Below are 72,089 nucleotides of genomic sequence, written 5' to 3'. Positions count from 1 at the left end.
CAACAATAAAAGCTCAAAAAGAGGAGAAACAAATACATTTGTCCAGGCGTGATAAAGTCTCCCGAGGGGCTTTTACATAAGATTTCAGAGCAAACAAAAAAAGAAGCACTTCATTATCTGTTATCTCATGCTACACTGTGCAGAGAGGTAAAATACAGCACAGCGGAATCTGGGTCACACTTGATTTGAATAGTCCAATGCAGATCCTCAACTTATTATCAAGTGATATTAAAAAGGAGTTTCAGCTGAGACAGAAGTGGGAGAAGGAGATAATAGGTGGTTGGATAAGGGTTTATCTTCAAGTCATGTTTTTAATGTTCATTGGCATTCATAAGTGTAAAATCATAGTTATAGCTACACCACAGGACAACACTTCCGCAGGACAACACTTTACAAGAGTGAGATGAGAAGATGAACATCAACTTCAGGTTTGTTAAATACAGAGCTAGAGTGGGGATGTGGTTAGCCTAGCTTAGCATGAAGACTGGAAGCAAGGAGGAAATGGAAACTGTCCAGTTAAAAAATAAGCCTATACCGATGTCTAATTAACACATATCTTTCTGTCATTTCAACATGGCATGGATAATTCATGGCATTTAAATCTTCCTTATGAAATGAACAACCACCTTTTTATTAACCAAAACTATCATCTTTCCCTAACTTAATCATATTGTAAGCAAGAATTTGAAAAATGTTGGCATTGGATCTAAACCAAACATGTTTCGCAGAATCGTCCAGTATGTCCTCATCTGGTGATAGGGTTGCAGGATCCTTCGTGACATGATTAGACTACAGACTATAGAATATATTTCAGACCTGCTCTGAACAGTCTGTAGAGTTACAACAAATCCACACAGTGACACTAACCTGTAACCTGGTAAGTTGGGCATCAACACTGTACTTTTCAAATTGAACACAGCTTCCAGCAGGGTGTAGATTTAATGGGTTAAATCTGATAGGGAAGCCATGGAACAGCCAGTGTGGCGTTAATGGGGCCGGTGCTGCTGTTACTGAGTTTGATTTAATAAGGGAATTATGATGGTGATTGAGGTCATTGTCTTCGTCTGCCTCTTTCAAAAAATAGTCTACCACCTGAACTCATGAGACTGTGTGCACTTCCACTTCCACACACTGCTGCTGACATCTTCATTTTCTTCTGCCGGGCAGGTTTACTCCTCTGCAATCCTTTCAGAGAGGATTATACAGTACACATGCCTATTTTATTCACCTCCAATTCCAAAAGAAATAGTTTAGCCAGTGGCAAAAAAAGAGAAATCTTATTTGATTCAGTTTACTTCCCACATAAGGCGGTGTGCTCATCCAGGAAAATAGAGAGCACTCACAGGTGAAACCTGCTTGATAATTGCTATTTTTACACATTCATTTTCCTCTGCCGTATTTACACACAGACCACAGGAAAGAGCAAAGACTCCACAATTGAAGTTATTACACAGGGGTTATAGCCGCTGACTTCCAACCATGACAGGAACTCTGTCTCATCATTCTTTTCATACAGCTGCATGGCGCTCCTACTTTCTGCAGAAGCATTCAGCCGGCAAGTGACTGCTGCAGCGGTGCATTCATAAGGTGAAGTACCTGACTGCTCTCCCAGGGGTGGGCCATGATTGAGCAACTTTTCCACTTCTCTAGAAAACAACAGCACCCGGGCGCGGGGAGCGTGGCGGGCCGGACCGCCCTCCTGTCTAATCACAAAGAGGCGCTGCTGCTAAAGTGATGATCCGGCATTTCTGGCTCATTATTTTTTCAGCTAGACACAGGTTGTCACTTTGGCTCTGTAGAGTCAAAAATAAAATTCCAGACTTTTTGTCCTCCAGACTCTAGTAGTTTGAGCTCTCAGTAGACATCTTTATTACCCTGCCAGTGGAGGCTTTGCCGCACACAGTGTTCCTGCTTTCGACAGCAGAAAGACATCTTTGTTCTTTTGTGATGATTGGAAAAACAGAAAGAGTTGGCCCAGTCATTTGGGTCAAACAATCCCAAAATTTGAAATTTGAAATTTTTAACTATAGCTGATTATAAGTGTGGAGGTAGATTATTGTGCTATTAATGTCATTGTACTGAATATCTCAAATTGCTTTATTTAAAACAGACTAATATCGGAGACCCATGTTTTATATGCCTCCCTGTTGTCTGATATGAGTGTAACTTGGCAGAAAAATCTTTTTACAATAAAAATATAGCGTATCTAAGCCACCTGGAGGCAGTGATTACGCACCTGCTGTGGGTCTGCTGCAGCACCTTCAACACCCCTACTTTTTTTTCATGCTTATGTAGGATTGTACAAAATGTTCTTCCATACCCCTTCACTAAAATTTCATCAGTTAAATAAAAGTATCCATTAGCAATGAGATGCTTTGTTTTAATACTGTATCTGGGGTCCCAGAAAATGTCAGAACTACAGTTGTGCTCCTTAGTTCTAATCCCTCATAGGCTTTTAATTTGAAACATCTTCAAGAATTGGTGAGCATCATTAACAATACCTTAACAAGCAGAAGACTGGAATTACTGAAAGAAAACAGTATTTCTGTTAACAATAGCAAGTCAGAGCAGCGGATTGGTGAGATTAACATGCCTCTGTTGTTGTACTGATTGAATTAGTGCTGTGGAAATGGACATTACATTGACTTTACCATGTGAACTATTAGACTACAGCTAATTTATAACCTGCTTGGTGTTTTTACCCGACCCTATTAGCAGCTTGTACTTAGTTGTTTAAAACTCTGCCATTATTCAGTCATACAGCCACTTTTATTTGAGAATTGACAATATTTCCCATTCATGTGAAAAGCACCCCTATCATCAGCACAAAGAGTACAAAAGCTCTGTTCTTCTAAAAAGATTCTGAATAGGACATTTTCATGTTAATGTGCTGGAATTACAGCTTTTTGCAGTTGAACAATCTGAGGGAGGATCTGCAGCAGGTCCCCTGACAGAAGAGACATTTTAATTAGCATCGCTTGCAGTTTGGGTCACTAACATAGACATCCATCTGAGACTGTTCAATATGTAATTAAATGGCTCTTGCTTTACACCTTTGTTCACCTCCGAACACAATTCCCAGCAACACCTTTTATTCAGCTTCCCAATTAATCAGTGCAAAACACTTAATGAGAAATAGCTGTCGAAGCAAATACTCAATATATCCCAAAAGCATCAGTTTGCTCGTCATAAGTAATATTGGCTTGAAGAGCAAAATATTTTATATCATGTTCTACAGAAAATGCAGCCGTGTTGTCCGATGTTGTCAAATATATTTTGCAGGTGTCAGGCGGTTGCAGGTTACCACCCACAAGCACTTTTATTCTACACTTATAATTTATAATACATACTCCTTATTGATCCCCAATGGGGAAATTACAATTTACACTCTGTTGTTATTACACACTACACATAGGCCTGAAATACACACACACACACACATGCTCAGGTCCTATATATGCACTAATGGAGAGAAGTCAGAGTGAGGGGGCGGCTGAACAGGCGCCCAGGGCTGTTGGGGGGGGGGGGGGTTCGGTGCCTTGGCAGTGCCCACCAGTTGACCTCTGTACTCCAGTCCATACAGGGACTTGAACCAGCGACCTTCTGGTTCCCAACCTAATGTCTATATCCACGACGTTCCACTTCTGCTATGGAGGAAGGTCTGGCAATGCGAGACCAGGCTTCTTAGTAACAATCCATCTTACATGACCCAAACACACAGCGAGAGATGCACTTAGTAGGTAGGGCTACTACCAGTGTCAAGGACCTCTGAAGGCATCTATCGTCACTGGAAATGTTTAGTCTGTGTGCCTCTTTGTTTAGTGTGATCCGAGTGTGTCCTCTCTCCTGTCTGATAATAGGGATTATTTGGAGGTTTAGTCTTTTAAAGCCTGTTTCGTTTTGCCCATCTGGCTTGTTAGCATTTAAATGGCTTCTTGTAATTGCCTAGGCGAATCTTGAAATAACATGAGGTGAAAAGCTTTCTTCACTCCTCCTCCTCTGCACTCCTCACCATTCAGTCCCAATAAACAAACTGAATCCTCAGGATCCCTATCAGGATCCCCCCCCCCAATATGGTAGAAATATTCAGCGGATATTCGCACAAACCCCTAGGAGTGAGCCATGAGAGACACTGGAGTGCAGCATGCTGCTAGTGAGCACAGAGCAGTTGCGAGAGCTTCTTTCAATGTGTGTGTGTGTGTGTGTGTGTGTGTGTGTGTGTGTGTGTGTGTGTGTGTGTGTGTGTGTGTGTGTGTGAGGACAGTTTAAGGATGTAAGATGTCCAGCGGTGAAAGCCCTTATCTTGTATTTACACATAAGGACTTTGGGCAGGGCATGACTTCATATTTTATCTTTAAGCCTCTATTCCAATACTATTAAATCCAAAAAAGGAACCTATAGAAGAAAGTGTGGCCATGACATCCAGCAGCACTAACCACTGGGGCCTGGATGTCCACAGCTACAGTTAAAGATATAATATGCAGGGATCACCAGCCAACATGGCTAGTACATTTTAGTTAGATACCAGTCAATCAGGTTTTTCTGTTTGTTTTTTTCCTAACTAACTTTACGTTAATTTTAGCTCCTCTGGTTTGTTTGGCTCCATTCTGTTCGTCTTCGCCGTTTCAGCGTAGCTCATAATCACTAGGCACATAGCTAACGGTTATCTGACGCATCACGACTTAGGCCGGCTACACACTGGCTGCGTGGCGTGAGCATTTCAGCTGCATGGCGTGTCTGTTTTTATTTTGGCTCCCAGCTTACACACTGCCTGCGTGACACATGTCTCAGGCGCCGAAAAGGCGTGCCTGCTAGAAATAGAACCAACGCCTATTTTTCACGCGACACGCAAGCGTGTTGGAAGCATTTCCATTCAAAATAGAATAGGAAAAGATGTTTATATGTCATTTTGACACAAATACATTTAATAAATGACATGTTGATGTTTGAAAGTATCAAGTTTTTGACATGAATGCAGATATAAATGCCATTTAAAAAATAATAAATAATTATCGATTTTCAAATATTGCACCTGTCAATACAGAAGGAAATATTCTGTAGCGTATTTTGCCGTCAATTCTGCCAACGTCTTTGCTGTAATCAGATCAGTATAAATTTATGTTTATGTTTATGGGAAACATACATGTGTACAGACAAGGCTAGCAGCAGCAACGCCGCATCAGACACGTTTCTGGTGTGCAAAGACATAGAAAACGCCACGCAGCCGCCACGCAACTGACACGCAACAGAAAAGCCACGCTATGCAGCCAGTGTGTAGCCGGCATCAAAGCCGTTATATACTATACTTAGAAATAAACAATGGATAAATAGAGTCTTTAAACGCTTCAGATGTAGAGTTATTCTCTGTCAAAGTGACGTCAAAATGAATGGGAGTCAATGGGATGCTAACGAGAGGTGATGGCTTGTTAGCATCAAAATGGCGCCATAGGAGCTACGGGTTGTTGACAGACACTTACCCCCTTGATCATTTCGCATCGGCAATGGTGGTTAACAAGGAAGACACCAACTCCTATGATCCCACACAACTTCACCACGTCACCCAAGAATCCATTTTTCGGTTGAAAGATCCCTATGGAGACCCCTAGTGATAGAAAATGACATATTGTACGTTTAACTCCAGCAAACATATCAAGGCAGCAAGAGTCAGAACTAGAAAACAATTGTTTTCCTGCAATGGCGATGTGAACTCCTGAAATTAACAGTGGGTGAAATTTTACTTCAATACAGTTGCACTTCTTTTGGTAGATTATTTCTCTGTGGTAACAATGTTTTTTGGCAATAAATCTTATACCGTTGTAAAGCCTGTTTAGTTCCCTTTCAAATGGTGCCCCATTTGTAAGGAACATGGATTTGTGGGATGAGCAGCAGCGCTGAGTATGTGGGTTGCGCCCATGAATTTGCCAAATCTTCTCTGCCAATGCCAAACAGCTTAATCTGCCATTGACTCGTTTGGTGTTTGGTGGATTGGATGATTGAAGTTTGAAGAAACAATACATATTGGCAATTTAACAATTTATTCATTTCACAAACAGGAGCCTCAGTAGCGGGTGGAACAACCATAAACAGCCACAACAGCCTGGCATCTCCTCCTCATGCTGGTCACCAGCCTGGTCACACACTGCTGTGGGATGGCATCCCATTCTTCAACCAGCATTTGTCGCAAGTCAGCCAACGTGGTTGTGTTGGTCACTCTGGCACGAACAGCACGTCCAAGCTGATCCCACATGTGTTCAATGGGGTTGAGGTCAGGACTGCTGGCAGGCCATTCCATCCTCTCCACTCCCACATGGTAGTCTCTGATAAACCTCGCCCTGTGGGGGCGAGCGTGGTCTTCTTGGAGGATAGAGTTTGGTCCCAGACTGTGGAGATATGGGATTGCCACTGGTTGCAGAATCTCATCTCTATATCTCTCTGCATGGAGATTGCATTCAATGATGACAAGCCTCGTTTTTCCATTGAGGGAGATGCCGCCCCACACCTTCACACTGCCTCCATCAAAAGGTGTTACTCTATCGGTGCAGCAATCAGCATAGCGTTCTCCGCGTCTTCTCCACACTTTGACCCTACGATCCAACTGCCATAGGCAGAATCATCCAATCCACCAAACGAGTCAATGGCAGAATAAGCTGTTTGGCATTGGCAGAGAAGATTTGGCAAATTTTTCATAGGCGCAACCTACATACTCAGCACTGCTGCTCATCCCACAAATGCATGTTCCTTACAATATGATTTATTGCCAAAAAGCATTGTTACCACAGAGAAATAATCTACCGAAAACACAAATTTCCTTACTTTTTGTGCTAAGTTTATATATATATATATATATATATATATATATATATATATATATATAAAAATGTCGGTACAGTCCACATTTTAAGTGTTATTGACTAAAATGGAAAAACGTTCAGACCGTTACATGCCTGTGGGCACACTTTACCTTAGAAACTTTCCTTTCAAATTGAAGATATTTTTATGACACTGTCACACAGTCAAGATAAGTCAGTGGATTAATGTAGAATGAAGGACTTTTAAAAATGTGTCTGCATCCTACTGATAAGCAGGCAGTATGTAAATAAAGTTAATGTCAGCAATGCAGCATGCACCTTTGAAAGGAAACAGCTTTGTGACAAAAATGATAAATCTAGTAGAGAGGAAATATGTAAACATGTGGCTCAGATAGCTACAGATATATATAGATTACTACATGAAATGTGATCTGGGACATGATTACAATGCTAACATTTGGTATAGCAGCTGTACATATGATTAACAAAATTAGATTACAGATGAAAGTTGGGCACAGGATTACATATTAACACATTTAACATGAGAGGAGCATTTTAAAGGATGTTAGAACAACTTTATTGATTGATTTGAGGGTATTAAATTGCAGTAGTGAAGCATGAACGTGGTAAAAACAAATTAAATGAATGGGAATATTTATGAAACCAAGAAGAAAGTAGAGTGACCAAATCCAAAGGCTCAATTCCCTCAAGCAAAATTGCGAATGCACCCATTCACCTTGTTTATTTCATAGGTTGTTGTTCTCTGTAGTAGTAGCAGTAGGCTGCACAATTCAGTGTGTCTTCTAGATAAGAAGTTTTTATTTTAGTACTGTGCACTGTAGTGACACCAGCAGCTGTCTGAATCCATTTGAACTATTTAACCATGTTGATTATTTGACTCATTCAGTTGTTTGGCTCAACTAATCATTGAACTTTGGTTCCAACTTCAAAAAAGTAACCTGATTTACAGTAGTGAATGACTCTTCATGTCAGATTTAGCCCTTAGAACCCTGAGGCCATTTTTACAATTCCTTGTCCATCTGGTTTTATTTTCTAAAAAAGCTTGTAAAACATCAACCCTGTTGTCTGCAGTCAATAAATGTACATCATTTTTTTCAGGACAAACTGGGCTATTAGAATATGTGTGCTGTAGTGAGGTCACTTGAATGTAACAAAGGTTGTATGACCTTAAAGATAAATAAATAAAACGGAAAATAAATCTCACAGATATTTATTGATATCACACACAGAACAATACAAGCTAAGCCAATCTCCTGTCTAAATCAGTTTCCATATGTTTGGAGTCAAACTGTGAAGAAATAAATATAACTTATACAGTTGACAAAATATATACACTTCTGGACAAAAGTTTTAGAACACCCCAATTTTTCAAGGTTTTTATTGGAATTCATGCAGTTCAATGTCTTATTGTACTCTGAAATGAAAGAATAGAATACATAAATAATTGAAGTTAAAAAATAAATCATGGAATCAATTTATAAACCCAAATGTATTCTAAATGTTTGATTCATCAAAGTAGCCCCCTTTGGCAGATATAACAGCTGAACACACTCGTGGCATTCTTTCTACAATGGAAATCAAATATTCTTCAGAAAGTTCTTCCCAACTCTGTTGCAGAAGTTCCCATAAATGTGTGGCACTTGTAGGTTGCTTTGCTTTCACTTTTCTGTCCAGTTCATCCCAAACCAGCTCAATGGGGTTTAAGTCTGGTGACTGTGCTGGCCACTCCATGTTTTTAAGCTTACCATCTGGTTCTTTTTTGCTAAGGTAGTTCTGGCATAGCTTGGACTTATGTTTTGGGTCATTATCTCGCTGTAGGATGAACCCCTGACCAACTAGGCGCATACCAGAGGGTACTGCATGGTGCTGCAAAATGCTGTGGTAGCCGTTTTGGTTCAGGGTGCCTTTCACTCTGTACAAATCACCAACCCTGGATCCAGCATAACAGCCCCAGACCATCACGCTTCCTCCTCCATGTTTGACAGTTGATGTCACACACTGAGGAACCATCCGTTCACCTACTCGATGGCGTACAAAAATCCTGCGTGATGAACCGAAGATTTCAAATTTTGATTCATCAGTCCATAACACCTTCTTCCAGTCTTCAGTAGTCCACTGGCAGTGTTTCTTGGCCCAGGCAAGCCTCTTTTTCTTATTCTGACATCTTAGCAATGGCTTTCTTGCTGCAACTCGACCCATCAAACCTGCAGCTCCAAGTCTTCTCTTTCCAGTTGAAACTGAGACTTCTTATTACGACCACTATTAAGCTGGGTTGAAGCTGTTGTCCTGTGAGCCGCCTATCACGCAAGCTGTTGACTCTCAGAAACTTGTCTTCTGATTCTGTTGTGACTTTGGGTCTGCCAGACCTCTTCCTGTCAGAGTCTCCCCCAGTTTCTAAGTGCCTTTTGATGGTGAAGAATACTGTACTCACTGACACCTTGACTTTCTTCACAATTTCTCTGTAGGAAAGACCACCATTCTTAAGTGTTATGATGGTCTGTCTCTCTTCCATTGTTAATTGCCTTTTTCCCGCCATTTTTATGGCAACACATTACTGTCTGCAGTACAATACTGTTCAAATAATGCTCACGAGGATACGGTACCACAGTGTGTTCCAACAATACTTTTATACAGAGGGGGTTGTAAGTAATCCAGACCAGTTGGAACACCTGTAGGAATTAGTAGCACCAACTTTCAAAGCTTGATCAACCTCCATTGCTGCAGAACAGCTTTACGTTGTTAACCCATTTCTTGTTCCCTGAAAAAGGCCTTTTTGTAAAATTCTGAAATGTATATTATTTTTCAGTTTTGGGTAACCTTACTTTTTTTTAACCTCAGGCAGTTCACCACTTACCTTTGTACCATTTCAAGCTATTCATTGGACTTGAACTGGTAAAATTTCAATAAAAAACTAGAAAAATTGTGGTGTTCTAAAACTTTTGACCAGTAGTGTAAATGTTTTCAAAAAACGTCCAGACGCTTTTGCCAATAATCAAAATAATAATGTCATATTTATTGATATCACACACACAGCAATGCTACACAAGCATTTGTGTTGTCTAAAACAGTTCTATATATTTGGAGTCATCCAGTGTAAAAATAAACATAATGAACGTTATAACTCATATAAATGACAAACTATTTACATTTCTTCAAAAAAGGCCCAAATGTATCCCAAATATCTAAACAGTGACACCATTCTTCTCTGTAGAACGGTAATAGAGTTATCTCTCTTTTTCACTTTACTCTCTGTTCTCTCTCGGATTCCCTGGAGTGAACTCTCTTTCCACTACATAGTCTTTGTGTGACGGACCTGCCTTCCCATTGGTTGGAAAATGTCAACACAATCTCGCAAAGCATCATGGGAGATTTATACTAGACAGTAAAGCGTGTTTTACAGTAACCGCAGCCGAACTGGCGCGTGCATATGTGACGTCATGAAATCGCCATGACTATTTATACCTGCGCTGGTGGTCGCGACACTAGTTGCAGTCTTCTCCTGAACACCGGTGGCGCTAATGAGCAAAGGCTACTGATGTTGCTCTTTCCACTGACTAGAAGAAGAAGAAAAAGGTAAACAACAGCAGAACTGGCAGCAGCATTGCCGTCAATGCTTTGATTTGATGACCTACTTCGTCGGATCGAGCCTTTCATTCACCATAAAAGAACTCATCTTAACCCAGTAAGTTTACCAGAGAGACCTGTAGTCACTCTGAGAGTCCTGGCATCCGGTTGTCGGCAAACTCGTTCATAAATCGGACGCGCCAGCCAGATATTACATCATTTTGACGTCACAATGTTGCGGCAGAAATGACCGAAAACGCGATAAATTATGGACATCAAGTGGATAAATCTTGGCTGTGAGAGTTTGGATTTATTGCTGAACAACTCTGAAAAGAGGTACAAGTTCCAGGCTGGATAGAAAACCTTCTGTAAAGGCTATGAAGACACCAAAGACACCCCCGTGATGGCTAACTCCTTAGCTTTTAGCAGGAAAAAACGGTAAGAAGCTACGCAAAACTGTTACGAAATTATATAAATATTAATCGGAGGTGCCGTTTGATGTCGTATGCGATGCCTTAGGGTTCTCTTAAGTCACAAAAATAAAGACTTGAGATCAGTCATACAGGTTGAAGACAGTATTACATTATTAGCCATGTGCACTGAAAGTACTCAAAGAGACCTGAAACCTGAAGACTTGTGACTTGACTTGGACTTGCCGTGAAGTACTTCGGACTTGAAATCAATGTCTTTTGACTGACTTGATTTGAAGGTTTCTCAACTAGACTTAACACTTGACTTGAACATGTCTTGATTAACATGAGATATGACTTGGACTTGACTTCTCTCAAAGGACTTTCAAATCATTTTTATTTGTCACATATACAATCAAAGGATGAGGTGTGAGTGCCAACCCGTACCACCTGAGGTTTGCCCGTCAGGAAGTTAAAGATCCAACTGCACAAGCTGGAGTTGAGTCCCAGGTCTTTAAGCTTTGTGACGAGTCTGGAGGGGATGATTGTGTTAAATGCTGAGTTGTAGTCTACAAACAGCATTTCAACAGAATTCCAGGTGTCCAAGTCCAGGTGGGCCAGAGCAGAGTGAATGAGGGGAATGTATTGCATTGACCTGTTAGAGCAGTATGCAAACTGCAGCGGGTCCAGGGCCTGGGGTAGTGAGGAGGTGATGCAGTCTTTACTAGAGTTGTCTTAATTGACTTAAGACATGACTTTGCTTTTTCCCAATGTACATGAGACATAACATAAACTTGTCTCACTTAATTTGAGACTTGTTTAGAACTCATCTCGATTGACTTAGGACTCACTTCAACATGTCTCAATGGACTTTAGGCAGGAGTTGAACTTGTCTCAAGTGACTTGAGATTGACGTGAACTTGATTTGAAATGATCCTGATGAATGACGTTGATTTGTCTCAACGGACACGAAACATAGCTTGAACTTTACCCGACTGATTTGAATCTTGATTAGGACTTGTTTCGATTGACTTACAGTAAGACCAGACTTGTCTTTGGGTCGCGTGATCAAAATGTTTTACTGGAATACACTAATGTTTGGTCACTCTAACTGGGCGTGTCCAAGCTGGTTTTCCACCACTGTACTGTCACTGTTAAAATTCATTTAGAATGAAATTTTGCTTTATGGAATAAAGAAATATAAATTTGTGAATGTAAAGAAAGACGTAAGCATTAGTTCATTATGACTGACCTCATCTCGAATATGAGACTTTCTAAAACTGTAGGCCTCAGTGGATTTAATCAATCCACTGCCGACATATTGTACAACTATTACCATCAAATTAATCCAGCCTCCTCATTTACTGATTCCCCCCAGGGATTCTTTGTGGCTTCACTTTATGTTGGCTGTCTACAGTATTGTCTACATCTCTGATGTCTTTCCTCATTCACTCACCTCCCAGTGAATTATATAGTTTCAAATGAAGAGCTGCCAGCAGCTATTCACTGTGAGTGCCTCCTCCTCCTCCTCATCCCTTCTCAACATCTCTCACAAAACTCAAAGGTGACCTTGGATCCTCAAATCAAAAGGAGGAGAAGAAGAAGAAGCTGAACAAAACCAAAAACTGTCAAAGACTTTCACAGATGTTTCAAGGATCCCATGTTTAGCTAAAGAAATAAACTGTAAAACTGTGCTTTTATTCTCTGGCTCTTTTTTTAAATATGTTTATTGTTTTGAGCAGTAATATTAATTCCAATGAAATGGCAGTGGATTTGCCTGTGGGGTCGAAAAATATCAGCAATCATTTTTCCCATTGAAATTTGGACCCAAGCACTGTCAAACGATAGTTAGCTATCTTGACAGTGCCAACGTTTGAGACAGAGAGCCGCACCATTCAGTTTTATTTAATGTCCTCTGTTGGGATATTAACTGTTCTGACAGAAATACACCTTTGAATAAACCAAACTTTCAGTCCCATTTCTTACCGAGCTAAGCTAATGAGCCAGCAAGTTTGCTAACTGACCGTTGGCATTGCTGTTCCACATTTTGATGTTTGCCTTTAACGTCTCCCTTTGAGAAAATGGAATATAAAATCAATAAAAACATTGTTTTTTGCAAATGGTTAAAAAGATAACATCTTGGATCTTGTGCTTGTGAATTGAAATTTGTAAAAGTGAATTATTGGTCATAGAAAACAGTATTTCTGAGCTTCAAAGGAAAGGGTCAAACAGCAATCTTTCTCTGGCCGACATACTTTAGGAACTCCCAAATAATTGTGTGATTGGACTAAGGCAATATGTACTATATTGCCTTAGTCCAATCACACAATTTTAGTGGTGCCACATAGGAGCCTAAGTATAGACAAACACCATCTGACCCTTTATTATGGGAATTTACTTCTTCATCTTGGCTTTGTACAATGGCTAGAGTTCCTCTGGATCTCTTCTACTCACAACGGTATATTAAAGGCACATTGTTGCTCACAAAGTTGAAAAAAAAAGATTATGTCTGTGCACTTTACAAGGTAAATATGGTGCAAAATGTGATAGCTTGTAGATTTAATGTGAACGCTTGTAGAAAAAAAATCTGAAAAACATGTAACTTTAATTTGCACTTGTAAAAAAATATTCACATACGTGTGAGCTGGATTAAAGTCACAGCAAGAAAGAAAAACTGAACTTGTAAATTGAAATTTGCACTCATAGAAAGTCATCACACACCTGTGTTCTGAATGTGAAGTCACAGAAAGAAATATTGACACTAGTCACGTTAATACAATGACAGCTGCAAACTTGTAATGCAACATTTACTCCAAATAGTTTTTTAGAACTTGAGTCCATTTTCCATTACAACCACAGCTCAGTGATTACAACCTCTGGAATCTGTCACTGCAACTTCACATTAGTGCTCTCTCTAGCTTGCTATTCCAGCAAGGTTGCATGCTACACTGAATGAGCCGGACAAAGTGGTCCCTCATGTGGCAATAGAAACCTTGCTCTCCCCCCTCTGTTGGCTCAGAGCTCCACAGCCGTAGTCCACAGGTACTAATTAGTTCTGCACCAAATGTATCGCAAGACGTGTTGCAAAAAGGCGCTCAGATTGGCCACTTGGTGATGTGAGAAAGCACATATGTGAAGTTGCAGTGACTGACCCACTGATTCATACTCCTCGTCACTCACGCCGATCAGACGCTCCCAGTCCCCTCAGTACTAATTACACACACCTGCACCTCATCAAGCCACATCCTCAGTTCACCACCTGCAGCTAATCAACAACCACCTACATAAGCAGCACAGACACACACGCACTTTGTCTAGTCTCATTTCTACGTGACACTCTGACTCACGCACGTTATGCCTAGTCTATCCAAGTTTGCATTACCAGTAGTTCGTATCCTGTTGTCTGCTGCTGCTCTAAACCTGCCTACTGAGCTACCAGATTCCTGCCTGTTGCTTCCTGCTCTTTGTTGGATCATTGTTAATAAAGACCTGCTTCACTACTCCAGTCTGTCTCCTGGTCATCCGTGACAGAAGACTAGACCAAGATGCAAGATCCAACAGAGCCCGCGGTGGATTCTGTTCACGATCCATTCACGGAGCTCGTACAGGCGGTTCGTCAATCTCTCCTGCCTTCTCCGCCTGTTAATCCGCCCACCGTGCCTGAAGAGATCCTCCGCTCAGCACAGAGACATTTGCTTCCGCAAACACCGGCTTCTTCGGCTACAGCTGCTGCCGCAGCTTCGAGTCCCATCGCCCGACCAACGACATTCACTGGAGAGGCGGAGGACTGCAGTGGATTTCTGCTCCAGGTGTCGCTGTATTTCCAGATGCAAGCCCACCTGTTTAACAACGACATGGCCCGAGTGGCCTTTGTGATCTCCCTGCTGTCAGGCCGTGCTCTCCAGTGGGCCCAGTCGTTATGGAACTCTAACTCCCGGTTGGTGACATCTTTGTCGGCTTTCATTCAACACTTCAAGGAAGTTTTCGGGCAGGTGGCGGCAGACCTTACCGTGCATGACCAACTTTACTGGCTTCGCCAGGGAGGATCGTCTGTGAGTACATATGCTCTCCAGTTTCGTACTTTAGTGGCTGCTAGTGGTTGGAACAAGACTGCCCTCATAACGGCATTCAGACATGGTCTCCACCCTGATGTTCGTCAGCTAGTAGTGGTGTATGATGACACCATGGGACTGGAAAACCTCATACAAAAGACTGTACGTGTGGCTCAACGCTTGTCTGCCTGTGAACCCTCTGCCACGGCTGTTTCCTCTCCTCCTTTGGTGTCGCCTAGCAGTATTCCAGCCGCTGAACCTATGCAAGTCGATTCTGCTCGCCTGTCACCTGCTAGGGCTCAGGCTCTGTCTGTACTGTGGAGGGGAAAAACACTTCATCAGAGACTGCCCTATCCGTCCCCAGCGGTGAGCGCCATTCAACTCCCTCCAAGAATGGAGACTCTGATTCGCACTCCTGTACACGTATCTGTGTCACAGTGCATGCCCTCATCAACTCAGGCTCAGCGGGGAATTTCATCTCCATTCCCCTCCTCCAGACGTTAGGGGTCAACAAACGTTGGAGCCCGCAGGTTTTGGAAATTCACACTATCCAAGGTAAGCCGCTAGGAAAGGGTTGGATTCGCTATGTCTCCCCTACACTGACGCTCCGGGTAGGCAGTTTGCACTCTGAAAAACTCACCTTCATGGTTCTAGAAGACTCCACAGCCGAAATCATCCTGGGAAGGCCATGGCTAGTGCAACATCAACCTACCATCGACTGGACAACTGGAGAGGTTCTACAATGGGGAGAGGACTGTATTCATGCATGTGTAACACCGCTACAGAGGAACTCTCCTCCAAAATCTCCTTCTTCATCCACAAGCAATGGACCCCGGTTTCCCGTCTGTTCCACCACCATCGAGAGCCCCGATGTTCTTCATCAAGTGGACCTTCCCGTTGTTTACAAAGACTTCGAGGATGTGTTCAGTAAACAACTGGCTACTAAGTTGCCTCCACATCGGCCCTGGGACTGTGCTGTTGACCTGAACCCCGGAGCCATCGTCCCTAAGGGACGGGTCTATCCCCTCTCCAACCCAGAACAGAAAGCCATGGAGGAATACGTGAAGGAGGCCCTTCAGCAGCAGTTCATTCGCCCATCCACATCTCCTGCCACTTCCAGTTTCTTTTTTGTGGCCAAAAAGGATGGAGGTTTGAGACCATGCATTGACTACAGATCCCTTAACTCCCAAACCATAAAGTTCAGATATCCCCTTCCTCTGGTTCCGGCTGCCCTGGAGCAGCTGCGGGGAGCCCGCATCTTCCCGAAGTTGGATTTACAAAGCGCCTACAACCTGATCCGCATCCGTCGAGGTGACGAATGGAAGACAGCCTTTGTCACCCCCTCTGGACATTACGAGTATCAGGTCATGCCTTTTGGACTGGCTAATGCTCCAGCTGTATTCCAGGGATTCATGAACGAGGTCTTTCGGGAATTCCTCAACCGCTTTGTCGTGGTCTACATTGATGACATCCTCATCTATTCCTCTTCTCTCTCTGAACACCAACTACATGTCTGTCAAGTGCTGAAGAAGCTCAGAGAGAACGACCTGTATCTGAAGCTGGAGAAATGTGAGTTCCACACCCCATCTGTGCAGTTTCTGGGTTACGTCATCGACCAACAAGGGGTCCAGATGGACCAAAAGAAAGTGGACACCATCTGTCATTGGCCTCTTCCCTCCACCATCAAGGACCTCCAGTGGTTTCTGGGATTTGCCAACTTTTATAGACGTTTCATCCTCAGCTACAGTGACATCAGTGCTCCTCTGACCTCGGCCCTCAAGGGGCAGCCCAAATCCCTGTCCCTGACTCAGGAGGCCATCACCGCCTTTGCTCGTCTCAAGGATGCCTTCATAACCGCTCCCATCCTGGCTCATCCTAACCCGGACCTGCCCTTTGTTGTTGAGGTTGACGCGTCCTCCACTGGGGCGGGAGCGGTACTGTCACAACGGCAAGGAACGCCTCCCAGACTCCATCCCTGTGCCTTCTTCTCCAAGAAGCTGTCTACAGCAGAACAGAATTACGACATCAGAAACCGGGAACTACTTGCTATCAAACTGGCCCTTGAAGAGTGGCGACTGGTAGTAGTGGACAGGTTCTCCAAGGGGTGTAGGCTGATTCCTCTACCCGGGCTTCCCACTGCCCTCATGACGGCAGAAGCACTCTTCTGTCATGTGTTCAGGAACTTCGGCATTCCAGAGGACATCGTTTCGGACAGAGGACCTCAGTTCATCTCCAGAGTTTGGCAAGCCTTCTTCAGACTCCTGGGAGTGACAGTCAGTCTATCGTCAGGTTATCACCCTCAGACAAACGGACAAACAGAACGGAAGATCCAAGAAATCGGACGTCATCTCAGGACCTACTGCCACCAGAACCAGAACAGTTGGAGCCGTTTCCTTCCCTGGGCAGAATATGTCCAGAACTCCCTTCGTCAAACCACCACAGGTCTCACCCCTTTCCAATGCATCCTGGGGTATCAACCCCCGCTTTTCCCTTGGTCGGGTGAGCCATCAGAGGTGCCTGCCGTCAACCACTGGTTCCAAAGCAGTGAAAGGGTATGGAATGCGGCTCACATGCAGCTTCAACAGGCTGTCCGCAGGCACAAGGACCATGCAGACCGACGTCGGTCCGAAACTCCACAGTACCAACCCGGCCAGAAAGTGTGGCTGTCCACTCGGGACCTTCGCCTCCGCCTGCCTTGCCGAAAGCTCAGCCCTCGCTACATTGGACCCTTCACCATACAGAGGCAGATAAATGACGTCACCTACAGGCTGAACCTTCCTTCTCACTACAGAATCTCACCTTCATTTCATGTCTCCCTTTTGAAACCCTTTGTTGACCCTGTCTCTCCTCCTCCCACAGACCCTGACGCAGTAGTGCCTCCTCCTCCCGTACCCGTCGACGAGGAAGCCATCTATAGGGTCCGTAACATCTTGGACTCACGGCGGCGGGGTCGGCGTCTCGAGTATCTGGTGGACTGGGAGGACTATGGGCCGGAGAAGCAGTCGTGGGTACCACGTGATGACATCCTGGACCCCGCTCTCCTCGACCAGTTCCAGGCCTCGCCGCCGTGGTCGACTCTCTTCTCAGCCGTCGGGAACCACCTTGGGAGGAGGGGGTACTGTCAAGGTCCCACCGTCGCTTGCATTCACTCCTCCCTCTCATTCTCCAGCACTCACAGCCATCAAGCCACATCCTCAGTTCACCACCTGCAGCTAATCAACAACCACCTACATAAGCAGCACAGACACACACGCACTTTGTCTAGTCTCGTTTCTACACGACGCTCTGACTCACTCACGTTAAGCCTAGTCTATCCAAGTTTGCCTTACCAGTACTTCGTATCCTGTTGTTTGCTGCTGCTCTAAACCTGCCTGCTCAGCTACCAGATTCCTGCCTGTTGCTTCCTTTGTTGGATCATTGTTCATAAAGATCTGCTTCACTACTCCAGTCTGTCTCCTGGTCATCCGTGACCGGTACGTGGGCGCACACGCTCACCCAGGTGAGCTACCCAGGCGCACCCACATTTGCAAATTTTTACATACAAGTTCAGAATTTTGTTCTGCAAGTTCTCACACCGTGTTCTATTTGTACAAGCTCTGGCATTTTGCTCCATATTTACCTTCACAGGGGGAGCTCAAAGAAATAAATCCACAAAGAATTATCACTAACTGTGCAGTGCCCCCAGCTCTGTTAGCATCTTTTATCTCAGTCCTTTGGTTTTTGGCAAAAGAAAAAGAAGCAAAATAAGCTCTGTTTAACCCACTACACTCCACAGTTAGAACCTAGTGGAGCATTTAGCTGCTAAAGAGTGAGGGAGAAAGACTAGATGTGCTTATTTCCTGTAAAACAAAGAAGATATATATACACACACACACACACACACACACACACACGTGTGTGTATATATATATATATATATATATATATATATATATATATGTATATATGTATATATATATATATATATATATATATATATATATATATATGTGTATATATGAAGTTTTAGCTGGTTTAATGTGGTCAAAAAAATCAATGAATGCATGAAGCCCATGTGTATGATTTTCATATGATTATAGCACCTTTGTAGAACAAATATAATAATATTAATATTATTACCTCACCTCTCCGTGAACCATCACCTTATTGTGGTGGAGAGGTTTGTGTGTCTCTGTGAACCTGAGGGCTGTGTTGTCTGGAGCTGTGTGCTCCTGGTAGGGTCTCCCAAGGCAAAGTGGTCTCAGGTGAGGGGCCAGACAAAGAATGGTTCAAAAACCCCAATGAATAAACGAGGTAGAGATGGAGTGACCCTGCCCGGAGGAAGCCCGGGGCCCCCGTCTGGAGCCAGGCCCAGATGGCGGGCTCGTCAGCGAGTGCCTGATGGCCGGGTTTGCCGCGGAGCCTGAAAAAGCTACGTGGCTCCCATCTCTCCAGCCCATGGGCCCACCACCTGTGGGAGGAACCGCTGGAGTCGGGTGCGTTGTCACACGGGTGGCAGTGAAGGTCAGGGGCCTCGACAGACCAGACCCGGGCAGCAGACGCTGGCTCTGGGAACGTGGAACGTCACTTCTCTGTGGGGGAAGGAGCCGGAACTGGTGCGGGAGGTGGAGCGCTACCGGTTAGATCTGGTGGGGCTTACCTCTACGCATAGTCTCGGTTCTGGAACCATACTCCTGGATAGGGGTTGGACTCTTTTCTTCTCCGGAGTTGCCCAGGGTGTGAGGCGCCGGGCGGGTGTGGGGATACTCACAAGCCCCCGGCTGAGCGCCGCTACGTTGGAGTTTACCCCGGTGGACGAGAGGGTCGCCTCCCTACGCCTGCGGGTTGTGGGGGGGGAAACTCTGACTGTTGTTTGTGCATATGCACCAAACAGGAGTTCGGAGTATTCGGCCTTCTTGGAGACCTTGACTGGAGTCCTGGGTGTGGAGGGGCTGTCCTGGTTGACACGCCTCTTCAACATTGCGTGGAAGTCTGGGACGGTGCAAAAGGAGTGGCAGACCGGGGTGGTGGTTCCCCTTTTTAAAAAGGGGGACCAGAGGGTGTGTGCAAATTACAGGGGTATCACACTTCTCAGCCTCCCTGGTAAAGTCTACTCCAAGGTGCTGGAAAGGAGGGTTCGGCCGATAGTCGAACCTCGGGTTGAGGAGGAACAATGTTGATTCCGTCCTGGTCGTGGAACAACGGACCAGATCTTTACTCTCGCAAGGATCCTGGAGGGAGCCTAGGAGTATGCCCAACCGGTCTACATGTGTTTTGTGGATCTGGAAAAGGCGTATGACCGGGTCCCCCGGGAAATGCTGTGGGAGGTGCTGCGGGAGTATGGGGTGAGGGGGTCTCTTCTCAGGGCCATCCAATCTCTGTACAACCAAAGCGAGAGCTGTGTCCGGGTTCTCGGCAGTAAGTCGGACTCGTTTCAGGTGAGGATTGGCCTCCGCCAGGGCTGCGCTTTGTCACCAATCCTGTTTGTAACGTTTATGGACAGGATATCAAGGCGTAGTCGGGGTGGAGAGGGGTTGCAGTTTGGTGAGCTCGGGATCTCATCGCTGCTCTTTGCAGTTGATGTGGTCCTGATGGCATCATCGGCCTGTGACCTTCAGCACTCACTAGATCAGTTTGCAGCCGAGTGTGAAGCAGTTGGGATGAGGATCAGCACCTCTAAATCTGAGGCCATGGTTCTCAGCAGGAAACTGATGGAGTGCCTACTCCAGGTAGAGAATGAGTCCTTACCCCAAGTGAAGGAGTTCAAGTACCTTGGGGTTTTGTTCGCGAGTGAGGGGACAATGGAGCGGGAGATTGGTCGGAGAATCAGCGCAGCGGGTGCGGTATTACATTCAATTTATCGCACCGTTGTGACGAAAAGAGAGCTGAGCCAGAAGGCAAAGCTCTCGATCTACCGGTCAGTTTTCCTTCCTACCCTCACCTATGGTCATGAAGGCTGGGTCATGACCGAAAGAACGAGATCCAGGGTACAAGCGGCCGAAATGGGTTTCCTCAGGAGGGTGGCTGGTGTCTCCCTTAGAGATAGGGTGAGAAGCTCAGTCAGAGCTCAGTGAGGAGCTCGGAGTAGAGCCGCTGCTCCTTCGCGTCGAAAGGAGCCAGTTGAGCTGGTTCGGGCATCTGGTAAGGATGCCCCCTGGGCGCCTCCCTAGGGAGGTGTTCCAGGCACGTCCAGCTGGGAGGAGGCCTCGGGGAAGACCCAGGACTAGGTGGAGGATTATATCTCCAACCTGGCCTGGGAACGCCTCGGGATCCCCCAGTCGGAGCTGGTTAATGTTGCTCGGGAAAGGAAAGTTTGGGGTCCCCTGCTGGAGCTGCTACCCCCGTGACCCGATACCGGATAAGTGGACGAAGATGGATAGATGGATGGATAATATTATTATAATATATGTATTAATAATTATGAATATGTATTTATTATTAATATAATTATTCATCAGGATATTAAATATTGATTTATTGTAACATAGGCAACGTGACAATCTGGGGAACTATATATATATAATGCAGCAGGTGAAAGTCAGTTCCATTGTGACTTTAATACAAAGGCAATATTAGCACAGCATGTCACAAACATTTTTACGAGTCTAATAAAAAAAAGAAGCGTTATGATTCTAAGTGTAGTGCGTGCTGCAGCTGGCGGTCCGGCAGCTCTCCCTCTGTAATGGCGTGCTTCAGTGTTTGCAGCGGCGGCTCCAGACTTATGAGGAGTGCTGTCGCCTCGTACCCAATCACTGTGAATTCATTTGGGGGAGATGGAGGAAGTCTAATCAGCCTCGCAGGATCACCCGTGGATCCTGCTCTATTCACTACAGCGGCATCTGCTCCAGCTGCGTGAAGCATGGCGGCGCTCCCCACTCTCAGGGCGCAATGACGAACGCTATCTGTGCCCTCTCTTCCTCTCCTCCCTGTCAAAACACTATGTAATTATGTTGAAAGTTCCAATTTCAGGGAACAGGCCCGTGTTTCTTTCTGTCTTTTAAGTCCCAGCTGCTCTGCTAATGCCTTGCAAAAGTCATGAATTACCACCATAAATAATCCCTTAAATGATGCTTAAAGTACACAAGACTAAGCCTTAGAAAATAGTTGCAGGCTCAAGTCCATATTTGGTCTCAAATCTGAAATGCATATTTATTTATTTTATTATTTTTTTTTTTTGCCTTTTTAGGCCTTTATTTTTTGAAAGGGGAGAGAGAGAGGAAGTTACATGCAGCAAAGGGCTGCAGGTTGGAACCAAACCGGCAGCCGCGTCAAGGACTCTGTATATGGGCGCGCGCTCTACCAGGTGAGCCAAGCAGGTGCCCTGAAATGCATAGGTTTTCCGATTTGAAAACCCGTATCTGTAATATATCTTGAATGATTTATTACCTGTAATATGTAGGGGTGTGACGAGATCGTGAAAAGTTGTGTCGTGAGGCGATGTGATGTCAGCGTGATGGAGCGTGAAATTACTATTGAAGATCCCCCTGCCACTTTTAAATCATTTGTGTGGCAACATTTTGGTTTTCCTGCGGAAATAATAAACGGCGAAAGAGTGACAGACAAGACGAACGCAATATGTAAACATTGTAAGAACAAAATGCCGTACTACTAACTACTTAGTTAAGTTAGTAGAGAGCTGTGGTGGTGCTGTAAGTGTTTTTGCATAGTGCTCGTGTTAGCCGCGGTATACGGCATTTTTTTCTTACAATGTTTACATATTGTGTTTGTCTTGTCTGTCACTCTTTCGCCGTTTATTATTTCCGCAGGAAAACCAAAATGTTGCCACACAAATGATTTAAAAGTGGCAGGGGGATCTTCAATAGTAATTCCACGCTCCATCACGCTGACATCACATCGCCTCACGAGACAACTTTTCACCTCGACGAGAAATCTCGTCTCGTTCTCGTGAACCCAATCTCGTGATGTGTCTCGTCTCGTGGAGTAAGCGTCTCGTCACACCCCTAGTAATATGTCTTTCACCTTTTTATTTTGCTTTTCTTCTCATTATGTCTTTGTCTGATATTCAACATGGTTAAAAGAAATGATAGCAAGCATTCTCTCCATGTTCATCTTTACAACAGTGGTGGAAGGGGATTGTACTGTATTACAATGCATCATATATATTATACGTTCATTATAATTTCTTCAAATCTGTAGTTACAAAGTGGTTAAGGCTGTGTGATTTCACCACTTGTATTCATTATATACAAATGAGTTTGAATGAATGAATGAATTTGGGTTTTTTCCGATAACGGTGCTAAATCAATACTTTTAAAATGGTGCCAGTGCTTAAACGGTGCCTGAACCGAAATGTATATAATATATTTATAGTGTATATAATATAAAATATAAAAAAGAAGTACAAAACATTAAAGAATGGCTTGTTTATTGCTAAGGCCATATGGTCAAAATTAAATGATTGATTAATAATGTAATAACAATAACTTACAATGACTTATTTCACCAGTAAATGGCTGGCAAACGACAAAAACAAGCACCAGATGGGAAAAGGTTATTTTACAATAACTCTGAATGCACCACAAGGCTTGCAAGTTTCAAGTGAACACACCGTCTGAGTTGTTTTTCTGACAGCGGCAGCTGCAGTCAGACTGTTACGTCCCGCTGTTGGAATCCTCTACAGAGAAATAAAGTCACACTGCTTAACGTGAGCTGTCAGCATTTTAACCATTGGTTTTAATCCAGCTACTAGCTAACGGTAACGTAGCGTCCCATGCAGCGATGCTTCTGAAAAAAATAAATGTCAGGCACCGAAACGAGGCACCGGATTTTTCGTTCTTATTCGGTCTCGTTACTACCGTTTACGTCAGAACTGGTGCCGGTCCCCTATTGGCATTCGGTACCCAACCCTACAGAGCAGTCATGTACTGTATCCAGGTTTATCCGATGCCTCTGAAGGTGAGTTTCCTGCAGGGTGAAGAGAGGAGCGAGATCATGACCCAAGCTTGATGAAACAGTTAACTGGTGTGACCAGTCTTTCCTCCAAATAAATGTGGCGAAGACCAAAGAAATGTGAATTGATTCTCAGTGTAGGCCCTGCACCGAGCCCCTGGCAGCAGTGCAGTAGGTATTTGGGCACTATTAGACCAGTGGCTTACATTTGATGTACATACAGATGCTATGTGATACAGAAAATAAATGTTGTTCTTTTGCGAAGGATTAATGATGACATGACTCTGAAATGTTTTATCTTATTGAGTCAGTCCTTTCTTTTTCTATGAGTTGCTGGTTTGGCAGTCTAAAGCCATATTCCCATGGAACCAGTATAACCATCCCTCCAAAGGTAGCACTACCACACAAAGATTGGCCTTTGTTTAGTCTGTTATTGTTTTTTTAAAGAAAATATAACTCTGGATGTCATGTGACTGCATCTTTTTTTTCTCCATGACTCATAATTGCCATGAAGGAGATATGGATCTTGTGCTGTGTTGTGTATCATCAGGGTTTCTAGCTGGGGCCAGTCCCAGACTGATGGCAGCATTAATGTATAGCCCAGTAGTTTCTGTGATAACAGAATCATTGAAGTAATCATGAAATTGAGAACTTAAAAAAGCTATGACAGATTCCATAGGACTCTAGAGTACATTAAAAAGGCCTGATGGGCCAGGCTTGCAATACACCGGGGAAAACCCTGATCATGCATTCTGTTGGACTGCTGTCTGCAAAGCAAATTGCCCCTTAGGGATATCCAAGTTATGAATCTTGAATATTAACTAACAACAAGTGTTGAACAATAGTAGTGGAGAACAGGGTGCAATATTGACTTCTGAAATGTTGTGAAGAAGAAGTTTAGAGTCACATAAAATGTGTAATAGCTCAAAATTGTGCTTAAAGCTGCATTTGAGTTTTGAGCAAAACTCTACAGCAAGCCTAAAATTACACACGCTTGGTGTTGCATTTCTTTATATCAATCACAATGGTCTCAGTTGGTGCTAAGCTCCAGACACAGAGATGGTGGCTCTGCTAAATAGTCTCAGGAAGGAACTTGTTTTGGTGGAACATTTGCACCCTGCTAAAGAAAATTCCACATACAATATTAGATGAATTAACTGTTTACACAATCCAGTAACATGAGCTATTTAAATGAGCTGATACATGGTTAAACCTCATTGGCTCTTACCAGTGTATCTCCATGTGGACTTGGTCAACAACAACCCCACCAATCAGTCCCAAAACCTCCCAGTTAGAGAGGAAATGACCTAACATATTCTTTATAAAACCTCCCAGTTAGAGAGGAAATGACCTAACATATTCTTTATAAAACCTCCCAGTTAGAGAGGAAATGATCTAACATATTCTTTATAAAACCTCCCAGTTAGAGAGGAAATGACCTAACATATTCTTTATAAAACCTCCCAGTTAGAGAGGAAATGATCTAAACATATTCTTTATAAAACCTCCCGGTTAGAGAGGAAATGATCTAAACATATTATTTATAAAACCTTCCAGTTAGAGAGGAAATGATCTAACATATTCTTTATAAAACCTCCCAGTTAGAGAGGAAATGATCTAACATATTCTTTATAAAACCTCCCAGTTAGAGAGGAAATGACCTAACATATTCTTTATAAAACCTCCCAGTTAGAGAGGAAATGACCTAACATATTCTTCATAAAACCTCCCAGTTAGAGAGGAAATGATCTAACATATTCTTTATAAAACCTCCCAGTTAGAGAGGAAATGATCTAAACATATTCTTTGTAAATCTTTACAATCATTCCCTGAAAGAACCAATCAAATCTGTCTTGTTGCACCGTCCAAATCTTCTTCAAAACTTAACATTATCAGCGTGTAGCTCGTTAGCTACAAGTTAGTTGTTGTTTCACGAAACACACAGAGTTATGTAAGAGAGACATCCGGCGGAACATCTGGCGCCAGAGGATTATCCAATCGTCGTTCCATACAACTGTATATATAACAATAAGCTGAATAAGAATACATACAGTACCTTCAACTATTATATATTACACCTCTGGTATTTTATACAATCTGCATAGTATTTGTAATACTCTGATAAAATACCTCAGAATTTCACTTTAGTACAAGTCCCTGTCCACCACTGTTCATAACGTGTCCTGGAAGAAACTCAGTCAAAGCCTGGACATGTCCCCATTTGCTTATGGTCTTTCCACAGCACTCATTTAGGCACAAAGCTGTGTACACATAACTTATTTTAAACTTGATTAACTAGATTGCTTTTCTAAGATCTGTGTGTCCCCTTTGAGCATCTCATCTAAAAAAGTTTTTTTTTTCCAGTTGTTTGCTGGAAAATGGATGTAGGGAGAAACGTTGTCAGAGTTGGCCACTACTACCCAGGTTGGGTGAGTAGATTTCCACCAGAATAAAATGGGCAATCATCTGGTGTGTACCCATATTTTTTATAGAGAAAGTGTTTTGATTGCCCGAGGGGAGGAAATGGTATTATTTACTCCAAAATTGCAGTGCTTGATCCGCATTGGGTGAACTAATAAGCTGAGACTAAATATGTCTCCTCTCTTCTGCATCTCGTATATCATCGACACAAGCTCCCCTGTCTGCAGTGCTGAGGAGTATATACAGCTGAAGGAGTGGAAGTCCACCATTTATAAAAGGGCTTAGTGGGAATACTCGAACACAGCAGGGCCTGAACAACATGTCTCCTCCAATCAGTTCTCCTTATCAGGGTAAGCTGGATGTCAGTGGCTCAATTAGAAAAAAAGAAGAAAAAGCCTACTTTGAAACTCTCCTCCACCTTTTGAGCATGATGTTCACATGCAAAAAAACTAGTGGACTTTCTGTTCTGCTGTTTTTCTCTTTTCTGTGGTCATCACTGGCACCAAGAAGCGGTTGCGCTCGTGTCTAGTGTGGGCAAAGTGTAAGAAATGAAGCAGTCGGATGGCAGGTGCGAGATGAATCACAGATGCTGTGAAGGCCTTGAGAGAAGATAAAATTATCGCATCACACATTTCCTGGAATAAATACTTGGGCATATGCAGCAGTCTGAAAAACCGAACAGAAAAGGCCTTGAAGGGCGCCTGAGTAGCTCACCTGGTAGAGCAGGCGCCCATATATAGAGGTTTACTCCTCGATGCAGCGCCCGCGGCCCTTTGCTGCATGTCATTCCCCCTCTCTCTCCCCTTTCATGTCATCAGCAGTCCTATAAAAATAACTTAAATGCCCCAAAAAATTATCTTGAAAAAAAATTAAAAAAGGCCTTTAGGCAAGTTCTTGCCATCGCAGCAACCACAGCAAATACATTCCAAAAATGGATTTGACATGCTGTATTGTATTTGGATTTTAACAGAAGTTCACTTAAAGTGTCATCCACATTGAGCTGGGAAACCAAGCATAATCAAGCAGCAAAACACCCTATAAGAAGCAGTGGAGACAGAGGTTGAGTCTTCTCTATCAGCTCAATCACTGTGCTAATCAATGGCAATAAGCTTGGAGCATCATGGGAACATCCCTGCTCCTTAACACTACCCTTACATATCAAATGGCAATTAATTTCTAATATGTGTTAGAAATTGTCTAATTACTGCATATGCCCGATACTCTCAGTCGCCATTTGGTTTAAACAGGGGGCGAGTGAGCTGTTAATGATGCTCAGCGCACTGTCACAGTCTGCCGCGACCCAGACACTGTTCTTAATTACAAGCCTGCACGCTGTACATGCCGCCATCATTATTGCTGCGAGAGGGAGGACTCATTGGCTCCCACTGCAGCCACCATCAGCACTCTTCTGTGCACTAACCTACTACTACTACAAGTACTGCACTGTTTTTTTAATTTCACTTTTTACATGTTTTGCCGATAGTCCATATGATTCGCATAATATGTCATATTGACACAAACAGGGCCAGATTATTGCTGAGGGGAAACATTATCATTTGGTACTACATTGTAATAAGTCACTCTTAATAAAAGGTTATAAATGGCAATTAGTCTCACAGATCACAAATCAGATTTAGGATTCTGAATTTCTATTCCATTTTATTTATAGTGTAAAAAACCTAACAGAAGTTATCTCAGCACACTTTATAAATAGAGTAGGTCTAGACCACACTCTAGAATAGGGATGCACCGAATCCAGATTTTTTAATCCACTGGTTAAGATTCTGCCAAAACTGAATACCGAATCCTCCTCCCATCCACAGTCCATTAACACAGTAGGCCCACTGTTTGTTCGGTGTAGGGCAAAGCTGGTAATGGTCGTCTGGTTAACACCAGTTTTTAGCTGTGACTGTCCTTCCTTTGCCGTACCTGAAGTTGCTGCATTCTGGCTGCTGTCTGTAGATTCCTTCATGCACAACTCGTATTCTTTCAGATGTTTCCAGACCAGATGTCTTAACAGCGGCCATGTTGTGTATTGTTTAGGGTCCTCGTCCCCACCAGACCAATCGGCATTGCAAATTGAACATGTAGCTGGACTTGAATGGCCTTCATTTGACTGAAAGTACTGCCAAACAACACTTTTTCTGCTCATCAGTTCCACGTCCACTTTCTCACAGCCTACTGCATTGAACGCTCCACCTACGTAAACATCTTCCCGTAACCAACGGCGCCGTCATTACGGCAACCAGCGTAGCGCGCGTAGTGTAAGCATAGGGTTTGGTTCGGTGGAAAAAAATGATAAGGTTTGGCAGAAACCCAGCACCGACAAAAAGCCCAATATTCGGCCGAATCCGAAGCCGGATCCTGGATTCAGTGCGTCCCTGCTCTAGAATCTGCCCAACATCTTCACAAAACATCAATCTTTAAAGAACTCAATATCACTGACAACGGAAACTGGTAAGATATTATTCATGAGGATTTGCTTCCCTGTGATATCATTTTCACTGATCATTTAAGAGTAAAAAGAGACGCTCATTCTTGATTGCGTTGTACGATTCAGCCAAAAGACCACCGTAAAACACGAGCTACAGGGGGCTTTCCTCAGAGCTGTCACTCACTGATGTTTTCATTAAAATGAAAATGGATTTTGAGCATGACATTGCATGCAGGTGGCATCATAGGCCCGTTTCAAGTGAACGCGAGGTCATGTTTGGCTTTCTTTCATGTGCTGATACCAGAGGAGTGGTGAGAACCCTCTGTCTCCATCTCCACTGCTCTCCTTTCAGCTGTCTTTGTAGCTGCATAATGAAAAGTCTCTTCACACTGTGAAATTTGAATCGTTACAAACAAAGTCGCCCCGTCTCCTTTCTTGGTACACTTTCTGCCAGCTAAAGGCAAAACAAAGGATGGATTACCCTTTTTTACATCAATTTAAACAGCAATGTTCTCATAGCGATTCTTTTCATACAAACAGAAAGATGCTCTGATTTCATCTCGCCTCTTCTCGGCTCCTGCTTATGCATTTTTTCCTGTTCAAAAGCAGCTCAGGGTAGTACTTTTTTTTTTATAGATTGTCAGAAGTGGTTAAAATCCTAATAACAGCATATGTCATTTTGTGGGCACAGGTAACCAACTAAGAGAATGCTTACGTATTTAGAATGAGTGTCCTCAATGATATCAGCAATGACAATCTGTACCCTATGAGTCAGTCGGTGTTTGTTACACGCTCTGTGCATGTATCCATGTGGGACCACACAGTTAAATACATCTGAAGACATGGAAAATCACAAGGAGAGCGTGATTTAGCTTAACCTGCAAGTAATACATTCACAGTGTGAAGCGGCTAGATAAATTAAGAGAGTCTGAGGTTTAAAGTCTTGGCTCAGGTCTGCGGTATGCACAAGCACCAGTGGGAGATCTCTGCTGCCGCTTATCAGTAAAGGAATCACAATTCTTTTCCAGTGATATGATGTTTATAATAGTCATACACTACGACTCGCTGTGGGTATGGCATGTTTCGCGTAGAGATAAGCGCATGTTGGTCATACCTATCTGCGCTCATGATCATGTTATCAAGTCACTACACCCGCTGACACGATGTGCTCGCTTCCATTCTTGGCCTCGGCAACAGAAGGTCCACTGAGACGCTGTCATTTTAATAGGCAAATCCAAACGGCTCCATGCTTGGAGAAAACACAGGCAGTGAGGCAACTTCACGTCAGAGGATGTGGCATTCAGGAAATTGCCAAACACTGATTTATGTGCTCTATGCTCCTTGACACAAGCCCTAGAATAATTAGATGAAATCTTTTTCTCTCGGCTCTTTGAAAACACAAGCGGCCTGAGAGTGTGCTGCACTGTGCAAACGCAATTGCAGGAGGGAATAATTGGACCCAGCTAGCTGTGAATTGGGCTTGGGCAAACTATGTGCAAATGTGTTGAATTTTGAGTCTGAGACTGGTGATTGATAGATATATACAGTGTGCCATGGGCCATTGGATATATTCTATTCGGTGTATCAGGCTCCAGTAGCTATGGTTCAGAACTATGTATTTAGATGCCACAGTGGGGGAGGGGGGGGGTGTGATGGTATAGAGTCTGTAATCTGGCAGAGAAGGGAAATGATGTAGTGTGTCAACAGAAATCACCAAATGCTGGTTATCCCACTTACCAGAGCCTTTGTTTAAATATCAGTTTCTTCCATATATATATTAAAGGAATACTTCAACATTTTGGAAATTGTTTTAATTTGCCAGATAAAAAGATCAATATCAATCTCTTGCCATGTGTTACGGAGGAGGAGCCTAGAAGTGGTTTGTCTAAGTTAGCATAAAGACTGGAAGATGTCAAATAGACATTTTGCGATTTTAAAGACTTACATGCAAGTAGCCTTTTTCTGTATTATCAGCCCAGTATTTCGTTCGTAATCCTTCGCATCATTCGTTCATTCGGTTTCTTTTGTTCTTTTTTAAGAAAACCAACTTGGGAACAAAGGAACAAGTCGCTCTGCTCTTGCTTTAGCATCGACGTTTATTTACAAAAAAAATTATGTTTCGGTCCCTTTAGACCTTCATCAAGAGTATTTCAAACAATAAACATAACCAGGCTTAAATACATTTCACCCCTCCCATTGTGCAGCATTGGACACTCATACAATCAATCAACATCCCAATTCAATTGCAATACTACATACAACAATGTCATATACATCAGGAATATACAGTAAATAAATTTTTTTTTTTAACTTAACTAAATATAAAAATACTTGGAAATCATGTTTCCATGTGTGCAAATACATACAGTACATCCATTCCATTTTCCTCGCTATAATACATATCCATTTAATTTCTACATACTCACATTCGTTTCAATTACAATACATATTCAGATTTAAATCCATTAGCCTACGTAATAAATCTTCATATAAATATCCATTTCAATGACATATCTCAAATTTGTGTAAATTAGTGTAATATATGGCTACACCATTTACACTCAATACTATTAACACAAAATGTTAATAAAGTCTAATAAAGTTCCAATACTAAATACTAATCCTGTTTAGTCAGCCAGCTAACTTAAGCTAACGTTAGCTTTGTAGAGATCGTGGGATTTACCAAACTTTACAAAACTGCTTTGCTATCTTAATTGTGTTGTAACTAATATCTGCTGGAAAATATTTTTCTATTGACAGAGCTTCTGTACGTCTTCACATGTAACGTTAGCAGCTATTTTTAGCATAACGTGTTTAGTATTTTCAATGGGCAGACAAATTGAGCATGACACAACATGTGAAGGCAGGTTACTCCACTGATGGATGAGTTGAGGTCAGATCAGACCTTACATGCGTAAAGCAACATTGCTGAATAATCTAATAATAATAATAGTCAGCAACATAATCTTTGCATTGCAAAGCTGGCTTCTTTTTGTACAGCGCTCTGCAACTCCTGTTGTTGCAGACTAGACAAAATATTTTGTAATAATACAGTAAAACAAGCACCGTACTCAACTTATGAAAACAAGTAAGAATATCTTAGATATACTGCATGCAGTCGGCCATGTTCTCCAGATGACTTTAGAGTTGCACACAAGCTTCTGTTTTGTGATTGAATTGGATGAAATGGAAAATGTGATTAAAGCTGTGCAGAATTCAGGTGAAGTGAGTTTTCATTTCATTGTTTATACTATAGCGAGACATGCAGGAAATGAAAAAGGAGACAAAAAAAATGCTGACTCGAACATTGGAGGGAAAATATCAAGGAAAACTCTAACTCAGTAATGTTCTGCCCGTGGAGTATAAAATATACATTGACTTGGGTTGAAGGAGTTCCATGTTTAATCAGTGTGATCATATGAGGCTGACTGTGGCACCAAACTGAGATGTGGATAACAAACAGTTGAAACATAGATAGTTGTGTCCAATGAGCCGAGAGGGAGCCACTCTGAAGAACAGATGAAGCCTCTTTCAGCTCGTCAGGAGGGAAGGATGCGTTGTTGTTGGGGAATTTCAGATTAATTTATTGTGTATGGGATTTTGTCTGTGTGTGTGTGTGTGTGTGTGTGTGTGTGTGTGTGTGTGTGTGTGTGTGTGTGTGTGTCTGTGTGTGTCGCATGTGCAGTATAACAGTGGTGGACGGGGAGTTGCTACACCAACAGAGCCCAAGCATGTCTTCGCAGTGGACGATGGGTGTCATGTCAAAAAGTGATCATCCACCAAAAACTGATTGCTGTCTACCCGACATGTAAATGATGAATCGCACATGTTAGATGAACCGTGTGTTACGGAAGTAGCGTAGAGCAAGAATGTAACACACTTTCGTCAGTCACTGGGAGGACGCCTCACACGCGTGTGACGCGCAATAGATTACATAACGAGACTGGGTTGGGATATCCTTGCTTTTTAACAATGCATATGCGTAGACAAGCGGCAGTGATGCAAACGGCATTGTTCACATACTTGCCTGAATACTTTGCGTGTAGCTGGAGGATTAAACGTAAATCTACTAGGGGCAGATCAGGGCCATATCATCCCTGGCCGACACCGGAAGATATTCCTGGGCTGGAGTGTGGAACAGCTGCTGACCTGCCTGTCAGATGATATACTGCCCACACGGTCATGTGCTGAATTGCATCTTGCGGACGCATAGCGTTAATTTCTGAAGACGTGCACAACCTACGCACCAAAGGAACGCAGGATACGCCTGGCAGCCATCTGATGTACACCAAAGCATAGTTAAAAGCAAGTATAACAGCAATTTAAGGGAAAAGCAAGAGGGAAAAGAGATAGCAAAGACAACGTGAAGTGAGTTAACAGTAAACAATAAAACAACAAGCCAGACACGGTGGCTTCATCTGTTCTTAATACTACCGGTAGCATGAAGGGTGTTACCCCTGAAAGAGCATCGACCCTGGAGGGAACGTCTCCCCTGTACTTCCTGACCCCGGTCTGGGAGCCTGAAACAGGAAACACAGGCTTCTAGTTAAGTTAAAGTTAAAGGGATCAGCCCATTCCGAACAGGCACGTGCGCCAAAGTACTGCACTAGCACTAGGGATGACCTAACCCAAATTAAGAAGGAGTGAAAACAAACAACAAGCAGTGAATGCACATTTTGAAAAGCTAAACACAGTAAAGGGTCAGGTTTCCTATGGCGTAAAGAAAAAACACATTTTAGCTAGCATAGCAGAGACATGTTTGATTGATGCCCTGTGCACTATCAGAGTGATGTTTCTATGTTTGGCTATAGTGTATCAGCTCTTTCACCAAATTCCAAAGTAGCAAGCCCTGACAAGCTCTGGTAAAAGCGCTGATCTATTGCTTTTACATAGGAATACAAGTCTGCTGCTGGCCATAGAGAAGACTACATCCTGTTGGAGCTGTAAAATAAGCAATTTTCTACTTGGCTTAGGGCCTCCTCCATAGGAAGCATGGTTATATATGTGACCTCTGCTTGACAGTTTTGCTGATGTGCCTGCTGAGGCCGGCATGTATAAATGAATCTCAATTTCCTTTATTAATTTCAAACGTCACTATAAATTTGCCTCTAAGTTGACTTGACCCAACGTTTCAGCTCACTACCACACAAGAAGAGGTGACTCCCATCACATCACACACACTACATTTTACAGATGACGCTGAACATTACCTTTGACTCCCCACAGTGGAAGAAAGAAACACGTGGTTCAACTGTACAGATTAGGCTGCGCTGATGGTCACAAAGGGAAAAAAAAACAGTGAGTTTTTCCCTGATCTCCTCCGGCAGGTCGTTCCACAGCTGAGGGCCCGAGCAGAAAAGGCCCGATCACCTTTGGTTTTGAGATTTTACCTAGCAGAGGATCTCAGGTTACCTTTAGGCTCATATGGGGTAAGATACTGTAGATGTAGGGGAAGACTGTAAACCCCTGAATGTAACACGTAGAGACAGTTCACATTTTCCGTACATGTTTTGAGTCCCCTGAACGGTTATCTTTATATACTTTGGGGAGTATTATATTTTTTTAAGGGGGGACAAATCTACCTCTTCTTAATATTGGGGGGGAGTTTTCCCTTGCAACTACCCTGACATCTATGCACACACACACACACACACACACACACACACACACACACACACACACACACACACACACACACAGACCATCCAGTGAATAAGACATAATGTTGGTATTGAGAGGCAGCAGAAGAAAATAAAGGTTTTCAGTGGTTCTCTGCCACAGAAAATGGTATACAGTTTTGGAATTTTTATGTAATCTTTGTTTGGTGGGACATATTGAATCATTTTACCTGTGTTTGTATTTTAGTGTGTGTCGTGTGTACAGTGAACAGTAACAACAGTGTTAAAATGTAATTTTCCCTTGGTGGATTAATTAAGTATGTGAATGTGTACAGTACCGGCCAAAAGTTTGGACACACCTTCTCATTCAATGCGTTTCCTTTTTATTTTCATGACTATTTGCATCGTAGATTCTCACTGAAGGCATCAAAACTATGAATGAACACATATGGAATTATGTACTTAACAAAAAAGTGAGAAATAACTGAAAACATGTCTTATATTTTAGATTCTTCAAAGTAGCCACCCTTTGCTTTTTTTGATAACTCTGCAAACCCTTGGTGTTCTCTCAATGAGCTTCATGAGGTAGTCACCTGAAATGGTTTTACCTTCACAGGTGTGCTTTGTCAGGGTTAATAAGTGGAATTTTTCCCCATATTAATAAAAAAGCAAAGGGTGGCTACTTTGAAGAATCTAAAATATAAGACATGTTTTCAGTTATTTCACACTTTTTTGATAAGTACATAATTCCATATGTGTTCATTCATAGTTTTGATGCCTTCAGTGAGAATCTATAATGTAAATAGAAATCAAAAGGAATGAGAAGGTGTGTCCAAATTTTTGGCCTGTACTGTATATGTATCTTCTTCTTAATTCTCAAAATATTACCAAATCCCTTGAGTAATTTGTTTGGATGGGTCAAACGAACACAGGACTTTTACTAAGGACTTTTACTTAAACACAAAAGTGAATTGAGAAGTAATGTTATGTTCTGCGTCATGTGCGTATTACGTCATATGGTTTTTGGAGCTTCACCAAACAACTAGGGGCTAAAAGCCAGGACATCTCAGCTTCTGCTGCATCGATTTTGATCATTCTTTTTATTTTAATCTGTCTCTCATGTGCAAAATAGCTGAAGTAGCCCTTTAAACCCTTTACATTGTAACCTCTGCAAGTCCTGCCACCTGCAACAGTGACAGGTCTGCACTTCAGAAGCTTGGTGTTTGAATCAGCCATTGCAAAACTTGGAACAGTTCTAGCTTACTAGGGTGTATGCTTACATTTCAATGCACAAAAATTGGCATGAGAATGGAGAGAGTTTCCAACCACAGAAAAGTTGCTCATGTGTTAGTTTTATACAGATGGATGCATTAATGATTACTAATTAAAAACGTTAGTCATTCTAGCTTTAACATAGCTGAGTAACCTTCAACCTGTGGGAAATGTAGCTTTTCAATTAGGACTCCAAGTACACCTCTAGCCAAGACTGATTCCTATTGTTGTCTAAATCAACGCAATGTGGCTTTGAGTAGCTGGCCAAAGCGAGACTGAAGGCCAGATTCTGCATTTTCTATGAAGCTATATGTGTAGAGGCACATTTTCACACATGTAGGTAGGGCCAAGATATTTGCTTCTCCCCCTCTGCCCAGACACAACGTGATCTCAGAATAACGCACCACGTGACAGCCACCGGCACACATTGAGCCTGCCAGAGCCAGTATAGCCCGGCAGAGTAAGGGAATAACTTTATCTGAAATATGATGGCATCTGTCTCTCAAGCAGCAGGCTCCTCATTACAGGCAGTTTCTTTGACTGGTTGTTCAGACATCAGCTGTCACAGTTCATCAGCCATGCCAAGGTAGGGGCAAAATAAGCAGCTGCCACAAGTCTCCTCTGCTGCTGAGGGGCCACGTGGAGATAAATGCTGGGCCACAGTGCTCTGGAAACTCTCCAAAGCCCTCAGTCACTCTGATGTCAGTGCACTGGAACTCCACACATCATTTGAATTCACGCCAGAGTGGTAACTGGAAGTTGAGAGAAGCGATGAACATAAAGTGTTTAGTGTTAATATTTCAATGGACTGCTCTTACACTATTTTGCGTGTATAAGAGGTGCACACAACAGAGATTTAAGCTTGGTTGTTCTTTAACAAAACGCACCTTGAGAAAGGTAGTTAACTTCTGTCCTTGCATTTTAATATAGCCTTGTCCCTTGGACCTTTTATCAACAAATCAGACACAGTTATGATTCTTACTCTCCTATTTTATGATTTCAATAATGAACACTGATGGCCACAACATAAACCCCAAAGTGTTGTTAAATGATTAACCATCACCTAATTGGTTTTAAAACATCTTGCCAAAAGACCACATTTGAAGATTAGCCAACTGGCACATTTACAGAAATGTTGATTCATGTTTTTCTTAAATACATAAATTAAATGTCTCCTAACATTGTCTGTGCAGAAAATGAACTTTTTCCTGGACACTGCCTGGTGTTGCACAGTGTGAACGTCTGTGGTGAGGCAGAGCGACGGAGCTGAGCAGTGGCCATAATCCTCCTAAATCCCTGAAAGGTTGTACGCCTGACCCAGTGGCACTGAAAAGAAATGAGTTCCTTGCACTGTAACAATTTCTTATGGGGCTTCTGAGTTGAGAAGGAGTGTCTCTAAAACGATGTCCACTTTCCCTTGCTGTTTCTTATCACCTTCAAAAGCAGTCCTGCAGATACCATGAGGAATAATCACAACAAGAACGCCCTTGATCCCTGTCTGCCCCCCCTCTGGAGACCGCCACACTCTGCTCCTCTGTGTTCTCGCCTCCATACTGACCGCCGGCTCAAGGGTACGGACATTACCTTATCCCACTCCTCCAGGCGTTCTGATGCAGACACTGATGTGCTGCTGCACTGGCAAAGGGCTCTGTCTTTATCACAGCTGCAGACTCTTGACTGGGTTAGCTGTCAGAGTACCAAAGGAGAAGAAGCCAGGAATAACTGATTGTATTAACTTGTCTCTGATGTGGGAAGCAGCTGTATGTGTAAGGTCTGCAAACCACAAAAAAAGCTGAAAAACATCTTATCTTTCAACGAGCCCTTTGGGTGCTGTATCGAGGACACGGGAGTATTTATCAGAGACTCTGTAGGAGCAGTACTTGCTTCATTTTAAGACTTGGCTACCAGACACTCTTTGAGATGATGCCATGGGCTATATGAGCCCTGTGATAACCTCTTATGTTTCCAATAAAAACACCAAGCTTCGAAATGAGGCGCTTCAGCTTTGAACCACTGTACCAGTGATTTGTTTCCTCAATTGTTTTTTCCAAAGCCAAAACAAATCCGCAGACAGGCCTGTCAAGCTGGTGGCTCCGGATGAAATGTACTGTTTACTGAGACGGGGATCCCATGGGAGCTCTTTGGAGAACTAATCTACAACTCTTGATACTATCCAACAGTTTTGCAATTTGTTTAAATATGATTTATTCCTCTTGGAATATGTATATGTATACTGGTGCACTGAGCTAAATGCAAAAAAAACAAACAAAGGCTTTCAAGGATGAATTGGCTGATATGGTCAATGTTGTCACATTTCAGCATCAGACACATATAAAGCTGAATGCTAGACATTCAAGAAACCCTCTGTTAGTTATAGGATGTTTGTTAGATGGTAGTGTGGGTGGAGAGAGCCTTGCATAAAAGGGGAATGACACAACTAGAATGTTGGGCGAGAAAGGCTAATATAATTATTGAGGGAAGATAACTGTTTTTGGATGTTTAGCTACTAAATTGCAGATAGTTTGAAAATCTGGGAAGAATATTTAAAGATAAATGACAGATCTCCCAGAGTTAGGTTAAACCAATCTTATTGCCAGATAAAAACACAGTTATGGGATGGTTCCACAAATCCCCAGAATAAGTTCATTGACTACCAGCATTTGTTTAAAATGATTGCTAGAATATAACTCTAGTCTCCTGCAAAGTTGAACACACTAAACCATACAAAGATACACAGGCAACAGAGCACAGGCAGATGTAGTTTTTTTAAACAGAAGGGGACACACACACACACACACCTGCAAAGGCACATCCACTCACACAGGGTTGCAGAGACAGCAGCATAGTCCAAATTAGTGGGTTCTGTTTCAGTCTGCGTGTCACCACTGATGTCAGGTTTGATCTGATTCACAGTTTGTAGTCATTCCTTAGGATTTGTCCCCATGCGTGTTTGCAGCGCTGTGATTGGATGGGCCTGAGCTCCAAGTGCTTACGTGTATGGTGGTTACCTCTGCTCACAGAAGTATTTCATATTTACAACAGCAGAGCCCCAGATATCCAACATGGATACTTATTCTTATTATTTAAGGTTCTGTGGTGCCAGGAATTTAAATAAGCTACATTAGCATATGAAAAACAATCAGTAAGCGATAACCTAGAAATCTAGACGCACCCTAGCGGCAGCAAATGTAAATTGCAGCCAGGGGGGTCTAGCAACTCTCCATTGGCTTGCGAGCTGGAAAAACCAAACTCTGGTCAGGCCAATCACATCGTGTATAGAGTCGGTGGGCGGGGCTTGTGGCTGCTGCTGCTGGGAACTTCTGGAAGACTTGGAGTTCAGCTTTTCTTTGAGAAAAGAACAAAGAACGGCACTGAAGTCATTCTTAAAAAAGGAAGATGTGTTTGGAGTTTTGCCGACCGGATACGGCAAAAGTTGAATCTATCAACTAGCTCCGCTACCTTCTTTGTTGCTCTGCCTGGTAGGAGCGCTATCCTATTGCGTGCAGAAGGAATTTGAAAGACAACCGTTTATCCTGCCCCTCAGATTGAGCCTTGTCAATGGTGAGTTCCCAGACCCAACACCTGGATGTGGGTCTCACTTGTCAGGCTAAGTAAGCGACACAACACTTTTTAAAAGTTGAGCCCTTTAATGCCCTTTAAATTATTGCTATTTGACCTAAAGTGATTTTATTGAAAATAAATCTGAATTAATTGAAATGGTTTGTTGATGTAGTATGATGTGCCTAGTCATCTGCAGTCATGCATATTCCTCTCTGGATGTCAATGTAAATAGGTCTTGGACATTATCATTGATCATTTGTAGGTGTGTGACATAATGTCTCCCCTCTTAAAATGTCAAAAAACTACAAAAGAATGTCTCCATAATCTCTTAAAAGGATATTTTCAGTCCAAACCTGCAGAATATCTGTTTTTGACTAAATGGGAGCAATAATTTTACCTCATTGAATATTATTATTACACAAGTTTCATGCTAATCCACCTGGCAGGTGTCTTGTCCAACACATTAACTCCTGCTCTAAAAATCACTCAAAAGGTAGCATTAGTGTTGAAAATGAAAAGGTCAGCCACTCCCCTCAGATACGCCTGAGTGGATAAATCATCCCACATGAGAAACAAGGGACGGGTCGTGGCCCTGATGTTTGTGTGTGTGGGGGTGTTAGGATGGGAGGCAGCGTGCCCCCCCCTCAAGGTGCTACTGTTGCTACCAGCTGTGATGGACTGGAGCTGCTTTGTCAACCGGTGATCGGGAGTGAAAGGAGGTTGGGGTGGCAATCTGATTCAAATCAGCTCTTCAAGGACAACAGAGAGGCAAATAATGCATCAATTGCTACCTGGGCTTTGAGCATGCCTTGGCTGTAATAGTCCCACTGCTACAGTCTTTGCAGAGCCTTCTATAGGATTTCTCTTTCAGGTGTAGCTCTTTGATTCACACTGTGACTTTATTTGGGCATTCAGCCGTGTGCACTCTGCAGAAACTCAGACTAATACTAATTAGCCTATGGGATTATTTTTCAGGTGATGTATTTCATCTGTCAAATAAATTCAGTGTAAGTGAACGGAGCATTTAGATGACGTTAAAATGATTTTGCAAAATGACTTTGCAGTGGTCCCCAGTGTGTGCAGTGTTTATTTGGCGGTGGGGTGCAGCCGTTGCTCCACTTATAGAAAATGATTTGGGTGAATATTTGCAAACAGTGGTCTTTTTTCCCTCCACTCTAATTAAACAATGTAATTCCTATCGGGGACAGGGATATCTATAATGCCAACCTGGAGCGTGTATGGCACTTAAAAGCCATAAACACAAGACAAATGTTCATCAGCTGCACCAGTGAACCGTAATCAATCACACGACTTAGCTGAGGAAACAGATTATTTCCTGTGTAGGAGAGTGCTGATGCTGACATAAGAATATAAATGAATGCATTCTAATTGTGGGAAATTCCAGTATATAGAGGTATGCAAACAGATCAAACATACTGGTGTTATATAAGTGGAGAAAAAGAGGGGACTGTGATTGATCACTATCAGACTCATCCGAAGGAGAGGCCAGCTGTTGGAAGTACAACAGCAACACCCTGTGGCCATGTAAACACATAACACACTGGTTCATCCTGTGCATGAGACCTCAGGAAGGTTTCTAGAAAGTAGGAGGTTTATTTATATAGCACCTTTCTGGAGCAGAAATATTGATATACAATAAGATAAAGATAAAGCAAAAGGCAAGGCTAAAATGGTAGACTTAGAGCTGCTTTTTAAAAGTGTCCACACATCTGAAGTCCAAAAGGAAAGAGCTCCAAAGTTAGCAGACCTGCTGGTGATTTAGGGCTGCAGCAGTTCAGTAGTAGGGCTGCACGATATGAGGCAAATATGCCGTATGCGATAACATTGTTGAATATCGCAATAACAAAATTACTTGCAATAAATAAACAGATATTTAAGTGTACTCAGTTCTGCCTTCTTTCAGTATTCTTCTAAAATACAACTAATTGCTTGTTGAATTTAAAAAACATAAAAGGAAATCATTTCCAACATTCTTTTATTGAACAAAATTAACATTGAATTAAACATAAAATCCAACGCTTAAAAAAGAATGACGGCTACATTTAAATTTGCAGCTTTCTACTGATATTTTCTTTCAACTAACACAAAAAATCTCATAGTGTCTATCGCGCTATGTCAGCCTTTCTCAATATGTATATTGTGCTAGTTGATATTGCAATGACGATAAAAAAACAATATATTGCGAATTCAGTAGTGCAGTTAGCCTAGTTCAACTTTCAGAGGAGGAGATACAGTTATCAACAGTGACTAACTAGCTCCTGACAGAGAGGTACATATTGATATCAGTATCGTCCTCAAATATTCAGTATCAGTCGGGCTATGGTACAAACTCCTTCAATCCTAATGGGTGCTTTAGTCTCTCAGGTTACACAGTGTCACAACACCACAGTGAGACCCCACAGTACCGGAACATTCTGTCATAGAGAACAAGGACGGTGACCTGCAGAAACCAGACTGAAATGTATAAAGAATATTGTGAGGCACCTGTAGGCTGCTTGGCAACAGCTTTGAAGACTTTTACTTTAAAAAGGCATCTTGGAAATCGGCTTATAAATGTCATCCTTGTGCATTCAATGTCAGGATCTCCTGAATGCATTGTACAGCTCTGATCACAGCTGTATTTAGTCCTCTCAAAGATCACATTAAACTCCATCCCCAGCTGGTAAAAGTCACTTTGGTATTGCAGGATATTACTCAGTAACCTCGTGTTGCTGCCTAATGATGCCGCACGGCTGCAAGGATGCCTCCTTTGCAAGCAGTGAAAGTCACCTGTCCAAGGTGAGCAGTCCATCAGGTCTTGTTCTTCAAAAATTTTAGGCAGCTGAGAGTAAACAAACATGCAACTTCCTGTTGATCTCAGGTCCCAAACCATATGCTAGTGTAGTCCCAGAAAAACTGCCAGGTAAGAGCATTTTAATCACCTTTGAAATGAGCGATTAGAATAATTATTTCAGGGGAGAGGGATGGCTCCTGCTATTAACAACCCTCTGTTCAATATCACAACAAATTAGTTCATGCTCATTAGTATGAGTTGTGCTTGCCTAGTGGTTTGGAAAGCCTACATTGGGAACGTGCTTTATTACTCCCTGTGAGTGGAGCATGCAATTAACATTCATCAAGTGCTGTGTATGTAACATCCCTCCTCACAAATGCAATTTTGACATTACATAAGTTGCCTGATCAAGGATGGTCTTGCTTGCAAGGCTAAATTCTTACATCAAATGTCAGCAGAACTTCCTCTGAACTCACAGTCCGTAGAGAAAGACAGACGGAAATTCTCCAAACCAACAAGTTGCATTTCACACAAAGTGTAAGGCCAAAAGTTTATTGGCCTTTATCAGATATTTACAGGCCCACTGAGACATGCAACAATTCTAGATTAGCCAGCCTGGGAGATTTAAGATAAAAGCTTAGCACATAAGGAAAACAAAAGATCTCTCCCCTGAGGGTACACTTTAACATTGCACTGCTGTGCACAAGTTTTTTTTTTTTTTTTTTTTCACTACAACATTGGACATACTGAGAGGAACAGTAAAGTTCATTTTCGACCTTGGAAAGAGAAGATTGACCAAAAAAATTCTAACTGTATTTCAACTCCATCCACTGAGGAAGCCTGCTAGGAGGTGAACTTTGAGCTTCTTTGATTCTGATTGGATGAAAAAGTTTGTGTTTATAATTGTTGTTGGATTACAGTGGTTGAATATAACCTAGGGTGACCAGATTTCCGGGAGCTGAAACCAGGACACTTTGCGTGTGACCGTAGTGCTTGTGCACGCGCACATGCTTTTTAACGTGAACATGTGCCAGCCGAGGTCAGACATAGACAGTAACTTCATTATTTTGATCATAGGCTCCTCATCTAATAATAAATGTTTTAGTTTCGGTAAAATTAACAAAATTGCAGCAACAACCTTTTTCAGTTCAGAATGAGATTTATGTTGAGACTTTTCTAAAAAAGATTTTTGAAGTGTTATTTATTCCAATAACACCAAAAGAATTAAAATGATTGAAAATTTTGAGCATTAAACAATTCATTTCCTGCATTCTGGTGAATTTTTATGCACCTATTTCTACCTTTTTCTGAATCAATGTATGCTGCAAATATCGTTATGTAAAGAGAAAAATAGATTACAATCCAAATATAAAAACATAATGGAATATATTGAAATAAGGCTAACAGCCATTATGTATTGCTTTCAAATATGTATTCTCCTTTGGATGGACTTTTCTAATTATAGCTGAGTCAGCACACATGTAGCCTAGGCATCATTTACTCCTCCCTCCTGTTTTGCTCTTTTGTTGTTAATGTAGGCCTATTAATAAACCCCTGGACTGTAATATTTCAGATGTGTTTGAGCAATGTCCAAAACTTTGTGCACATTCAAAATACAGTATATCTGTGTTCTCTGTGATTTGGAGGAGTCGTGATTTTGAGAAAAATAAAGTTATAATTTTCAGTCACTGAAATTTTATTTCAGAAATCTACCTGCACCATAGTCTGGTTTTACGTGATTGCTGTAGCTCTCAGACCTTCTGACAGACACAGAGCCCTGTTTGGGTGTCTGAATGAGACAAAGAGTTTAGCTAGGGAAGTGGCCGTACGCTGCTCTACATCGGAGGTGGAAAACCGAATCAATACACGGAGCCCAAACGCAACACATCTACCGCAGCATGTCGACAGCAGAGCGCATCCGTTATAACCTGAGGCTGCGCTGCATTTTACAGAGAGAGTGGACACTAAGAGACGCAGAGGTCTGCTTCAGAGCTCCGTGTGGTTGAGTCTGAACAATAGACTGTAAACATCACGTCACAGGAACTTCAAACTAAATCAGTAGTATCTTTGTGTTGATGGCATCAATGTATTACACTGATTTGGCTAGGATTCCTCCGAAAACTTCACCCGGCTTTCACAGTTTTTCATCCACGTAGAGACGGTTGCTAGGTGATAGCAACAAACACAACATGGTCGGACCCTGCATGTAGCTGCCCGTTCTATTCGCCTCGGAAAAATAATCTGGAAAAAGTTACATTTGGGACTACACTCAAAACATTCGGGGCTCAAGCCCCAGCAAAGTCGTCTGACGCCGCTCCTCCTAAAACCGGGACATTTTAGCGTCCCGACAGGCTTTTGTCGGGACTCGGGAGATTAACTTCAAAATCGGGACTGTCCCGGTCAAACCGGGACGTATGGTCACCCTAATATAACCAAATCCATTTACTCAAATACTGTAGCCTATTTAAGCACAACCACATTAGTGTGAGCTTTCCTTTTATTAAGATTGGAACGAGTTCTCCTGATCGGTGTGCAGGGGACACATTTGCAGAGCGCACACACTTCCTGATGGAGCTGCTCCTGCGAAGAAGAAAAATACACTCCTAGCGAGCCAGCTAGACGAGTTGTGAAAAAGTTATGTCTGGCTGTCAAGTGCAGAGAGAAGAAGTGTTTTTAAAAGGACGTTATTCCTCGGTTTTCCGTACAATAATAGCAGAAAGTCTCCCCATGTCCAGAGAGCCAGCGGCTGCACCGGGGACAAGTCAACTGCGAAGGGTTGTTGAAGCTAATAAGTCCCAGTAACTAGCGTTAGCAGGCAGGCCGGCCAGCTAATACACTGTAGGCCTGGAAAAGCTTCTTTTTACTTAATATTGTGGTGTACTTATGTAAAATTATGGTCAGCACTGGTCTATGGTTATGCTATAAGCCTGCATTACCTATGTCGAGAGCTAATGTCGGTGACAGCTACAGTTCGTTTTGCTAGATAAGCTCCGCGGTTAGCCAGCTGGTTGACTGCCTCACACTAACTTAGCTGACAGCACACTATAGTGTCTATAGCTAGCTAACGTTATTTATTTGTTGCTAAGGCATGTCCCTGGCTAATGACAGGTTTATCATACAACTGTCCCATTGTGAAAGATGTCTTTAAGCAAGTATACACATCCTTGTGCTCAATTTAACTGAATAACGTCAGGCGTTAACATTGGTGTTGTTTTCCTCTGCAATATGCTCTCTTTTAGTAAGTGACTAGCTGACGTTAGCAAGTAATGTCTCTTACGTTACCATCCGCCGATATACTTGAAACACCTCCGGGATATCCGTTTGAAGAAATCAACTATGAGGATATTGAAGTTGAGGAGGTAAGTCCCTGACACTGACAACACGGACTGTACATGGTGCAGACCATAGACTGTATATGGTGCAGACCATGGACTGTATACGGTGCAGACCATAGACTGTATATGGTGCAAACGTGTGTTTACTGAAAGTTAACTTTCTTGTTAACTGTCCATTTTCAGGTGGTGGGGAGAGGAGCTTTTGGGGTTGTTTGCAAAGCCAAATGGAAAGGCAAAGATGTTGCAATCAAGACCATTGAGAGTGAATCAGAGAGGAAAGCCTTTAGTGTTGAGGTATTGTTGTGATTGGCCTTAATGGAGTTTGTCTCTCTACTGCAACATGTTTAGTTAACACACACACACACACACACACACACACACACACACACACACTGTCAAGATCTAGCTAATATTACAGTTTAATTTGTTTCGCTTCATATCAGTGCCATCATTAGTACTGGGTGATACATATGTGTGTACTTCTAAAGTATTGAATAGCATGTATGTAGATGAAATGGTGTGTAATGTTTTCTCTTTGTCTCTAGCTCCGACAGCTTTCACGTGTGAATCACCCCAACATTGTGAAGTTGTATGGCTCTTGCAATAATCCAGTAAGTTAATTGGAATGCTATAATATGTGTGTTGCCCCTTAAACTACAGTAATGGTGTGTTTTAATACAGCCCTGAATGTTTGGATTGTCCGTCTGGTGGGATTTCTGATTGTTTTCTTTCCTACTCAGGTCTGCCTTGTGATGGAATACGCTGAAGGCGGGTCATTGTATAATGGTGAGTCTCCATGTGGGCATTCGTTCACCTTGCTAGTAATGAAATGAACACAGCCTTGCACGGACATGAGAAGCAGCCCAGTTCAGTTGACCCTTCCACTGTTTGCATGTTCAGTCATTTGTCCACTTCCTTAATAAACAAGTCTTTGCACAGTGACATGCAGTTAATATCAAAATGGACTTGGGAAATGGTGAGGTGTAACAAACAATCTGCAGTAATACTATATGGCTAATTAAATATACATAATTAAAGATATGTGCCAGTGTTTCAGCAGAATTCTGCATCATAGAACTACTGTAAATATACATTTTAAGACTGTTACTTTAGGTTTAATACATAGGGCATACACTGGTGAAAGAAAAGTCTGACTTAGTGGATATGGACCACTAAAAGTGACCACACTTGGCACAAAAAAATCCAATTTATTACACAGTTCATTGAACATAGTCGGCACTTTGTTGTTTCCAGTTAAAGGATAATTATTTTTATTGCAATTTGGATCTTGTTTTCATAGTTTTGACCATCATTACTTTCAATAATAATCAGATTGCATTTTTAAAGTCAATTGTTGTGATCTGTGAATGTGGCAACATCGGTTAAAAGAAGTCCAGTAGGGTCAAGAAATATGAGCAGTCAGACAATCAGCAGGTTACAAAACAAGCCCCAGGTTAGTTCAACCTTCTTTTTTTAAATGAAATTAATATCCAAATTGTTTGTAGGAAATATCTAGCACAGCCAACAGACAGACGCCCTGCATGAACTTTGACCTACTGTACTTACAGTAGTTGCAGGCATAGACAGCCGTTTCCTGTACAGTGAGGGATCAAGGGAATAAAGTGATTTTTATACAGCCTGGATAAACTGTTGGTCTATTTACAAGCTGCCTGATCATCCGACTTCTCGTGCGTCTTGCCACATTGGACTTTAATGTAGCAATGTTGCTGTGTTTCCATATCTCAGCAAGTACTTTGGTGAGCACAATGTGATTGAATTGATGGACAAAACTTAAAAAAATAGGGACAAAGTGTTAATTAACTGGACATAATCATTTAAATTGTATTGTTTATACATGCAGTTAGAGGCTTCTCGGCTCTAAAAGAATCATGGCAGATAATTAATGTAAGCGCAAGAGTTTCATACTGTGCAAAGGCCTTTTTACCTGCTTTCCCAAGATATCCGTGCTTTCAACAGCTTTCATTCCCAAGAGGTTACGATTGGCCAGTGTCTGTTTTTCCAGGATGTGAATCCTACAGTATGGGACTCTGCTGTGCTTTGCACTTTACAATTACTGTACCTTTCTGCATTATTTACCGAATCACTATCAACGTTACTCCTGGGAGCTACACTATGGCACCATAACTTTGATGTCATTCAGTTGAGTTGTGAATACTGTTTTTGAAATATGTATTCTCAGATTTCCCTTTTGTGAAATAAACTTGTTGGAAGATGCTAAGGAAAAGGTAATCAGCCCTGTGTGTTAGGCCTGTGTGTGTTTGTTTGTATAAGAGTGTCTTGAAACACACTTTTTGTTGAGTTCCTCTGTAGGTTTATTGTCTATGGTGGTGGTTGTGACTGTGCTCTCTTGTCCACAGTGCTGCATGGTGCTGAACCCCTCCCCTATTACACTGCTTCCCATGCCATGAGCTGGTGTTTTCAGTGTTCCCAGGGCGTGGCCTATCTCCATGGCATGAAACCAAAGGCTCTCATTCACAGGGACCTGAAGCCACCCAAGTATGCTCCTCCTCACCTCACCTCACTCTCTTCTTGTCTCCTGTTTCACTGTGCCAACAAACTGTCTGTTGGTTTCCTTTGAATTTTTTCTGATTTACTTCATGTTGTTCAACAAATATTATAGTTTGAAATAGGTCAGATTGTCTTTTTCTACGGCATTGCAAGCCACTCAAAAATGTGTTTTTTCTCATGTGTTATGAAAGATCTTTATATCTTTACATGCAAGGTTATTTTTTTTTTAAAGAGTGTTTCCATGTTTATTTTAAACTGGAGCAACCACTTTTTCCTTGTATTAGTACCAGACCAGTTTAGTAAGACCACTTCCTTTCTCTTTTGTTGTATGTATGCAAATTCATAGCACTGCATTACATGGACTCCCCTCTGTTACATGTAATGGATCTTTCTATATTCAAATTGTTATTTGAAAATGATTCCTTTCACAATTTAAAACATAACTACTATTAACTTGTTCCAACAACATGTAAAACCATGAAGGACGGGAAAAGGAGGTCTAGTGGATCAGGCATGGCGATACTCAATGTCTAACACTTTAAACGCCAAGACACCAAACTTGATCCTATTCAGATGCAAAAACTGTTTGTAGACAAGAAAACATGCCTGAGAAATCACACAGTTTTGGCTTAGTGGCTTTTGATAACACAGCAGTCCTTTTAAGCAAAGCTTCCGTTACTCCCTTTTCCATTTCCCTATGTTTCATATTGACAAATACATTTTTAAGCTGGTTCAGACTGACATTGGCACTGTCCAAAGAAACTCAGCCCCCTCATTCATTTCAGTGAGATCACTGTGGTGCACAGAGAGGTTGTGCAAAAACAAACAAAGTTGAAGCTAAAAATGCACTGCTATGACGAGTAAGCATAGTTGTTCCAGCTTTTGTGGTGAAATCCTTCCTCATAGTGTTCTAAATGCTGTACAGCGTTCTGGCATCTGATGGATGGATCTGGTACTCAAACTGGACTCGGTAGATTGTATCCCATTTTGTCAAAAGTACCTGAAGCAACATGCAACCACCAACGCAGCTCTTTCTATTTCTGTAATGCTCGGCTGTGTTATCTGTTTGAACACCCAGTGGTGTGGTGTTACTGAAGGTGTAGATCCCAGAGGTGTTTCTACTCTGGGAGAAAGAAGTCTCCTTGAAGGACTCTTTGGGAGTTTACAGCTGGTCTGCTTCCTAGACAACTGTTGTGGAGCTTCTAGGAATAACAAGGCCATGCATTCTGACAAGTTATCAACTTTGGGTTATTTGCCAGGAATTTCTTTCTGTGCTCTTACTAGCCTTAACATGACATGTGTCGAACGCTTATATATATATATGTATGTATGTATGTATGTATATATATATATATATATATATATATATATATATATATATATATATATATATATATATATATTATCTCAGTGCTTCCTAACTTGGTGACAAACTCCCCTCCAAGAGGTCCGAAGTTAAATCTGTGTGCTCACAAGACACTTAAAGGAATAAGAACAAAAAACATAGATTTCTGTTAAAAAAAAGAATTGTTTTTCTGGGATTAAAAAAAAAGAGTCTTGAGTCAAAAAACTTTGCAAACTACTGTACGTTGTATCTGTAGCCAAGGGTGTAGGTTAATTTAAATATGGGGGACACACATGAAACGGGGGTCTGGGGGTCCTTCCCAAGAAAACACTTAATTTCCTGCATTCTAGTGAATTTCTATGCACCAATTCATCTTGGAAAGGTTTTATTAATGTAAAGGAAAACACATGATTCAGGTGACAAAATAGCTTAACTTTAATTCCTTCCTCCCGCAGCAAGTGAAGCCTCCATATCATTTCTTCTTCTTTCTGTTTTATGGCACATTGCAACCATTGCTTTTGAAGTTGCATACTGCCCCCTTCTTTACCAGAGGCATTGTTTTTTTATTCTTGCTTTCTGTGTTTTAGTCTGCTTCTAGTGGCAGGCGGCACTGTGCTGAAGATATGTGACTTTGGAACAGCATGCGACATTCAGACCCACATGACCAACAACAAAGGAAGTGCAGCATGGATGGCCCCAGAGGTATTTGAAGGCAAGTACGAGTGGCATTCCAAGTAGCTGAGGAGCTTTGGAACCCTACCCTGTCAGTTGTTTTTAAACTTAAAAAGTATTCAAATGAATGCAGTTACTGTTTGACTTTACAGAATCACCACAATCCAATGAACCACCTCATCCATCTGGATGTGCTCTTTCTGACCCCCACCTTTGTTCTGTCACCTTTCACTTTAGTTGCAGGTTAGCGCTCCCATCATGGAGGCATTCATTCTTGATTAATCATCAGCAGCCTTACTCTACTGCTTTATTGATGGTAGTCTCCCAAGCATAGTGAGAAGATGAATGGAGTGATGCTTGTGGCTTTATTTCCCTCAAGAGGCGACGGTGTAGAATTTGTGTTCTCATTCAGCGAGGAGCCTAATGTATTTCTACATTATGAGACGTGTTCTTGGCGAGGGGTTCAGGAGGAAAGATGAATTAAGCCCTAGACGTTATCTTGTTTTTGGAGGCAAGTTACACGACTCCAGTGCCCTCTCTGTGAACTCTTTACAACTCATTAGCATCAGTGTGAGCAGCGCAGCAACTTTAGAATAGGTGTGTGATGTGCACTTTCATTTTATAATAATAGACCCAGTAATTAAGCAACACAGGAGCTGTTCCTTGGTAAAAAAAAAAAAAAAAAAAAGTGCTCCCTTATTTTCATCCTCCTCCCCCCTGAAAGCGGAGCTGTGCTCTCCCAGGCACATCCTTACTCTCATCTCAAATGTGCCACAGAGAATTACCTTATCAGTCACTCGGCGATGTCAAACGGAGCCTATTTTCCCCGTTTGAAAAGGACCTAAGTGTTGCTGTGTGTTCTTTTGTACTTGCAGGCAGCAATTACAGCGAGAAGTGTGATGTGTTTAGCTGGGGGATCATTCTCTGGGAGGTGATCACTCGCAGGAAGCCCTTTGATGAAATTGGAGGACCAGCTTTTCGCATTATGTGGGCTGTGCACAACGGTGAGTGTGAGTGTGAGTGTGAGTGTGAGTGTGAGTGTGAGTGTGAGTGTGTGTGTGTGTGTGTGTGTGTGTGTGTGTGTGTGGGGGGGGGGCATGTTCACCTGTGCAGAGCTGGATGGATGGAGGGGAATACTAATGGGACAGTAATAATACCTGGGGACAAGTTTAATATTTTTCACCACTGAATCTGCCTGCCTGAGTCATTATGGTTCGAGCAGCAGGAGACTGGGGATTTAGCATACATTTGCAATATTTATCTGCTTGTCTGATGTGATGCCACATATTATTTGTCTGTTTGACTGTGTGTGAATTACTTTATTACTCTTTTTTTGTTTTTACACATTCAGGCACAAGGCCTCCTTTAATCAAAAATTTGCCAAAGCCCATAGAGAGTCTGATGACTCGCTGCTGGTCTAAAGACCCCTCTCAGCGGCCCTCTATGGAAGAGATAGTGAAGATCATGACTCATCTAATGAAGGTAATCTGTCCTTGCACACAGCTTACCTTTGCTTCAAAGCTTTCATTAAACTGGAGTGAAGGAATCAATAAACCTGACCATATAGTTCAATCCCAGAGAGCAGATTGTAACACCATTAGGTAATGTTTTTAAAAAAAAAAATGATTTTACCTTGTCATAGTTGAAAAATGACAGTTTGGTGGGTAAATAGGACATACATAGAACCTCAAAATCCCAATGACACCTCTTTCCTCTGCAAATCTCACAATTTGAAACTGCCTCTGAAAACGGGCGAATCTCAACAAAGCTAAAAGTTGACGTCAACTTCTCAACTCCTCATTTGGCTCTAGTCTCACCAGAGTCTCTGGTCTTTGTCACGCCCCAACATTTACATAGGCTACACAACTGACCTGAGGTCAGCTAGTCTTCTGAATCTAGGTCACGCAGATCTCTGCTATTCCATTGCAAAATTCACTTCTGAAACTTTTTTATGTGAGAAATCAACTATGTAAAGTTCAAATATGGGCTGTTTTATGAAAATTTATGGCTAATTGCAAATTTTGTCCGACTGTGTCGGAGTTCAGCGGCCGGTGCTGCCTGGGTTGCTACATCGCCGCCCTGCTTGTCCTCCTTCACAGACCCCGGCCTGCTGTGAGCTAGATTGAGCTCAGTCACGACCGGCAGCCCGCGGTGCTCAATACCCGCGCAAACTCACCTTTTCTGGGTGACTGGACTACCAAACGCCGCTGCCCTGACAGAGCTCCAGGGCATGTAGCTCGCTGTTCTCCCTCCCCTCTTCCTGCTAAATGGCCGGTGTGTGACTGAGAGCGCGGTCAGCGAGTTTGTTACGCCCACAGTCTCTTACCGCAGCGCGCAGGTTCCAGTTAATCTTATAATGGATATGTGTGTTGAGTTATTTAAACAATCGGGGAAATAAATGCCTCTTGTCCGCGAGTCTCATTGATAGAGCCCCGCGGAGAGCTGGAGTCCATCAATGAGAGCTATCTAGCCGCCTCCTAACAAGACCTCTGAAATTCACAAAAATGCATTACATTGAAATCGGACAAGTGTTAGCTAAGCTTTGTAAGACCTTGGGGAACCTGTAATATAAGTGCCGTGACGAAATTCAAACTGTAAATATACTATAGTTATGCCGAAAGTGTAGCTAGCTAGCCGTGATCTTTTCCCATTGTATTGAATGGGACATATAGCTAGCTAGCTAGCTGCTGAGAACAGCACTACCGCGGAGCCCCGATAGTGCAGTAATCCACAAAGGGTGACTTTGTCCTGGGAATGGAGCCTAGTAGGCTGCCACTGTCTCGTCAGACTGTGTGGAGCTCCTAAAGTCCGACACGTCTTACCAAATTTGCAATTAGCTATCAATTTTTGTAAAAACGGCCCATATTTGAGCTTTATATAGTTGATTTCTCGCATAAAAAAGTCTCTGAAGTGAATTTGGTAACGAAACATTATCATGGAATATGAGATTCTGTCGCATCTCTAATGTGTGTGTATGGGTATTTGCTCAACTAATCAGCGCGCAGCTCATCTAAATATTCATGAGCATACCATATTTGGAAGGAAAGCTCTTGTTACAAATAGGGCCAAAACACAGGGATGCATAAGGGCCAATAAAATATCAACCAGGCCATTTTCAGCCCAACCAATGTTACATACCCCATTAGGAGACCTTAAGGAACAGTGTGAAATACCCTATATAATCATTCTATCATAATATCATAATATGATCATATAATATCATAATGCTACATACAGTATACACTATAATGCCTTACACAGAGAGGTGTTTGTTGTTCAGCCTGCCCTCATTGATAGAAATGGGGTGGACAAAGTGATGGAAACACCTGCTATTATAAGGCAACACTATTCAACAGCACCACAAACTACAGGACAGGCCAAAAGTTTGGACACACCTTCTCATTCAATGCATTTCCTTATTTTCATGACTATTCGCATTGTAGATTCTCACTGAAAGCATCAAAACTATGAATGAACACACATGGAATTATGTACTTAACAAAAAAGTGTGAAATAACTGAAAACATGTCTTATATTTTAGATTCCTCAAAGTAGCCACCCTTTGCTTTTTTTGATAGCGCTGCAAACCCTTGGTGTTCTCTCTCTATTAGTGGAATGTTTTCCCTTATTAATGGGGTTGGGACCGTCAGTTGTGTTGTGCAGAAGTCAGGTTGATACACAGCCGACAGCCCTATTGGACAACTGTTAGAAATCATATTATGGCAAGAACCAATCAGCTAAGTAAAGAGAAACGAGTGGCCATCATTACTTTAACAAATGGTCAGTCAGTCCAGAAAATTGCGAAAACTTTGAATGTGTCCCCAAGTGCAGTCGCAAAAACCATCAAGTGCTACAATGAAACTGGCTCACATGAGGACCGCCCCAGGAAAGGAAGACCAAGAGTCACCTCTGCTGCTGAGGATAAGTTCATCCGAGTCACCAGCCTCAGAAATTGCAAGTTAACAGCAGCTCAGATTAGAGAACAACTGTTAAGAGGAGACTTCATGGTCAAGTAGCTGCTAGGAAACCACTGCTAAGGAGAGGCCACAAGCAGAAGAGATTTGTTTGGGCCAAGAAACACAAGGAATGGACATTAGACCAGTGGAAATCTGTGCTTTGGTCTGATGAGTCCAAATTTGAGATCTTTGGTTCCAACCGCCGTGTCTTTGTGCAACACAGAAAAGGTGAACGGATGGATTCTACATGCTGGTGAAGCATGGAGGAGGAGGTGTGATGGTGTGGGGTGCTTTGCTGGGGACACTGTGGGGATTTATTCAAAAGTGAAGGCATACTGAACCAGCATGGCTACCACAGCATCCTGCAGCGACATGCCATCCCATCCGGTTTGGCGTTTAGTTGGACCATCATTTATTTTTCAAAGGACAATGAACCCCAAACACACCTCCAGGCTGTGTAAGGGCTATTTGACCAAGAAGGAGAGTGATGGAGTGCTGGGCCAGATGACCTGGCCTCCACAGTCACCGGACCTGAACCCAATCAAGATGGTTTGGGGTAAGCTGGACCGCAGAGTGAAGGCAAAAGGGCCAACAAGTGCTAAACATCTCTGGGAACTCCTTCAAGACTGTTGGAAAACCATTTCAGGTGACTACCTCTTGAAGCTTATCAAGAGAATGCCAAGAGTGTGCAAAGCAGTAATCAGAGCAAAGGGTGGCTACTTTGAGGAATCTAAAGTATAAGACATGTTTTCAGTTATTTCACACTTTTTTGTTAAGTACATAATTCCATATGTGTTCATTCATAGTTTTGATACCTTCAGTGAGAATCTACAATGTAAATAGTCATGAACATAAAAAGGAAACACATTAAATGAGAAGGTGTGTCCAAACTTTTGGCCTGTAGTGTACATTCTTCAAAATTACCATATATGTGAATGAACATATCTTAGTTTTAACAAAAACTGAATGTTAACACCCTTCATGAAGGGAGGAATAGATTGCAGGACTGTTTTATTAGTATTAGATCACATTTGTTTTAGCTAGGTGTACATACTAAACTGACAACTGAGTGTAAAGTCTTATGAGAAAAGTTAACTAAAGGTTTGGAGATGATAAACATTTGAACTTTGATTCAGCATATTGTTACCTACATTTCTAACTCATACAGTCGCTTGAGCAGCTCGGTAGGAATGTTTGCTAAACCGGAGTTGTATCATCATGGAAATGCAGTCCGGCTCCATATGCAGTTAAGATAATCACTGGCAAATGTATTTTTGCATCAGTGTGGGGCAAGGGAAATAATTGAAACGCAGGTCTCCAGACTAACTTTTTATTTTTTACTGGGACATCTGTAGTGAAAGTGAGAGACACAAGTGTAGATCAGTGTTATGCAGTTGACTAATCCCTTACGGACCCTCCCCCTCTCACACATTGGCCAGTTTTGACAGACTCGCTTTCTCCTCCTTTTTCAACATGAAAGAGAGAGAGAGAGAGAGAGAGTGTGTGTGTGTGTGTGTGTGTGTGTGTGTGTGTGTGTGTGTGTGTGTGTGTGTGTGTGTGTGTGTGTGTGTGTGTGTGTGTGTGTGTGTGTGTGTGTGTGTGTGTGTGTGTGTGTGTGTGTGTGTGTGTGTGTGTGTGTGTGTGTGTGTGTGTGTGTGTGTGTGTGTGTGTGTGTGTGTGGAGTGACTCTAGAATTATAGTGAGAGAACCGAAGTATCTCCCCTGTTCTTTCTGACCACGGTGGGAAATCTGGAGCAGGAAAAGTTATCCCTCTCCTTGTTTTCATGTTGTTTATGGAGAAGGAGAACAAGGAAATGAGTTGGGGGGGGAAATGCAACATTGCCAAGCCACGGCCGCGGCGTGTAGTTATATTTTTCGAGAGGTGCACGTCAGGCTACGGCGTAGGGTCGGTGTCTTCACGTATCTACGTATGTAGCCATGGCGTAGATTTAACGCGGAAGCATAAATCGCGCTTTCGATGACCGTTGGCGATGTTTTTTAGCTACTGCTTTTTTTTTTCAGATTAATCCATGTTTACGGGCGCTGCCATCTCCCTCTATTCCGATGCATCGATGCACGTTATGCTAATCAACATATTTTTGTAATCTATGAAATTGATGAATCGCCCCAGCGCTAATTCCACACTGGTCCACACCAGAGTTTAATTGACAACTTTCAAACTAGCCTAAACCAACCGAACCAAAACGTGTGCGTGTAAAGTCTGCGTAATTCATTTGCAGTCTGCCTGCCTGAAGTTATTAGTTTTAACATTGTAATAAGCCTCACTTTTTCACACACACTTAGCTTGGGTAGAAATATGTGGTCACTTTAAGGCAATCGAGGAGTGCATATTTAAAAAATGTAAGTCTTCCTTCTTTTTTTTTTTTTTGCAGTACTTCCAAGAATCTGATGAACCCCTGCAATATCCATACCAGTATTCAGATGAGGGACAGAGCAACTCTGCAACTAGTACAGGTTTGAGTCATCCTCCAAACCTTTGGGACACACCCGTACAGGAAGTTCATGTTAAAGCAGTACACATCATTTAATGCATGGATGTCCAAGATCCAATATCAAATTGTAGTCAATAGTTATCAACACAGAAGAATGCGTAATGTTTCACTCATTTATGTTTAGTTTCCTTTACTGGGGCTTACCCTCTGTCTGGATAGCAAGTAAGTATTACGTGAAAAATCTCTGGATGCATATTTATTGCTCCTCAGCATCCAAGAATGTTATCATGTCTGAATTTAGGTCCTTTAATCTCATAATTTACAACTGTTAACAAGGAGTTCACAATGATATGGAAGCACTTGTAGACAGTGTTGCCTTTTTGCTATATTGCGGGTGACCTATTTTCACAGATGAGTGTGTCCGTCAATTATGACTCATTACATGATTTTACATGAATAATCACACTACAGACTTATTTTTTTTATTTGTCAGTCTAAAGTTTTTGAATTATTTTGAGTTTTTCAAATGTTTTCAGCGTTACGAGCCATCAAATACAAGCAGAAAATGCAATGTCAAACCTTAGATGAAAGGCACCGCAGTTGAGAAAGTATGAAATCTATAAAAACCTGTCTCCTGGCCTGTGTCCTGGGGAATAACAGGTTCATATGTGGACAACACTGGCACCAGCACAAGCAACAAAAGCGACACAAACATGGAGCACAGTGATTCTCAAGGGAGTAACGACACTATCAAGATTACGCCTCAGTTTGCTCCTTTCTTCAAGCCAAAGGTAAACCAACTCTTCATTCGACTTCTTCATTTTGAACAGAGCCATTGGCATTTTATCTGTGATAGAGAAAACAAATATTGTCAAAACAAGCTTCTGTAGTGAAAGTTTTCTGTTCTCTCAGGCAGACCCATTGAGGACTCTGCCTCTGTCCAGGGGGGGCAGTGTTGAGAGCCTGCCTGCACGAACACAGTGCCTGGCATCATCTGACAGCAAACGAATGAGTACTGACCTGTCGGAGCTGGAGCCAAAGATCCAATTTACACCTGCAGGTAATGCCAGACATTTCATAGCACACAACAACACTTACGAGCAGGCTGAGGAGCGTATCAAGACAAATTAGCATGCTCTTACGAGATTTAGAATGTTCTATTAAATAAGAAAAGTTGCACAAGAAAGGCATGCAGTGTTATTGTCAAGGCATGATGCCTCTCCAAGTCAACAAGAAAATCCTCCCCTGACACTCATGTCAGGTTGTTTTTCATGAGCCTTCATCATTTTGAGGTGAAGATTGAATCCTTATATTAGCACATGCATATATGACCCGTCAGACCCAGCTGTCAAACATCCGCCTCCATTAAAGGCTCTGACAGAAAGCAGCAGACTCACCTCAGGAGCTACGTGCAGAGAGATTTAATTTGAGCACATAGAGTCAGGGTCTTTGTTGTTGCACTTTTTGTTTTCGGACTTCAGCCTCTGTCCTCCAAACAGCAATAGAGCTGAATGCCTGCTATTTGTGGCTGCCGGCAGTCTACGCAATACTGCTCCACAGCGTCTGGAATGGAGGGATTGCATGCTGCCCTTGCACGTACAGTGTATGCTCTGCATGTATGTGGCCCACATTTAGTCCAGCTGTGGGCCCCCGGTCTGTCTTAGTCTGCATGCTTGTTGTGTTCGCAGCTGTATGTGTGTATGTGTGTGTTTTCGCAGCACGTCCCCCGTATAAACGAGGCCACCGTAAAACCGCATCATACGGCACCATTCTGGATGTCCCCAAGATCGTCGTTACAGGTATCACTGGACCACTGGGCTTCCTGGTGACCGGGTGGAGCTGGTTTGGCTCGGCTTAGCTGGTGTGGGTTGCTGTGCTCTGACATGGCCCTCTCCTGTGTATACCTCCACATGATACCAACCACACAATGTTTATTCATATCAAATTTGTTGCATGTCTTAAAGCAACACCAAAGCACTTTTCCTCTTCGGTCCCCCTACAAGTTGGAAGCAGAATTGTCCATTACCGCTGTCGTAATGTCTCATTATGTCTCATTCGAACTACAGATCCACTACCCGATCTGGCAAACTTGCATAGTGCGGTTATAGCCAATAGAGGGCCGCAAAGTGAATGCAGAAGTGTCGTTCACCCTGTTATGAGTTGATGAACCACTGAAACCATTTTGGAAACATTATTTTAAGTTAGAAAAGAATCTTTGGTGTTGCTTTAAAGCAGTCTCTATTTAAAAAAAAAAAAAAAGGATATAATTGAGCTGGTCCTGGAGTAACACACATCAGAGCTGCTTTATGTCTCTGTCTTCTGTGATTTTTAGATGGCGGAAGCAGGACATGAGTTAATATTCTCATTTGGTCTCACCTTTTTACACCGCCTACACATGATAGGCGGCAAAAACACGAGGTAGGGCTCAAAGCGCAGTGCAGGAACATTCTGGAATTCGTGCAGGAACATTCTGGAATACGTTGAGCCTTGAAAGGTCAGCGGAAATGAGGTCAAAGTTGAAATCATTTGAACTTTGAGAGCAGCTCACAGCAGCAATTCCGCTCTCCCCATAGGAAAACAATGGAATGGCCTGCGTAGAGCGGTTTTACCGCTTATCATGTGTAGGCGGCTTTACAGCCAAAATCGAGTTCTAATTAACAGTTTCCTAATGAGTCTTTCTATCACCTGTGTCAAAATCAACACATTTCTAGCTGACTTCAGGGAATCCAATCAGTGCATTGCATCAGATGAGGTGACACGGATGAGATGAGCCTTGTAACTCATGACCCTGTCCTCTCTGCCAGCGTGCTGGTTTGGCTGCAGCAGTTCAAGCAGAGGACGGGTAAAGCTGTGCTCTGCATTTGAGCTTGCCCTTGCTTTTCATGCATAGAGGACTTAGAGAAAGCCTGGCTAATGTTTTTCACCCCCTCTTGCTCTCTTTACATCCATTAACTTTGAAAAAGTAATTTAGATTAATTTCTTTCACATTGAGGGTCAGTAGCTATTATTACAAGCAGAGATACGGATGAAAGGAATGGGGACAGCTCTGGATGTCAGAAAAGACTTCTATTTTGGAGCTATGTGAGACACATTGCATGTGGCTGATTTAATGCAGTGACTAAGGGAGTCACCTGATGTATGTTGTTAAAGGTAGAGCACTTATCAGTGCATGTGTACACCTGGACATCAGGTCTTTTCCCCTTCACATAAATCCTTGGTGGCCTTTGAGTAGGGGTGTAACCTCACAGTTCAGTGTGTACCCCAGGTATGGGGGTCATGGTACAAAATACTTTCAATAGCAGGAAAAAAAAGTATCATTTATTTTAAATAATGAAAACATTAAATGGCAGCTCATTGGCTATACTTTCTGCAAAAATGAGAGCACTCAAATGTTGGCATATATGGAAAAAAAAATACAAATGTTAATTGTCCATTTAGACAAGTGCAACATGTCTATACAGTAATTAACATTAATTGGCCATCAGAGCCAGCAGTAAGGTATACAGTTACAGTGAATCGGAAGTTAGAGCATCATAAGCTTCAGTAACTTGAAATATTTCATATTGAAACAGAACATGTAGACTGGGTTTAGTCACAAGAGTGATAGAAATCAAATGTAGGTATGGCTGTGTGAGCAAATCCAGAATACAGAGCTATGCACTGAACTGAAGAAAGTCGCATACCAAACAAAACATGAACAGTGATGGATGAATACACCAATTAAATGTATATACATATATAATTATATGCATTACAAAATACACCATCAAACTCAAAAGTGCATAGTCATGAAGTTGAAAAATGCTTCATTAACTCCTGTAATGTTGACATTTTGGACATAAAGATTGAATTACTAATGCTGTATGTTTTAGTTGAGTCGTAGTGTAGTCAACAGTGCTACTAATGAGCTCCATGTTCATTGTTGGACTGAATCCCTTAAATTAAACTAACCTTGTGTTTTGGTGTAGGTATGTGAGACAGATAATTCACTACAGACATCCTGACATGAAGTGGCTGTAAAGTTCTGTTAAAACAGATGGAGCAGGTAATATCTTCTGACTGCATGTACCACAGGTGAGACCTCAGGGATGTTAGTGTTAATCTGGCCAGCAGATGAATGAGTGATGACTAAAGAGTGCCGTACCTAGCAGTTCCCCTGGGCCTCCAACTCCAACCAGCCAGTCAGTGCAAACCTGTCACATAAGTAGCCTCAGCTGTTCTTGTGGATAGGTTTGTTATATAGTGATGTGTGTCTTTGCTGTGCATTGTCAGTGGGGCTGGGTGCTTTTAGCGCTGGTCACATTCTAGCCATGCCACAGCCCATAGTGACAGGCCAGAACATGGAGGATTGAATCAGTGCAGCTGTCCCTGTTTCGCTCTGTGGCCCTGGATATCCCTCAAGCAAGCACAGGCACCAATCTTCCACTGCCACTGTCTGCAACTCTACTGGCTCTCATTCTTTCTCCTCTGTCCATCCCGTCCACAGCCACATGCGAGTCTCAGAGACGTCGATCTGTGCAGGATCTGCCAGGCATCGGCACAGAGTCCAGCCAGGTAAGACAGACTGACACTGGAATGGCAGGGGTCTGTGGAGTTCCATTCATGGATGATTAGAGTTACAGCTACAGCTACTGCTGCGACAACTGAAGTCTATGGTTGTTTCTGTACACACCTTAGTGTTTTTGTCGTTTTCAAAATGTTCTTTTGCGCACATGTTTTATGGTTACGATTCATCCTCTAGCTGGTTGGCTTGGTTCCAGACTTATAAACTAATCTGCTGCAGCACATTTGAGCAGCTCACAAACCGTCAACATATCAACATCGGTCAATTTAGATCAGTGATTGTCAACAAACCCGTGTGGGTGGGTCGTGGACAGCGGGTCAAAAATAAATAACATTTAATATGCATCTGATTTGGGACTTGTCTCTCGTCATTTTTCTTATTAATGTGCTCTGAAATGCACTTTGCACATGTAAATATGTGTATTTATGTTAAAAAAAATTATATAGATAGATAGATAGATAGATAGATAGATAGATAGATAGATAGATTTAGCTTGGTTTGAATTACATAAAGGTGGTTAAGACTTAATGACCATGGAAAATATGGGTCACAGGGTGAGACCAGTTGAGAACCCCCAGTTTAGATGCTAAATGTTATGGTCTTTATTCTTCGTCACCACTGCTAAGCGGATGTTCTCTGTCCTTAGCTTGTAAACTACAGTTAACAGCAGTTTGTTCACGATGTCTCTCAGTGATCTCAGTTCAGCTGTCAATCAAACCCATATGCAGCCTGCACACTCAGCAGCTTACGGGGCATTCAGACCAAAATAAAAAAATCTGGCGAATTTTCGCAGGGTGGTGCAGCAGGAGGAGTGTCAATAAAACGGCTAATTTTTGTGACGTTCTGTTATGTTCCTTGACCCCCCCAACAAAGCACAAGTAGACTTTATATTTCACAATTACTGTTTTCCGTCAGATCGTTTATAGATCTCAACGTTTATGACCGCACTTGAAGGCAGCTTTATTTCACAGGAGAGAGAGAGAAAGAAAAGAGACTAGCGAGTGCTTTGTTGTTGCAGGGAACATTCAGTTATTACACAGACTCCTGGGCAGTTCAGTTCAAGTCTGATCTCTGTTATGTGATTGGCCATTGCAGCGTGACCTGGGGTTGCATTTCTCGAAAAGTTGAGTCAGTCTCAACTATTTTTGCACTTTTTTTAATGTCCACCCCTGCTGCAACGCCCTCCGCAGCCTAAACGCACTACCCCTATTCAACAAGAATGGAAAGACCTGCGTTTTTGCCGGACCGTCGGACAGCCGACGCAGGCTGTCAGAACACGGGCTTAGAGAGTAAAGGAGCATTTCTGATTATTTATTATTTGTTATTTTTTTCTTTCTTTCAAAAACTATCAATTCGACTGAAAAGGGAAGACAGGGGATTTCAGTTGGACCTGAATATTTTTAGCATGGAAGCTATTGAACACCCACTATTTAAAGCTGGCTATGTTTTCTGTTTAGATGTAAGATTAATGATGCACAGATGTTCAGTTGCAGACAGTGCTTTATCTTTACGTAATAAAATGAAAAGTTGAACTCTACGAGAACCCAACTGTGGGTTTATTTATCCTGCTTTCCCAAACATTTGTCTCCATTTGTTTGGTAGTAAACCCACAGCTCTGTGCAGTCAAAAGTTCATTAGGCAAGGCAAGGCAGCTTTATTTGTATAGCACATTTCAGCAACAAGGCAATTCAAAGTGCTTTACATAAAACATTAAAAAACAGTTAGAACAACTTCAATGCATTAAAAGACAAAAAATAAAATGTAAAGAGCAATTAGAAAACAATTTAAAACGATTTAAAATCATTAAGAGACAAGAATAAAATTTACAGTGCAGTATAAGAATTTTAAAGAAAGAGCAGTTAAAAATAGGTTATTTAAAGAAAAGCAACATTAAAAAGATATGTCTTCAGCCTGGATTTAAAAGAACTGAGAGTTGCAGCGGACCTGCAGTTTTCTGGGAGTTTGTTCCAGATATGTGGAACATAAAAACTGAATGCTGCTTCCCCCTGTTTAGTTCTTACTCTGGGGACAACAAGTAGACCTGTCCCAGATGACCTGAGAGGTCTGGGTGGGAAATATTTTACTAGCAGATCAGAAATGATGTCTGATTGATTTTTTTTTTTTTTTAGGGAGACCTGTAAAGACACCGTTAAGATTTAAGGTGATAATAGGCTGATTTAGTAATTGCCTTAATGTGGCTTTTAAAATTCAGGTCTGAGTCCATGACTACACCAAGATTTCTGGCTTTGTCTGTTGTTTTTAACATTGTCGTTTGAAGCTGAGCGCTGACCTTTAATTGTTCCTCTTTTGCTCCAAAAACAACCACCTCAGTTTTTTCTTCATTTAATTTAAGAAAGTTCTGGCACATCCAGTCATTAATTTGTTCAATGCACATATTCAGTTGTTGTATTGGGCTATAATTAGGACTTCACTATAAAGACTTTGTACAGAAATACGGTTGCTAAAGAAGATACATTGTGCTGTGCTGCCTGTGGGATTCCCAGTGTTGTGACAGTGCCATTGATCATGAGAGTTGTTTGTGTGAATTTGCTTTTTTGATCCCATGTTGGGATCTAGAAACTCTCTGAAACCGTAACATGCTGGAAACATTGGATTAAACTCAGATTGGATGCCATGTTGTTCTAGCACTGCATACAAAATAATCCTGTTGCATTTTGTTTAATGTTCACAGTTTGGACTCATTATTTGAACACTATTTTTCCTGAGTCATCATTTGTATTTGAATGGCATTAATTTGGCAAAATGTAATTCATTGTAAAGAATGTAAAGGACAATAACCAACCAGGTGTACATTCCATGGTTGTTCAAACCTGCAAGCTCCATCTTAACATGTAATGTCCAAAGTCATCCCTCTCCTCCTGCCACTGATTTGGATGTCCATATTCACCCAAATATAATTTGTGTGGTTCTCTGCAAACCAACACCAGTATCAGAGGTGTTATGTTTATTCCTCTGATTACTACAAATTAACCCACACAGGCCAACCAATCCGAATCAAAACATCTTAGATTGGTTAGATTTATCCAATAAACAGCATACTGAAGGCAGTAACTGAGGAAATAAATGTTACAGAAACAAGAAATGTAGATCAATGCAATCACTTGCAGTGCAGGGCCATTTTAACAGCCAGCTATGTAATGACAAGAGGCACTTTAACCTCAGAAGGCTATTAGAAATGAGATATTGTATATTTCAGTCAAATGGCTCAGCCCAACAACGTCACTTTGCCGGCTGCTTGTATGTCAGGTATTTTGCACTAACTCTTCAGTGAGAATTGCAAGTGGACAAAATCACACCCATAAATTTAGAATGTTCTTCAATAAGCTTCAAATGTGCATGATAAGCAGATTGTTTTTTTGTTTATTTGATGATCCAGATCACATTTTGCCACTCAAACGTTAGTGATGTGTGACTGGCTTCCCAGATGATTGACTGTGTGTGTGTGTCCTGTTGCAGGGGAGCAGGAACAGCAGCCGCTCCTCCAGTCCCAGTGTGAGGATGATGCCCCCTGATAAGACCAGCAGAGCTTACTTCTCCTCCGATGAAGCCACAGGTACTCACGCCAACTCTTTCACTAAAGCTACTTTACACAACACCATGCATGATGAAATATCACAATGGCACCTAAACGCCACATGAATGCAGCACAAACACCCTATCTGGGAATGTTAACAAAAGAATAAAATAATTTGTGTAACCGCCCCGTGACTCCCCGCTCTACAATTTAACTGGTTCTTCCTCGGTCCTACAGCCTTCCACCAAGTTTCATGAAAATCGGGCCAGAAGTGTTTCTGTAATCCTGCTAATTGATAGACCGACACACACACACACACACACACACACACACACACACACACACACACACACACACACACACACACACACACACACACAAACAAACCAACCAGTTTTTCCCCCAGTGTACTGCAAGCCTGGTGGCCCACCGGGCCTAAGTTTCCCCCCACCAGGCCTAAGCCACATTATTTTGTTATGTATTTTTTACAGTAGAAGTTTTTTTACAGCTACAGTGGGGTGGCTCGGTAGGAAACTTAGACATAGTTATGTTTTCAAATCTCCGGTTGGCTTTTAGCACTGACTTAAAAGAACATGCCACCGTTTGTTGAAATAGGGCTTATCACGGTCTACCCTAGCTATAGATAGGTGGGCCAACACATTTTTTTTCTCAGTACAAGTAATTAGGTTGTTTTTTTGTCTTTTGTTGGTTCACTTTTACTCACAACATGCTAACCGGCAACATAGGATTCTATTCACTACGCTAAGCTAACTAGCAGCGACGCTGCCGGTGTTGCACCGGACTAAAACGATGCATGCACAAAAAATGTGTTGGCCCACCTATCTACAGCTAGGGGAGACCGTGATAAGCCCTATTTCAACAAACTGTGGCGTATCCCTTTTAATGTAGAGCGCGGTCATTTTTGTGTCACTGTCTTGCGATTCCGTCCATGATTCTGTTATCACAGAAATTATTGGGCTTTACATTAACACTGCCATCAGTCTGGGACACTTGCCACAGGGCTAAAAAACTTTTCTGGGGGAAACCCTTCAAATGGAACTGAAAACATGACCTCCTTGCCGGATGTGAAGATTTCTATAGATATGTGTTTCCCCTCTGTCTTCTCAGACACCAACGGCTCCGACAACTCCATCCCCATGGCTTATCTGACCCTGGATCACCAGCTGCAGGTACACCAGCAAACTGCACCACCTACGTGATGTTGTTTAGTTTAGTCCGATAGAAGCTGCATTAAATGGGGCGGCTGTGGCTCAGTGGTAGAGCGGTTGCCTGCCAATCGGAAGGTTGGTGGTCCGATCCTTGGCCCTGCAGTCCCATGTCGAAGTGTCCTTGGGCAAGACACTGAACCCCGATCTGCTATCTAAAAAGTGGAATGTGAATAGAAATACACATACTCATCAGTGACGACTAACAGTTGATATAAATACATTCTGCAGTAATGCATTTTAAAGACAATTCACAGCAACATGCCTGTTTATTTCTAGCCTCTCGCTCCCTGTCCCAACTCCAAAGAGTCCATGGCCGTGTTTGAGCAGCACTGCAAGATGGCCCAAGAATACCTGAAGGTGCAAACAGAGATCGCCCTGCTGATCCAGAGAAAGTATGTCTAGCTGCACAAAGCATCCACTTTTCATCTGCTCAAATCATTTAGTTCTTAGAAAGGAATTGGTTTGGTGTTGAGGTTATTGATTGTGTTTATTCTTAATAGGTTGTGTTTGACTAACATCCTGACATCTCACTGTTATAGAGCATGGAGAATGTAAATGTGTTTTTGAAGCACTGTTTCTTTACCCACATGCAGGTAGGAAATGTAAAGTTGACCCTTGTTGTCTCTGATCCTTCACTTGTTTTCAGAGAGAGAGAGAGAGAAACTTTGTTGATCATGAAGCCGATTGTTACTGTACAGTTCCCTGATTTATCAGTGAAGTGTCTGAACTACACTGCAGACTGGATTCTCTACTCACAGAGTGATGGCTCCAGCGCGGGTTGAATGCGATTTGGCGGGTCAGCAATGTTTCAAACGTCTTGTGTATGAAACGGGAGTTTTCTTTCCCAGGGAAAAGAAAGGACTTTCACTCCGGAAATACGTGTTCCTTGGGATTGTTTTAATCCAAACCACCATCTTTTTCCTATTTTTAACTAGTTATTTTGGTGCTTAAACTTAACTGTCGTCGCTGCATAATGCTCACTTTTGTCTCCTAAGCGTAAGGTTAATGTCCAACACGACCAACAGCTCACGGTGCTCTGTACCCAGCTCAAAGCTTCCTATTCTCGGGTAACACGTCTACCAACTGCTGCTGATACGACGGAGCTCTGTAGCCGGTGTCACAGCTTTTCAACTTCTCGGGCTCCTCCAGTAGCTATGAGCGTCTCTATCAGCTGATTTTAACATGCTCCGTTCTAGGGATCGACCAGGCCAATACCAATTATTAGTAGTTAATAAAACCGATAACCGAACAGATATGCATTTGCAGTGAAAATGAAAATCTTTTAAGTCAAAATTAAGATTTTGGAATGTTAGAAACTCCAAAACAAAACTTTGTTTAAATGCTTTAAGAAATGATTTAATAAACGAGAAAATTTCAACATAATACCCAGTAACAAATAGTCTGATAGTGTTGTGGGGGGGGGGTGGACATTAAGTAAGACTCAGTGATGAGTAAACCGAAGCAGAGGGACAGACACAGAGCTGGAGCCAAGCCAAAGTACAACACTGTATAATTCTCTGCTCTGTTCACGTCAACATACAGCTGATTTTAACATGCCCCGTTCAAGTGAACAGAATCTGTTCATGACAACCCTCCCTAGAGATTTATCAGCCCACTTTAAGTACTGTAAACATGTATTTCACATTATTATTATTATGGTTAAACTTTGCAATGAATTTGTGGTTCACATGCATTCTGAATCGTGAGTGTTACACCACTATTCTACACCGCCTATGGCAATGTTACCATTAAAGAGAGGTAAAGATAGTGAGCCAGTGGAGGGACCTCCTCTGATGCCTACTATTCACTACAACCATCCTCAGCAGCCTCTCCAGAAGCTCCGGAAGAGGCTGGATAAGATTTATATGCAACAATATCCAGCATATTGGCATTGTTTCAAATGATTTCCATGTTGACTTCTTGAAAAAGGTGACAGCCGACATGCCCCAAAGCACAAACAAAGCCTTCGCTCCGAGAGTTGTATAAGATTATAGTCTTGCTTCGCCAGACCTTCCTCCACAGCGCTGCGGAGGAGAACTGGTACATACAGCGTTCTGGGGTGGGAGAAAAACGTGCTCTGGTTTATTGGCATTTCTTTCTAAACCAATCAGAATCTTCATGTCATCCAGACGGAGCCACGCTGCCTCTGCTAAATAGTCTCAGGAAGGAACTTGTTTTGGTGGAACATGTGTACGTTCAAAAGTAGTTTTAGTCATACAACAGAAAACTCAGATTGGACAGATAGTCTAGCTAGCTGTCTGGATTTACCCTGCAGAGATCTGAGGAGCAGTTAACCATAGTCCTCACAAATCCACCGGAGGTTAGAACGCTAACACAAAGAAAGAGGAAGGGGACGGATATCCGGACGAAAAGAAAGACATCCGGCTCAATTTCCAGAGGCACCAGAGTAGTCCCTGAAGTGGAATGTCGTGGATGGAGACTAATAAGATTATAATATTGCTTAATATGTGTTTGCAGGAAGGAGCTGATCGCTGAACTGGACCAAGATGAGAAGGACCAGCAGAACACGTCCCGTCTGGTGCAGGAGCACAAGAAGCTGCTGGAGGAGAACAAAAGTCTGTCCACATACTACCAGAAGTGCAAAAAACAGCTGGAGCTGATCCGGGTCCAGCAACAGAAGAGACAGGGCACGTCGTGATGAGACAGAGACATGTGAACGGCGCCACCCCCCATCCTCAGCCCAGCACTAGAACACTACCCCCTCTGATGCTCTACACACACACACACACACACACACACACACACACACACACACACACACACACACACTGTTCCCAGTACAGCTTTGTAAAGAGACCTGCATTCTACTGTGTCCTGCATGTTGCATTGTAGACCCGTATTTGTGTCCAGCAGGAAGACGATGTCCTCTGTACGGACATTTGCACATCGTCACGGTGGATTCTGTGACAGCACACCAAACCAAGTCACTGCACCCGGTCCAGATCACACCTGAGCCTGCTGCTGTGCTCCAGGGTGGAGGCCCAGGAGTGTGGCTCGGGGGTGTCTATACATTGGCTTCCTGCTCGGTGTGTCCACTCCTCGGCAACTGTGCAAACCAAGAGAATAAGTGTGAATCATATGCAGATTTTGGAGATCAAGGAGGATGTTTGAAACCTGTTATGCAAACCACACACCCTTAAATCAACTTCTTTCTCTCTAACCTCTCCCTTTTCTAATTGTGAGCATGAGCCCTTCCACAGACCGCATTCTTCTTCGAGGTGTTTGACGTCTTCAGAGAGACTGGAACAGCGTGGGCTGTGTGTGAACCTGGATGCAAACACACACCTAGCTTCCAGAGCCCTTTTTATTTTGACTTCAGTATTGTTTTTGCGTGTAGGTGTTTTTGTCTTTTCTATTAAGTAGTTCACTTTGTATGATAGCTTTTGTGTCATTTTTGCATTAGGACATATTTTATCTGGTCTGGGAATGCCCTTGCGGTCAAAATAGAGGAGCCTGTAGCTCCCTTTACAGTATCTAGTTTGTTTTTAGTTCACATGTTGCCTTAGGAGTTGCCTGCATTTTAAGATCTTGTTTTATGTGAAATTTAGCGGGGATAAAAGCTAAGAAAAAGAAGATATTTTTAATGTAATGGACGTTGAATGAAATCCTAGAGAAGGATCTGTGTCAGTAAGCTGATAAGGTAAATGTTTCCCACCAGCTTTACATACCAAACATGACATGTACTCTAAAAGAATGTGATTTCTTTCTCGGTCTCGTATCCCTAAAGTACTTTTGCACAATCACTTTTGTTTTCTTTCGTCATGTACAAGCTTTATTTCTCATTTAAGCAATTCTGATTTTAAAAGTGCGAGACTTGATGAGTCTATCTTTTAAATGTGTTACTGTACAGGAGTGAATCTTCACCTTCCTTGACAAAGAATTCTTTTACCACTCACACACCGCTGTTTATCAAGTGTTTCCTAAGTTCTTGGGAACTTACACGACAGTGAGCAAGGCATTATGAAATAAAGTGAATGGTGAACAGATTGTACGTTCTCTGCCTAAATGTTTGTGTTTTCAGTAAGAACTGCATGTGATGATCACACAGCTGCTGATGAAGACCAGGAGATACAGTTAAAAGCCCTGGAGAAAGGCTAATAAGTGGACTTTGAGTTGAGTTAGTTATTACGGTTTGGGGTTTGACCAAAACAAATCTTTACTCAAGTTCCCTGTCCTGGAGCTTTCAACTGCATCTTTAGGTTTTCCTCAGTGGGTGGAGTTTGCTCAGTTGTCATGGAGATCTCTCAGCTGGTTGGTTCAGTCTGCTGCGAAACACATCCACACAAAAAGGCCAACAAATCTAGTTTTGAGACTAAATGGAACATTATGGATTCATTTAGACTTGTGTGTTCTCTACAGACGACTGTATGCATCATGTGTCTCAGTGCTTTGTGGAAACATGAAGGCCAAACTCACTTTATTGACTATAAGGTGGGCAGTGTAGAATGTGTATTGCCCCCTTACTGTAGTACCAGGGTTTCTGCTGGGTCTTTAAAAGGTCTAAAAAAGATGCCTTAAAAATCTAGGTCTTAAATAATTGTAAACAGGTATTACATTTTCCTAAGGCTACCTCTAATTAACTAACTTTTTATTCCGTGGTGTTGTAGTTCTTTATTTTGCTCGTCCAACTATAATTTGCTGAATGTGTACAGATTATTATTACTCTGTCGCTTTTATTCAATTTTAATCATTTTCTTTTTACTTTGCAAGTTCTTTGGTGACTGCATTTTGTTGCACTTTTATGTCGTGATATAGGTCTTAAATTTCATTCCTAAAGGTGTTAAAAAGTCTTAAATTTGACTTGTTGAAACCTGCAGAGACCCTGAGTACGTACAGCATCTCCAAACACGTTGGTGCTTCAAACTGATGGATCAGTCGTGTAGTGATGTACTGCCTCTCACACGTGACCTTTAGCTGCGTGGATCTGGCTGATAGTTTTAGGACAAAAAAACGAGACGTTTTGTAGACTAAATGTTCTGATGTCCACATACTTTTGACTAATTAGCGCATTTCCCCAAAACAGTATGTACCCAACTAGTTATGTGTCCCATTTGCTTTTGCAGTTGTTTTCTGTGTTACCCATGTGCTCTGTGCATGTGGAAGACAGTACATGTAAAGTGCCAGCAGGTGGTGCTAAACATTCGGTCTCTGTCACCATCAGGAGCTGTGGATCTGTCTTTCACAGACAAAGAAGTGCACATGTTCAGTGCATCAATGACCAGGATCAAAGTGAATCCTTCTCATGTCAGACCGACCTACTTTATTGATCGTGTGAACAGCCACTCCTGAATTGAGCTGATTTATCTCCTATAGAGAAATAGATTGAGTTACATAAGCCGTGTCTGGCCTTTGATAGCGAGGAGCCTGAATACGAGCTGTTTGTCTGTTAGCAGGCTCTGGTTTACATTTCAGGTTGAAATTATCTGAACATTCTGCTGACAAAGGCTTCTGTTTGGTTGCTGTCTGTGTTTGAAGTCGATAGCTAAATAGGGAACAGTGAGTCATTTCATTGTGGAGGAATGATGTCATCTTCCTTCTCCAGCCAGGTATTGTGTATGTGCTCCTGCTCGCCCTCACTGAACTGCTGGAAATAAGGAAGACAGCGTATTGTTGCCAGCTTTGTTCTGGGCTCTTTTGTTCTCAGAAGGACGCAGTGTTTGGCCCACTGTGGGCTGCTAGGAAATCCAGGGCGATGTTCTGTTTGTGTGTGTGTGTGTGACCGAGGAAGGAAGGCTACTGTCCATTTGTGGCGGTTTGACTGTGCGTGTACGATTTTATTTTCACAGGACAGATGAAACCCCAGTGTCACATTTCTAAGACTGCTTAGGACTTGTGTCTTTAAATCCTTGTGTGTAGAGTAGTTTGAATTGTCTAATACTTAAAAAATACCTGAGTTTCAAATCTTAAATGTTCCCCTAACACACAACAAGCCATCCAAAAAAATGGTCTAAATGAAATACATTCTAAAAATGGAAAAATGTTCAATTAAATCTGGAACTGTATGACCAAAGAATTGATCCAGGTCAGGTTTAGGAAAAAGTATTGAGATTCAAAACCTACATGAGTGCAGCAGCACCAAAACCTGGTCTTGTGTTAAACCTGCAACCAATAACCAGGCATCCCAGCAAAAGATGCTTTCCTCCCCTTTTAAACCTTTGAATTAGTGCAGTAATGACTGTAAGGTGGTGATGTCATCCCTCTTCCCTCTTTGCAGGGTAAAGTTGATGTTACACTTGAAAACCTGTGTGTGCTTTAGATTTTATCTATGGCATGGTAGCCATGGAAACTGGGTGACATAAATAGGCTAGCCGTGGCAGAGAGAGATGTTGCCGTTTTTAATAATGGACAGAATTTGGGTCATAATATTTTGCATGTTGGTCTATAAATTGCGCCGTGTGCCAGTTAGAATTCCATTAATCTGCATGATTCCCTGGTTGGTCTTCAAAGTGGCTGCAGGCGATTATTTAAGAACTGGAAACAGAGTCAAATATGTCAGAGGAGCACGCTCTAGCATTGGATTCTTTGTTTACTCCACTTCATGCATTATGTAATTACACACTGCATTTTAGCTACAGTAACAGTGTAAGTGTGCTAATTGGGATCAT

The 72,089-nt window shown here is 42.3% G+C and overlaps 1 protein-coding gene across 3 annotated transcripts; it reads left to right on the top strand.

Annotated features, from left to right (window-relative positions):
* Positions 1-44,261: 44,261 nt before the first annotated feature.
* Positions 44,262-69,471, top strand: map3k7 (mitogen-activated protein kinase kinase kinase 7). Of its 3 annotated transcripts, none has more exons than XM_028605008.1 (18): positions 44,262-44,620; positions 45,085-45,204; positions 45,364-45,474; positions 45,726-45,791; positions 45,921-45,966; positions 47,559-47,697; positions 49,642-49,766; positions 50,602-50,730; positions 51,078-51,208; positions 56,076-56,157; positions 56,796-56,926; positions 57,048-57,195; positions 57,854-57,934; positions 60,622-60,689; positions 64,177-64,273; positions 65,363-65,424; positions 65,740-65,855; positions 67,942-69,471. In XM_028605008.1, exons 2-18 carry the CDS (start codon positions 45,112-45,114, stop codon positions 68,120-68,122), a joined length of 1,806 nt encoding a protein of 601 aa, XP_028460809.1. In that variant the 5' UTR covers positions 44,262-44,620; positions 45,085-45,111; the 3' UTR covers positions 68,123-69,471. The 3 variants fall into 3 exon arrangements, with proteins under 3 accessions (XP_028460809.1, XP_028460810.1, XP_028460811.1); XM_028605009.1 differs by having other exon boundaries at positions 44,262-44,683; XM_028605010.1 differs by lacking the exon at positions 57,854-57,934 and having other exon boundaries at positions 44,263-44,620.
* The last annotated feature ends 2,618 nt before the right edge of the window (positions 69,472-72,089 follow it).

Source organism: Perca flavescens, chromosome 18 (genome assembly GCF_004354835.1).
Source record: "Perca flavescens isolate YP-PL-M2 chromosome 18, PFLA_1.0, whole genome shotgun sequence".
In the NCBI taxonomy this organism is placed as follows: domain Eukaryota; kingdom Metazoa; phylum Chordata; class Actinopteri; order Perciformes; family Percidae; genus Perca; species Perca flavescens.
This window is presented reverse-complemented; position numbering and strand designations above follow the sequence as displayed.

Bases quoted from the DNA above. Each gene is read 5' to 3' on its own strand.
- map3k7 (XM_028605008.1), top strand. From the start codon at position 45,112: ATGTCTCTTACGTTACCATCCGCCGATATACTTGAAACACCTCCGGGA. The intron at 45,792-45,920 runs GTAAGTTAATTG...TTTCCTACTCAG, and splicing joins ATGGCTCTTGCAATAATCCA to GTCTGCCTTGTGATGGAATA. The intron at 49,767-50,601 runs GCAAGTACGAGT...TTGTACTTGCAG, and splicing joins GGCCCCAGAGGTATTTGAAG to GCAGCAATTACAGCGAGAAG.